The sequence below is a fragment of the Miniopterus natalensis genome, chromosome 13 (assembly GCF_054644295.1).
Source record: "Miniopterus natalensis isolate mMinNat1 chromosome 13, mMinNat1.hap1, whole genome shotgun sequence".
Taxonomy (NCBI): Eukaryota; Metazoa; Chordata; class Mammalia; order Chiroptera; family Miniopteridae; genus Miniopterus; species Miniopterus natalensis.
The window spans coordinates 59,222,926-59,295,014 of record NC_142093.1 but is presented as its reverse complement, the minus strand read 5'-3'; positions in this window follow the sequence as shown (position 1 = coordinate 59,295,014).

The following is a 72,089-nucleotide window of genomic DNA, read 5'->3' as shown; positions in this document are numbered from 1 at the left end:
GAGCCAAGGACCTTTGTTAAAATATCAAGTTCAGTGGTTCTCCATGATTGTCTTGCTCCTCCAGGCTATGATGTGAAGTCCTTTCCAAGGCCTGCAGGGTACTTGAGGACCACTCTTCTGACCTCATCTCCTGCCATTCTGCCCTCACACACACTTCCAAGCATCAATTGGTCTGTGTTTCCAGAATAAAACTCCGACTCTTTACACCAGAATGTACTTTGGGGTCAGGCAGACCAAGGTTTGAGTCCCAGGTTAAAGTACTTTCCCAATTTGTGGCCTCAGACCATGGCACTCTCTAAGCCTTCGATTTTTTTTATCTGCTGGACTCACTGGAGGCGGGAGTGTTTCACACATACAGTGTCTGGCACATTGGAGAAACTTACTGTTGAAAGACAGAAAATATATTAAAGATCCACATTAAAAAAAAAAAAAAAAATCCTGATAGAAAGTCCTTATCCCACGTTATCTGGAATCATATCCTGGCTCCACCCATGAACAATCATGTGACCCTCAGAAGCTTTACTTTACTTCTGTGTCTCAATTTCTTCTGCAAAGTCTGTAAAATGAGGATTGTTTTGGATGGTTAAATAGATATCTCACTTGAAAGAAGATTGGGAGCACAGTAGGTGTTTGCCAAATGTTACCATCATTATCATCGTCTTCATCAAATCAGGATAGTGGTTCCCCACTTTGAGTTTCTCAATTTGGAGTGAGAAAATCGTGCTTTAAGCTTTATTATTGGCAAAGAAAGAAAAACTGGAAACTCTCTTTGTGGTAGGGAGAAACAGAAATGAGAAAAGCAAATCGGTGAATTCCTGCATGTCTGAACTGGGAGGGATGAATTTGGTTCCTATTCTACCCCTGAGTAAGTGGAAGGGTAAGGCATCTTTGAGCCTCATTTACAGTCTGTTTATCAAGAGTAGGCCCGGGGCTCCAGGGGTTGCTATGGTCAAGATGCAGGTGAAAACTAATAGTTTGTGGAAGGAAAAGAGGAGGAGCATTTACTTAGGAAAGTGGTCAACAGGGTGTAAATAAGTTTGGTGAGAAACACATCGAAGTACTCAGTTGTCAGACCCAAAGAAACTGAGTTGCTAATGACAGCGGCTTGCTTGCATTAGCAAATGCCTTCTGTACTTTGCACACAACCTGAGAGTTCCAGGCAGCCTGCAATCATGTAGGGTTGGGGAACCTTTTATCTGCCAAGGGCCATTTGGATATTTATAACATTATTCTCCCGCCATACAAAATCATCAACTTAAAAATTAGCTATTAAAAATGTTCCTAGATTTATTGAATTTCAAGTTCCACCTGCGGTTGACGTGGCAGGGCCAGATCAAATTATTTCTCAAGCAGCATACAGCCAGTGGGCTAGACATTCCCCACCCCAGTAATGAATGGAAACCTGAGTCTGTGGCACATCTACTGATGCGGTGAAGAAGAACAGAAGTCTGGACTTTGGGAGGTGGAGAGCAGGGGACAGGCAGTGTAAAACATGTTTTTAATTTTTCTTTAGAGTTTTTATTATTTCAGAGAGAGGAAGAGAGAGGGAGAGTGAGAGAGAAACATCAATGACGAGAGTCCTTGATTGGCTGTCTCCTGCAGGCCCCTAGTAGGGATGAGTCTGCAATCCAGGCATGTGCCTTGATTGGGAACCCAACCTCCCTCTCCTGGGTCATAGGTCAATGCTCAACCACTGAGCCATGCCCACCAGCCAATCATATGCTTTTTCTGTGAGGCGGGCACATAGCGAGACTTCTGCGTGATTGGTCTCTGGTAGCCAGGTGACCACGGAATGTGTTCTGGTTGGCTGGTCCCAGCCAGGAGAATGCTCTTCAGTTGAGAACTGGCTGCGAAGGAGGAGGAGCTTTGGTTGTGTTCTCTTCTGGAAGTGGTTGTAGTTCTCAGTGTTAGTCTGTTCCCTACCCCTTTTGAATTAGTTTGGTTGGTCGCCATCCTCACATACTAGTCAACTAAAAGGAGGCAGTAGCAGCAAAGCAGAGGGTGTGTGGCAGGGGCCCTGAGCCCTTGTCGGGCCCTGTGCCTGGCAGCCAGGCCATCAGAAAGCTAGTTTGTGCCTGCTTGAAGGGTGCCAGCTGTGTCATTGTTTTGGAGGAGAGACTGCTGAAGGCAGGGAAGGTGGGTGACAAGTAAAGGTGGTGACAGAATTGAGGAGTGAAGGTACACAATGGGCAATAAGCTTAGCTGCTGCTTGAAGCCCAATGCCAGCCTGAAGCTGGGCCGAAGCTCAGGGCCAGTAGAACCAGACTACGAGTCTGAAGTTTATAAGGTGGCAGCTGGAAACATGGTGGCTGTAGCAGCATCGCCCACATCCATGAAGGCCAAGTTGGATGTTGGAGGCAGTGAGCAACAACACCGACAGCAGTTCACTGACCTGCTGATGCTCCAAGGTAAGGAGGTGGTGGGCGGTGTCTGTTCTCAGGTGTACCTCTGGATTTAGTTGCCCCCTGGGTCCCTTGGGAGGGATCTATGGCCTGAGGCTCCTTTTTGCCTGACGCTGACTTTTTCAGGGCTGGCCACCAGGGACCAAGGCTGGCTAGGCCTGGCACCCCACTCCTTATTCCGTCCCCCTCGAGTCTAGTCGGTTTCTTTCTGTACTGCCTGAATGCTCAGGTCTTTCCCTTATTTTCATTTTTCATCCCTGCCCGGGTCACTCCAGTCCTCAGCCATTCCTGTTTATAGCCCTACTTAGCTTTTCGTGAGATTTTATGAATAGTTTTAGGTATGTTTTCTTCCTTTCTCAATGAAAACTTGAATACCTCACCATTGGAGTATCCATTTTATGTATCCACTCTTAACTTTCCAGATGGTCCCTAAGTGAAGGAACCAGATAAAAGCTTGGTGGTACCCTTGCCCCCACCTGTTAAGGTAGTTGATACTCTGGACAGTTCAGGAGCAAACAACTTTGAATTTGTTCTTTAAATTCAAGGTAGACACTGACACAGGGGTCTATATGGTGTTAAGTGAGCTGTTTTCATTTTTATGGATGGAGCTGCCTCAACCTTTCCAACTACAATTTGAACACAGAAGGAAAGAATATTGTGGAAAATAAAACATAAAATAAGTGAACAATGTGAAATGTCACCCTTAGCACTGTAGATCATAATTTTTATTTATTCATTTGTTTGTTTTTTTTACCCAGAGGAGAACCCATGGAGTTCGATTACTTGAAAATTTCTACTTTTCCACTTTTAGTCTTTAGTGACTTAAGAGATTTTGTTTTTACATTGCCTCTTCTAAAGAGAGGTGGTGTGGTTCATAAGATTGCTTGTTGTTCAACCTTTGCAAAAAAGAAAGAAACAAATTTAGACTTTGATTTGCAATTTAAAATTTTTGGCGTTAAGATGTCAGATCCTGCCCAAGAATGTATGTCTCCATGGTTACCTCTGACCATCCCCCCATCCCTGCTTTCCAATAGAATCCTGTTAGACTGTTGAGGTGAAAGTTTTAAAGACCAAATGGGTGGTGTTGGGGGGGGTGGGGCACAGAGAAGATGGAGGAGACAAGGAAAAGAGAGGAAATGGTTGATTTAAAATAATTCTGGGTAACAATGTGGCTCATGAACACTATTCTTTGAAGTGGAAACCATTCTCTCATAAAGTTGTGAAAATATATTTGTCCATTTGTTTCATTTAAATGCCAGATTCGCTCTGGCCCCTGTGGCCCAGTTGGTTGAGCTTCATCCCATGCACTCAGAGGTTGCTGATTCAATTCCTGGTCAGGACACATGCCTGGGTTTCAGACTCCATTTCCAGTAGGGGGTGGGCAGGAGGCAGCTGATCCCTAGTTCTCTCTAAAAACTCAATAAAAAAATCTTTGAAAACAATAAATGCCATATTATTTCATTATTTCATAGATGAAATGTCTTAAAGCTCTTATTGTACTTAAACTTTAGTTAAGCTCTTAATTTTATTAAGATTTGTAGTAATGAAGCCTATGGATTGACCCAGATGGTTCATGGGACTTTGTAACTGGGAAATCCGCTTTTTTATGTTAGTTAAATATTGTGAAAAAGTGACGTGAATTCATTAACTGTAGCTTTAAACAGAAAGGGAATAAAAATTTGGAAAAACATGTGCCCTGCATGGTGCTGTATGGTAAACCTTAACATAGATGGGAAGTGTTAGGAGATAATAGTGCCAGAGACCAGTATAGGACCTTTATGAAATTCTTTTAAAATTTACAACTCCCTTTGATGGATATATCATGTGGCCCCTTTAACTACAAGTGAGGCCCGTGTTAACTGTCCCTATATTGCCGCTGAACAGGCCAGGCTGAGAAATGTGAATCGCGGTGGAGCACAGCTATGGAGTAGGAGGGGCTGACTTGCAGGTGACACACACGCCAGATGCAGTTGTCGTGGTGCTTACAGAACTTTAGAACACAGCTCATAGTTTAGAATCTCCCCATAAAGCGGGTCTGTCTTAACCTGCTCCAGTTTTGATTATTTCCATCCAAAATGACTGTGCAGGACTCAGAAGCAACACATACCTCTCAGCCCTATGTTTATAAGCTCATTGGAGTGAATAAGAATAAAAGTAGAAGTCAGGAAATAGTGTGAATTTACTAGCTAAACAAATTGCTAGATTTTAATGAGTTTGTTCTGATGATTTTCCTTTAAAGCCGAGAATGCCCTGGACAGAGGAGCTTCAGGAGACCCGGGCCTGGCAGCAGGTGAGGCAAGTGGAGTCAGCCCAGGGCTGTGATAAATAGTGTGCGGTCGGAACAGTTAACAAACAGGCTTTACGAGAACAGAATTTACCTTCTTATGTTGAACATGATAGTTACACTTTCATTTCAATTTGTTTTGAATATTTAGGAGATATTTGATAAAGTAATACAAGAAGCCTCCATTTCAGCATTTGCCTATGAAGTTCCCATAGAAACAAGGTCACAACACGAAAATATCAAGTACAAGCCCATTGAAAGTTTGCTTTGAATGTCTTTATTTCAGACAATTTTATATCAGTTTGTCTGGAGACTGAGAAATACCTACTTAGATGTAAAACATTTCTGATTTTCTACAATAGGGCACGGAATTATTTGGTCACACAAAATCATATGAGTGTTGCTGTGTCTTGTTCCAGCGTGATTTCTTTAGGCATTTCAAAGAAGCTATTCGTAATAACCTCGTACAAATTTCAGATCAAGTTAAAGGAATGCTTCCACTCCCTTGTTTTTATCTATCTCTATATCTAATATAACTGGTGTAGTATCAGTAGCTCAATAAAGACGCTAAAGTCCTGTTACCCGATTTTATTACTGCTCATCAACTTTTCCCACAGCCTTTTATGTTATGACCCTATGAACTTTCCTAATTTGCTGGCTCTAGATGTTCTCTCAAGTGCCCGGTTTTTCCCCTTCCCCTGAGGAGTGAGTGGGGAGGAACTGGCAATATTATGTAGAAAAACCTCAGAGCAACAGATCTTTTCTCTTTCCAGCAGCTATTTTAAACACTCCTTTTTGGTAATAACATTAATAATGATTTGATGGGAAAGATTTAGAAAATATTGAAAAGTCATTCACTTAGGCTCAGTATATCCAGCACTTTAAGTAATATTTGGATGTTGATCCTTTGTGAATCTTGTGTATGCATATCAACAAAATCTTGTTTATTTTACACTGTCTATGTGCTGCTTTGTAAAGTTTTGTTCAAAAGTGAAGTGATGGACTTAATCTCCAGGGGCTGGGACTGCCCACTGGAGGGCGCTCGGGGTGTGTTTCCAGCAGTGCAGGCGGCTCTCCCGTGGGACTGACCTGGCAAGTGGCGCAGCGCCATCAGCACCACCCTTCATGGTTGGCCCTCTTTAAGGAGAAACGATTCCTGTCCCCATGAATGCTCTATTCTAAGGACACAGATAAAATGGAGGCATTGCACTTTTCTGGTATACTCTCCTATAACCTAATTAGGATGTCATTTTGTAGTTAAAGTATTTTAACATGAAATTTTCTTATCTCAAATTAAAGTTACCATTATTTTTTTATGGGACATTACAACTCCCCTTTTAAACTTTTGTGGATCTCGTGTCTTTAATTTGGAATGACTACTCTTAAGATTTGCAAGTAATGCTGATCTTACACGAGAAATCAAAATATAGCTTTAGAGGAAATCTTAGAAGACATAGGGAAATTGAGAGAAACTTAACTGGTTCTGGTTCCGGAAACAGATGTTCACTGGGCATCATTCCAGGTGCAGAAAAACTAGGGATGCGCAGGACAAAACTCTCCCTTCACCCTGGCTGGTGTGGCTCCGTGGTTAGTGCACTGGTTGGTGCTCTGAAGGTTCCAGAGTTATTTTTCCCAGTCAAGGGCACCTACTTGGGTTGTGGGTTCGATTCCCACCCCAGTCTGGGTATGTGGGGGAAGCAACCATTCAATGTGTCTCTCTCACATGGATGTTTCTCTTCCCCCCACTCTCTCTGCCCCTTTTCCCCCTCCTTTCAGTCTCTCAAAAAATCCATAGAAAAAATATCCTTGGGTTAGGATTAACAAAACAACACAATACAATACAACCCCCCAAAATTCCCCTTCCCTCAGGCCCTTTCATTCTAGAGGAGCTGGGGGCACACAGCACAGGAGCCCTCAGGAAGGGCAGGCTGGCTGCAGACAGCCGCTGTCCTGCAGCGACACTGAGCAGTCCCGGACACGAGAGGGAGCCAGGGGAGAGGGTGGGGGGACAGGCTCCCCGCAGAGCATCTCAGGGGGAGAACACTGAGCACAGGAAAGAGCAGAGAGGCCCAGGGGTGGCTGCTGCACAGCGAAAGGGACGCCTGCAGGAATGTGCTGGGTGAAGACCGCATGTGCCTCCTGGGCCTCGACAGAAACATGAATTTTAGCCTAGTTGTAATGGGAATCCATTGGAGGATTATTTGCAAGGACATGAGGTGAATTAGGTGAATTAGACAGAGAAAGAGAAAGGGAGTGGGAGGGAAACAGAGAAGCAACTGAGTGACAGTGTGAGGATAGGGTGGCAGCGGGGACACCAGTTAGTGGCTGGTGCAGTAGCTCAGGGGAGAGCCAGCAGGGGCTTGAACAAAACAATCAGTAAGGGCCTAAACTAGGCTGACTTAAAGAAACTAAATTAATCTGAAGCTACTGACAAAGATATGAACACACAAGTCACTAAAGGAATTGCAAATTACCTTTAAGCACATCTACACATATAAGAGAAATGGAAATATAAATACACTGTATTTTTTCAGCTATTGGGAGAAGATCCATAAACTTGACACTTAATTTTTTGGTAAGGTCGAGAATAAACCGCTACCTTTATGTATTGCTGGAAAGGAAAAACTGTTTGACCCCACGAAGGGACCGCTGGCAGAACCTCACAACAATGCGGATGCATTGATAAAGAGATCCTACTTCTAGGAATTTATCCCAAAGACGTGGTCCACACATATAGAACCAGGAATTCACAAAGTGTCTGTTGCATTATTTTCAAAAGGATAATAATGGAAATAACTCATGTCCAGTGAATGACTGGTAAAATAAACTGTTCCACCCACACAGTATAAAACTGTGGAGCTATCAAATCACTATGGTAAGTCTTTACGACTATGTGCTGATCTCCAGGTTACGTTACATAAACAAAAAAGAGAGAGAGGCGGTACAGTAATGTGCTTGACACTGGCAGGCAGTACATATTTCTTTATTTAAAAAAACACCCAACCCACTGGGAGTACTTCTTGCTAACCGTGTAACTATCATTTCCTTCCCTTTAGTGGGTAGCCAAAACATATTTAATTAAGATGCCACTGAGAAATTTAGAATGAGTGCACAACTCGGACACTTTCCAGTAAAATATTGAATGTTCACATTGTGCTTTGAGTCAATTTGGAAAAGCTTTGTTTTGCCATTTTTGTGCTTTAGATACAGTACATGGATTGCGCTTGCATTTTATCTGATCTTCACAAATGTTTTGAGTTAGGTGGTATAGAAACTCTATCTGTTTTACATGTGAGAAGATGGGTTCTGAGCGGTATGAAAGGAGTTGTCTGAGACTTGAAAAACGAAACCCGATAGAGCAGAAATGTAAACTCCCGATACATGACACATAGGAAAAGAATTTATAGAATGATCCATCATGTGATCAGCTTTCAGGATACTAAATGTTTTTCACTCCCATATTTTTAATGTATTAAAATAATGAAACTGAGGGTTAAAATGGCAACACTGCACAACGTAAAATAAAATGGAAGTTGCAACTCAGAAATGTTCTTAAAAGTCCAAGGCACTGAGCAAAATCCTCTTAAGAAATACATCAAGAAAGGTGTGCTTTACTCTGTGAAATGTCACATCTGAGCCCCAGTGAGGACAGCATGGATTGAGAGTTAAAAGTAGGCAATACTGAGAACCAAGTTAGAGGCAGCTGGAGAAGCGGTTGGGAAGCCAGAGTCGGGATGGTCAGAGGCCGGGAGGGCAGCATGGAAGCCGGAGCGGCAGCAGCCTGGGGGCTGGGGGAGGGAGCTGTGTCCCTCCGCTGAGGCAGAGGCCAGCTCAGGGCCATCAGGGAGGAATTAGCTGACTGGGGAGGAAAGTGGGGCCCGGGAATGGAACCTCGATCTCCTGGGTCCCAGGTCGATGGTCAGTGGCTGAGCCATGCTCAGCTGGGCCACGTTCCCTTTTAAAACTAGAAGCATTACTGCGTGGTGTGGAATCTAGCGCCTGAGCCATTCATGTAGGAGGACCTTGCTCCACTTTCTTACCTGCTGGGCGAAGTGGTTTGACATGCACATTACTGAGGAGTGTCACAGGGTTATTTTTTTAAATGACAGCTTCATTCCATATGGTGCACACTGTTGTATGAAAATATAAGGGCCTGGTTTGTATTCCTGCCTAAGTAGAAGATTATCCCAGCTTGGTGTAGGCTGGGCTGCAGGCAGACCACCCTCTACATTGGTGTAGCAAAAGATTTTTACAAATAGCCTGTAATCAGTTCCAGAAATAAGTCTATTTGAGTCCTAAAATTAATCAGGTGGCATGGAAGGAAGAAGTGACACCTCAGCTTTGGAAATACAGTGCAAGAGATAAAAACCACTCTTCACAAGAATTAAAAATCACTCTCCTGGAGGCGTTCTGTGGGTTAGAACAGGGAGGTTCCATGCTAACATTTAAATTTGCCCCCTGGAATAGCCCCACAGTGAACCACAGCTCACCAAATAAGCCCGTTTGTTGAATAGAGTTAGAATTAGCCTAAATCGGCGATTTTCAACTGATGAGCTGTGAGAACTTTTAAAACATGCCGTGCCTGACTATTTAGATGGGGCGCTGACCTCTTCTCCCTTACGTTGCCAAATGAAAAACATGACAACAGCCAACAGGTAGAGAGAGAGGGGAGACAGTGAAGGGAAAGCCCCCCATGCCCCTGTCCCTGCAGTCATGGGGCTGTGTGCCCCCGATGCCCGGCCCATGTTACAGGAGGAGCTTGGGAAACAAAGTCCAGCCCAGACCCTCTTCGGAGCTTTTATTCTCCTTCTGGCCTTTGTGAGAGCAGGATGACTTGTGTGCTGCAGGAGTGTTCAGTGAGGCGAGCACACTCATTTCAAATTCAAGTTTAGAGGTTACTTATGAATGGAGTAGAAACCCATTTATTTGTTTATTAAGGTACTTTAATTGATTACCAATAAGTGGCTTGCGATGCAGCCATGGATGCTGATCCATCTAGGGATCGGTGCCTGGCCTGAAACTGGTTTATAGAGCTGCCAACTGTGAGGTTCTGGTGACTCAAGTGAGGTGGGTATAAATCAATGTAGGATTAGAAACAAATGCTGGCTGGAGACCCAGATGTGCCAGAGGTAAAGTTGTCTCTTAGGTAAGTTCCTCGCCTGCTCCGATGTGCTTTGCTCTTTTCTTCTGTACTTGGATGTTCTTTCATTTGCATCTAACAGGGAATATCTGTTTGCTCAGAAAGCAAAGCTAAGTTTTTAGATTTTACTTTATGGGACTCATCTTTCCAGGTAATTTAAATGATAAATGTTGTCAGATATTATAAACAATGGAATGGCATTTTGTATCATTTTGTATGTTAGTAATCAATCTGTCAGATAATCAGCAGCTTTTATTTTTCTGTGGCATTTGGATCAGAATTGATCAGTTAATTTTTTTCTCTTCTTAGGGCAAAAGCAGAGGAAGATCAATGATGTAATTCATGTAAGTGAACAGTTGAAAAGTTAAGAAATGAGTGGTTTGATTTAAACGTTGTCTGCCATGATTCGTAAAAAATAAAATGGGCTTCTTTTTGTTGATTTTCTAAATCTCTTCTGTTTCTCTAAAATTCAAACATACGTATTCAGGAATGCCTTTGGCTTAGTAATGCGCCCCCTCCCCCCTTTATTTTATAAAGGTTTTTGACATTTAGGTTAAATTTCTTTTTTTAAAAACAGTTTGTATTGATTTTGTGAGAGAGGAAGGGAGAAGGAGAGATAGAAACATAGAAACATTGATGAGAGAGAAACATCAACATCAACACCGATTGGCTGCCCCCCACACACACCCTGCTGGGGGTCAAGCCCAGAGCCCTGGCACGTGCCCTGACTGGGAATCGAACTGCTCGCCGCCTGGTGCCCGGGTCGATGCTCAGCTACTGAGCCACTCCAGCCAGCCTGGCCTAAATGTCAATGACATGGTTGTGATATAAAGATCTGCCTTAATTTGTTTTGCCTTAATTTTTTAATCTTATTTTTTAACAAAAGTAACAAAAGTACACTAGCTCACTTAATGCTTAGCACGGCCTACTGATTTCCTGTCCTAGCTGGTGCAAGCTTAGCTTTCTCACTCCACCGTGTCCTTATTTCCCTCCTCTGTTCCCTCCCATGTATCACAATTTTATTGAATCAGAATCAATGTTACAGTGTTATGGCCATGCAAATGTTTTCCCCTGCTGAGCCATGTAGTTCTGTGGCTGTGCCTCTTCCTTGTATACCCTTTATTGTCTTTCTCAAATTTTACTGACATCTAACACTCCCCACTTAGCCAGGACAATTCAGTCCCCCTCTTTCTAACCAATATGATGTCACATAACCAGATGCAGTAAGTAGACTGGTCTTCCTGGTGGCAGAAATAAACTTTTGTACTTAACACTAATAATCAGGTACAAGAAGATGACTATTAGACAGAAACACTACATTTATGCTACACTAATTTAATATTTAGTAATTGCTCATTTGTCTGTGTGTGTGGAATTAATTTCGTGACTATTCCCTTGATTGTTTGGAACAGCTGTTTTCTCTCAAATTATTGACATTTTTCACATGCCTATTGAAAACATTTTCCATCTATGAAACACTATTTTTCCCGGCCTGGCTTGGCTCAGGGGTTGAGCACCTACATAGGATCCAGGAGGTCGAGGTCGGATTCCTGGTTAGAGCACATGCCCGGCTGTGGGCTCGATCCCCAGTTGGGGGCGTGCAGGAGGCAGCTGATCAATAACTCTCATCATTGATGTTTTTCTATATCTCTCTCTCCCTCTCCCTTCCTCTCTTTGAAATCAATAAAGACATATTTAGGAAAGAAAAGAAAAGAAAGAAACACATCTGTTTCATATTTTTCTTAGAAACAGCCTTCCCGGCCTTTTGTTATCCGACCCCAGCATGACTGGTTTCCCCTAGGCCTGCTCTGGGCCGTTTCCCTGGCTTATCTCTTGGAGTCACCTGGGATCTTGCAGAACTGCTCTTCTGGGTTGAATCTCCTCTCTACTCTAGTCCATGTTGCCCTCGGTCCCGTTATACTCCGTTGTTTTCCTGGAGCACATTTTCCTGGGAAATGGTACATAGGCAGGCATTTTTAGAGATGTCGCCTCACTGAAATGCCTCCTATTTCATAGGATATAGAATTCTCGGTTGAAACTGACTTGGGGAGTTTTCAGACGTTTCTACTGTTTGCTCATTTAGTGTTGCTCTTAAGTCTGTTGTCATCTTCTGGTGCCTTGTACATGACCCATTTTAGTCATTTTCACCCCAGACCTTTCGTCTCTTAGGACCTCAGAAGCTTTTGGTACCTTCCCTATCTCTGGGATTCTGAAATTTTATGATGTAGTTTGTCATGTAGCTTTTGATTTTATTATGATCATTAAGTTTGCAGATCATCTCTCCTCTCAGCAAATTGTTTTTGTTTCTTTGTTACTTTTTCCACTTACGCTTTTGTCTAGTGACTCCTCTTACTCAGAAGTTGGAGCTCTTAGGCCAGTGTTCCTCTATGGATGCCTAAGTCTTTCCCCTCCTGTTTTCATTTTGTCTGTTTCTACTTCCTGGAGATTTTCTATTTTATGCTCCAGCCCTTCCATTGAATTCTTTGTTTGGTCTGTGTTGTTTTTAATTGAGAGAGTTCTCTGATAGCCTGTCATTCTTCTTTTAATGGCATTTGGTTCTTTCACTTTTGGCCTTTCTAAAGCTGAGTAAGGATTCTATTGGTTTTAGGTTTTTATTTGCTTCTGAGTTTTCTCTCTCCCATTCATTGTATTCTTCCTGTTTTGATCTGTCTTACTAGCTGGCTCTCCCTAGATGTGCAGTGGCCCCTGCTTGTCCCTTGGGTCTAATTGGAAGCACCAGGAGTGGGCAGGACTTGTGTTAAGTGACAGGCGTCACTGCAAGGATCTGGGGGCGAAGCCTCTGAATTTTGAAGCTGCCTTGAGTGCTCTCAGGAACACCAGCTCTCAAATTCCTGCCCCAGCCACTATTTGCAGGCACCAAGGTTGTGTTTCCTGAGTTCTGCCACATCAGTTACCTCTGCTCTGTCTGGTTTTCAGCTTTGAAACTTTAAAAGTCATCTGATGCATATACTATATTATGAAAAACCTTTTTTATGTCTCTAAACTTTTTTATTTTATTCCTCACTTTAGGATTTTTCCCCCAATGCATTTCAGAGACAGCAAAAGGGAGAGAGAAGAGAGACAAACATTGATGTGAGAGATACACATGGATCGGTTGCCTCCTGCATGTGCCCTGACCCTGACAGGGGCTGGGGTGGAGCCTGCAACCCATATCCACAGCCTTGACAGGAATCAAACCTGGGAGCCTTCAGCCTGTGGGTCGACGCCCTATCCACTGTGATAAACTGGCCTGGGCTATGTCTTTAATTTTCATGAGATATTTCTAAAAGGAAGAGGAGAAGGAATGGATTTGTGGCCTCCATGTTTAACACACACTTAGAAACTATATCTGAAGTGTAAATCAAAGTTGAAAGGTTTAATTCCACATAAGTCATAATATTAATTCAGAGAATATTTTTGGTTATGCCTGTAACTAGCGTACTACACTTTTTTACTAAAGCCTTGATTAAGAATTCTCTTAAAACCACACACCCTGCCATTGTGTCCCTTTAATGTGCAACAGAGATGGAGCAGTTTTCATTAATGCACAAAGGGTCAGATAATTTTAGGTTAAGTAAGTTATTAATTCTTACTATGCCAAACTTGTCTTGTGAAAAGTGGAGACAAAAAAGTAAACTTCAGCTTTATTTCTTATTGGGTTAAGATGAGGCAGTGGGCACAGTGGGTAGGGTAGTTTCCTTTACCTCTGATTGTACAGCTTGTGATGTGACCTGTTAGGCTTCTAGTATGATTGTTTTTCTAGCCTTTGCCAAAGAACCTTAAGTCTACTAAGCATTCCCTTTCTTTTCTTGTGCAGATTGAGAGCAGGGAAAACACCAAGGATGGCCTGGAAACATCAGGGAGCACCGTATCCTGCAAGTTCGCAGACAGCTGGCCATGCTTGGATGAGCTCTACATCAGGTCCTTTTTTGAGAACTTGAAGAAGCCAAGGGAACTGCGATCTGTGTTCCCCTGCAGCTCGCTCACCCCACGGGGGCATTATGGTGGTAACAAGGAGGCGCAGCTGACCCCCAACTCCTGGTTGCTGCCCCAGCCCTCCCAGAGCAGCTCTGGAGAGGTCAGCATCAATGGGTGGCCCCTGGAGCCTCCAAAGACCCCCAAGTCACCGAGCCCAAGCTCTTTTCCACCTGCAGCTCCTTTCCAGTCTCGGGCTCCTCTCTGCTCCTGGGAGGAGCTCAGTGAGAGTCGCGAGACCACGAGGAAGCTGCTGCCTGCGTACAAACCTGAGCAGGAGCCTTGGGAGGAAGAGCTGGAGCTGAGCAGGAGCGCAGTTGTGTTGCAAGGAGCCCTGCGGCTTCTGGAGGCCACTGGCCCTCACCACACAGGTGCCCACACCTGGGCCACAGGCAGGCTGAGCCCCAGGGGAGAACCCGCTGCTCAAGTTTCTCCTCCAGAAGCTGAACACGGTGCTCAGCCTGCGGCGGAAGAGAGGAGTGTTGATAATATCTTGTCCGAGCTGAGAGATAAGTTCCAAGAATTAAGGAAGATCAGAGAGAATATGGAGAAACACCTGGAGAAAGGAGCGAGGGTCCTCAGAGATCTAGGGGAGCTGCTGGAAAGAGGCCCGAAGAGCCCGAGCCCCGCTTGGGACGAGAGCGATGACGAATGAACGCCGTCATTATTGAAGACCAGCTGTGAGAGCAAGCTGGTCCCCCTGACCCCACCCGTGTGCCATGTGTGTGTAAACACCCCGTCTGGAATGCACACCCCGAGTGCTCTGACGGGCCTGATGCTGATGCTAGAACCTCCTTCCATGACCCTCCCTGGCCCGGGCTCATGGCCCCGGGAAGCAGACGCAGAGGCGCCCGAGTGGCTCCTGGCAGGGGCCGGGCTCTCCCAGCGCTGCCACCCCCACGGCACCCTAAACACACTCCCCCCTCCGGGGCCTCACTAATTTCACCTTATTTCCAGCTGCAAAGATACTCTGATGCCCTTTGAAGGCCTTTGGTTCCAGCGCAGTGCTCTGGGGGCCTGAGGGAGAGTCTGGGCTTCGGCCAGGAATCTGAGGACACCCCACCTCCACCCAGTCCAGCCACAGGCGCACCGTGTGGTTGGCTTCGTGTGAACACTGATGGTCAGAGTGTCCCCTGCACCCGGACCGATCACGCAGACTCTCATATGGGGCTAGTTGGCCACTTCAGAAAGTGCATTATCCTGTCTTACCCCAAAGACAAAGCTTCACTGGAACTTGCCAATAAAATGCACTGTCTCTTCCATGTCCCTGCCGCCGGTGAAGACAAATGGAGGAGATGCTGGGAGCTGGCGTGGATGGGTCGTGTCACTTTGTCAGGCCAACGGAAACCCTGAGCAATGCTCGGAACTTTAAAGGGCATCAAGGAGATGTTCCCTCTGCCCCATCTTTTGTGTGTTTGCGGGGACACTGATGGGAAAGAATGACAGCTCGATGAAAACGAGTTGATAGGAATAAGAGGAGGCCAACCTACCTGGATTAGTTTTAAAAACATACCACAAACCCGAGCATTTAAAACTGTTGGTATTCTGTGTTATGAAAAAGCGATATTACTTTCAGCTTCTTACAGGGACTGGGGTTAGATATTGGCTTTCTTTAAGGAAGAGAATTGTGCTAACGTCGTGTAGGCTATTTCGGTTTTGATCCTTGCTATAGTGTTATGCTCTCTACAAATCAAGGGACACTTCAAAAATCAATGGATACTTCTAAGCTGGGCTAAAGATAGTTTATTTTCTAGAGGTTCTCAAAAAGTTATTGTCACCTCTCCAATACCGCTACAGAGGAATGTGAATCTGTCTCTGTAGGAAGATTGCCCTTTCCGTTGTCATTAAGTTTAAATAATGTGTCAGACACTTGTTGAGCTCCAGGCATGTCCCAGATTGTGGCTCAGCAGCTGCAGGGAGGAGAGGAGGGAGTCCTGCCTTCCCTAGAGAAGCGCCCTGTTTATGGGGGAGCCCCCCGTAGCAACTGCTACCTTGTAGCAGGTGGGAACTGAGACCTGCGAGTGCACAGAAAGGGAGGAGCTTGGTATTGGGCCGCTGGCAAAGGTATCCTGCAGGTTTATTGGGGTGCGGGAGGGGCGGCTTGCCGGGACCAGAAGAAAGGTGAGGGCGTTGTGGGCAGAGAGCAGCAGGAGTGAGGCGCGGTGGTGATGGGTGCCACATGGCTTAGAAAATAAAGTTAATATTTAGAAATGAATGGAAAGTATTCTCTGAGGTTCCCCCTTGAGTAATGTAATTCCAATCTCATTAAAGCATGAAGTGAGAGTTAACTGGTTAAAGTTGTTCTGTCTGTTTTTTGGATCTGAGAGAGTCTTTTCCACCGCTCTTATTCAACAGATGACAATACTGAGGCCCAGAGAGACCGCGAGCCCCCAGCTTGTTCTCAAATGGGCAGCCTGTGCTCACACACACCTTTCCTGGAATACATTTGTTTTGTCACACTGTCTCAAATTTGACAAATGTTTATTATTGGCTTTCATTTACTGCAATAAAATGCTCATCCTTCAGTATTCTATAGGGCATTACATTTTATTGTAGTAAGTCAATAATAGGAATAGAAAAATCTTAGCTCCTTTTTATTGCTTAAGAAAATAAAACACTGAAATCTTTTTTTTAAAAAAAATACATTTTCATTCATTTCAGAGAGAGGAAGGGGGACAGAGAGATAGGAGCAGCAATGATGTGAGTGTCATTGACCAGCTGCCTCCTGCATGCCCATCGCTGGGGATCGAGCTCACTACCCGGCCTGTGCCCTGACTAGGAATCGAAGCGTGATCTCCTGGATCCCATGTCGACGCTCAACCGCTGAGCTATGCTGGCCTGGCAAAACACTGAAGTGTTACATCAAACTTTTAACATTATTTTAAAGGTCCTTTATAATAGGTCTTTACAGGGTTTGATTATAGGTATTATATTAAGGACAGCATTGTAACCCATTCCTCAAATCTCATCACTACAAGTTGAAGTAGCTAACGAATTTATCATAGAGCTGCACATGACATTGCACTCAAGCAGCTCATGGATCATGAGAAAAATTATAATGCTTAAGTGATTGACATTTTAAGTAAGGAAAAAACACACTTTTATAGGAACTCACTGTGACATTTTCTTCTGTTTCTCCCACCCTTCCTGTAGCCCCCAGGAGCCTTACTATACAGTGTATCTCACACTCAATAATATTTCTAGATGACAGCACAGTCAACCAGCCTGATCTTAGAACCACAGCCCAATGGTGAGGACAGCTAGGCTGCCAAGGGTTGAGTGACAGAGCCCCTCATGCTAAAAGCACCCTAGCCACACATAATTCCAGTCATTTTTTAAAATTAATTTTTAAATTTAAAAAAAATTTAAAAAAATTTCCAGTCATTTGATTGTCCTTTTCAGTGATCAGATTGGTAAACTAGTGTCAAGTATATATTAATTTCAAAGACCTAATCATGAATTTTTTAATTTCCATTTTAACCTTTGAGTTGCTGAAAGAAGGGAAAGCCAGTTAGCAAACAAGAAATCCCAGAAAAAAAGTATTTGCTTCTATTTGCTGAATTTCTGGTGTTAAGATTGTTGAATATAAAGAAAATAAAAAGTGCCTTTATTGGATGTTTCTGGGGGCGAAAAAAAAAAAAAAGCCTTCATCAGCCATCAACCTGGAAGTTACTCTTGGAGGAAGTGACAGTGTGTCCCCTACTGGCATTAGAGTGTATCTGCATTTAAATTTAATTGGATTTTGTTAGAATTTTCCTCATTGGAAAAACTCCTCCTCCTAATGTTTGCAGAGGCCAGGACAAGAACACAAAGAGAGACTCATGGACCACATGTCTAAATATTTAAAGTTATAAAAGCAGCTAGCATACTGTTCAATAAAATATACTCTACTCTTCTGCATAACAGATATAATTTCATAACACATAGAAAGATGTGAAAAGTGGTGGTTCCCGTTAAGTGAAAGTGGGCCAAATATCACAGGTGACTGTATTTGTGTGATGCAGGTGTAGGTGTTCTACTGGGAAAGGTGGAAAGAATGACAACATAAAGACGTACCCGATCCATAAATTCTTAGAAGTGTATTCCACAAACTATTTTTGTGCTTTCACTTAAGCATAATTACTACTTGTGTTGTTATCAACGTTTTCACATAAAGTGTTGTAAAGATAGTAATGAGCTAAACAATTAAAAATAAACTATGATTATATTCAAAGTATAGACAATTTGATCACACATTCGATTTTTTCTTTTTTAAACTTTTATCTATTTTTTATTAACTTTATTGGGGTGACATTGGTTAATAAAATTATATAGGTCTCAGGTGTACAATTCTATAATACATCATCTGTACATTGTGTTGTGTGTTCACAACCCCAATCAGGGCTCCTTCCATCACCATTTATCCCCCCGGTACCCTCTTCTACCTTCCCCCACCCCCTTCCCACTGGTAATCACCAGGCTGTTGTCTTTGTCTCTGAGGTTTGTTTTCTTAATTCCTTCACTTTTTTCACCCAGCCCGCAACCGTCCTCCCGTCTGACAGTTGTCAGTCTGTTCTCTATATCTAGGAGTTTGTTTCTATTTTGTTTGTTAATTCTGTCCATTAGATCCACATAGGTGTGAAACCATATGGTATTTGTCTCTCTCTGGCTGGCTTATTTCACTTAACGCCATGCTCTCCAGGTCCATCCAAGCTGTGACAGAGGGTAAGATTTCCTTTTTCCTTATGGCCGAGTAGTATTCCATTGTGCAAGTGTCCCACAGCTTTTTTATCCACTCGTGTATTGATGAACACTTGGGTGCTTCCAAATCTTGGCTGCTGTAAATAATGCTACAGTGAACACAGAGGTGCATATCTTCTTTTAAATGAGTGTTTCAGGTTTTTTGGGTATATTACCAGAAGTGGAATCTCTGGGTGGTAAGACAGTTCTGGTTTTAATATTTTTGAGGTAACTCCAGACTGTTTTCCACAGTGACTGCACCAGTCTGCATTCTTACTAAGAGTGCACAGGGGTTCTCTCTTCTCCACATCCTCACCAACTCTAACTGTGTGCTGATTTATGGATGATAGACAGGCACCATCTTCAGTATGTTTTTAAAATTGATTTTAGAGGGAGAGGAAGGGAGAGAGAGAAACATCGATTGGATGCCTCCCATACCTTCCCTACCCAGCATTGAACCAGCAACCTGGGCATGTGCCCTCACTGGGGATAAAACCAGTGACCTTTCAGTGGGTAGGATGATGCTCAACCAACTGGGCCACACCAGCCAGGGCAACAGGCACCCTCTTAAAGGGCCAATGCACAAAATCTCATTTGCAACTACTCACCCTAGGCTCTGGTGGAGAAAATGAGGAGTGGGTAAAAGCTGAGTGAGGAGAATATGGGGTTTGTGGCTCTGGGGAAAGATCTGAAGGACATCCACCAGGACCTTTGTGCTGAGTTCTTCTCCCATGCAGCAGATGTCATCTTTCTCGGGTGGAGCACTCCCCTGCATGTGGCATCAGCCTGAGGGAAAGCAATAGTCTCGCCCTCTGGACTCCCTCTGGACTCTCTCTCACCCCACCCTGTGGAGCTTATGCCCAGCTGAAGAGTCAGCTGCCTTGGCCATGGTGCAGAGGTCTGGGCAGACTCAAGGGGAGTAGTGTGGCTTTAGGGTGGGTGGCCCTTCTCTCCATGATTTTGTGAACTTTTATGGTGCTTCCCTTTCATGGGAGATCTACTAACCCCACCCTCCAGCAGCTCCACCTGCATGACAGCTAGTGGCTCCATCTTGCTGAGGTGGGAGCAAAATTTGGGACAGACTGAATTGTGTGACTCTCTGGTGGGGGCCACATCTCCCACCTCTCCCTCATGGAAGATCTACTGACCCCATCCTCCCTATTCCTGGCAGCCACACCCTGCTGAACTCTGTTTCCTCCAGACAGAATCTTGGACAAACTGACTTGTGTAGCTCAAGGACAGGGGTCATTCCTGGAGCATCTAACACAGGTCATCAAAGAGACTGCACCACTAGATCCCACAGGAAGCCTACTATATAAGGCCACTTAAAAAAGACTGAGTGGCATAGCAGATCTATGTAATACATAGAAACAAACACAAACGGGCAGCCAAAGTGGGGAGACAATGAAATAAGCCCCAAATGAAAGAAAAGGAGACATCTCCAGAAAAGGAACTAAATGAAATGAAGGCAAACATTATATCAGTTATAGAGTTCAAAGTGATGGTTATAAGGATGCTCAACAGCATGAGAAAGGACACAGAAACCATAAAAAAGAACCCATCAGAAATGAAGAATACAAGATCTGAAAAGAAGACTACACTGAAAGGAAGAAACAGTAGGCTTGATGAAGCAGAGGATCAAATCAGAGATGTGGAAAAAAAGTAGAAAATAAAGATCTATTCAGAGCAGAAAGAAGAAAAAGAGAATTTAAAAAATGAGGATACTTTAAGGGACCTTGGCACATCATGAAGAGTAAGAACATGAGCATCATCATAATGGTACCAGACAGAGAAGGCTAGCAGTGGGTTGAGAACCTATTTGAAGAAATGATGACAGAGAAGTTCCCTAACCTGGGGAAGGAAAAAGACACCCAAGTCCATGAAGCACATAAAGTCCCAAAGAGGTGAACTCAAAGAGGCCCACACTGAGACACATCATAATTAAAATGGCAAAGGTTAAAGACAAAGAGAGAATCTTAAAAGCAACAAGAGAAGGACAGTTAATTACCTATAAGGGAGATCACATAAGACTGTCAGCTGATTTGTCATCAGAAACATTTCAGTTCAGAAGGGATTGGCATGAAATATTTCAAGTGATGAAAAGCAAGGACATACAGCAAAGATTACTCTATCTAACGAAGCTATCACTGAAAATTGAAGGAGAAATAAAGATCTTCCCAGAGAAGTAAAAGCTAAAGGAATTTGTTACCACCAAACCATTCTCACAAGAAATGTTAAAGGGCCTTCTTTAAGAAGAAGGAGAAGGAGAAGGGGCACGAAGAAGAGAAGGGGGAAACAGGAAGTGAGAAACATGTTTAAACGAATAAAATGCAATAAATAATAAATACATACCTATCAGTAATCACTTTAAATGTGAATGGCTTAAATGCTCTAATCAAAAGACATAGGGTAACTGAATGGATCAGGAAACAACACCCATATATATGCTGTCTACAAGAGACCCACCTCAGAACGAAAGACGCCCACAGACCAGATGTCAAGGGATACAAGAAGATATTTTATGCAAATAGAAAGAACAAAATAGCTGGGATGGTAGTACTCATATCTGACAAAATCCACTTTAAAACAAAGGCTATAGGAAGAGAGAAAGAAGGACTCTACATAATCATAAAGGGAGCCGTGCAGCAAGAGGATATACCCTTGTAAACATTTATGCACCCCAACATAGGAGCACCCAAATATGTAAAACACATATTGATGGACAAAAAGGGAGAGATTGACCGAAATACAGTCACAGTAGGGAATTTTACACCCTATTGTCATCTATGGATAGATCTTTCAGACAGGAAATCAACAAGAAAATGACAGCCTTAAATGACACACTAGATCAGATGGATGTAATTGATATCTTCAGAGCATTTCACCCCAAAGGAGAAGAATATACATTCTTTTCAGGTGCACATAGGATAGACCACATGTTAGGACACAAAACAAGTCTCAATAAATTTAAGAAGATTGAACTCATATCAGGCATCTTCTCTGACCATAATGATACAAACCTAGAAATCAGTCACAAAAAGGAAATTGAAAAACAAACAAAGATATGGAGGCTGAACGACATGTTACTATACAACGACATGCTACTTAACAATGAGATCAAGAAAGAAATAAAAAAGACATTGAAACAAATCAGAATGGGAACACAACCAACCCAAATGCCCAGGTATTGAATAAGTGTGTTGAAAGAATGGATGCAGCAGTTTCCTGAAGGGATGAAGGACGCAAAACAGACATACATTGGGTAGCAGGTTAGAGCTTTTGAAAGGTTCTAGAGAACAATCACGAACCAGGCCCCTAAAAACTTACTGATCACTCGGGTCACTTAAAGAAATGTTCAAAACTGAAGTACCAGAGAGAATAGAGACAGACTCATAAATAGAGAGCAGGCCCACAGCTGGGGTGGGGGCGGGGGGAGGAGGGGTTGAGCAAAATAGAAAGGAAAAGGAGGGAGCTCATGGCCATGGACAGCAGTGTGCTGACTGCAGGGGTGGGGGCTGGGTGGAGGTGGAACGGGGCAGAGGGGATAAAAGGCGATGGGATAAAAACTTTCATAGCTTTGTATACTTTAGAGTCCCAGTAAGAGTTACACATCTAGACTTCTGTCACTCGTGTGTGGATGGCCCCCTTTGGAAGCCTTATCATCCAAGAATTCAAAACCTGATTAGCCTGGGAAGAACACTTGTGGCTCCGGGACTTTACAACATTTCTTTGTCTAAGTCAGGGAGTAAAATGAGGGAACTCTTAGTGCTGGCCAGGCCGGCTTTGCCACCTTAGCTCTGTTTTGGGTCTTCAGAGGGACTTTCAGAGGTCCAGGAACACTCAGGCGGCCTTCACAATAAACCAAACCGAGAAAAAGAAAAAGGGTAGAAAGAAAAGAAAATTCAGAAATACGGTTACACCATTGGTAGTATATATATTTTAGAATTTTAAGAGTTTATTCGAGCTAAACTGGGAACATTTGCTGGGGAGCAAGATCTCAAATCCTCCTCTGTGGTGTATTTGATTTGATTTTAAATTATTGTTGACACTATTGCAGGTGTCCCTCATCCACTGCCCCTTGATATATTTTATTTTTTCTTTTTAATATGTTTTTATTGATTTTTAGAGAGAGGGGAATGGAGTCAGGGAAGAGGGGGAGAGAGAGAGAGAGAGAGACAGAGAGAGAGAGAGAGACAGAGGTACCCTGACTGGGAGCAAATCTGAAACTGTGCCCCAACCAGGAATTGAACTGCCAACCTTTTGGTGCATGGGACGCCAGCCTACCAACTGAGCCACACCAGCCAGGCCCTTGGTATAATCTAAATGTCAATATCTAAGAAGTAAACAATTCAACCCACACGTGCAGCCCGTACACATTTGGTTTACTGTAATTACACTATTTCCAAGGCGATGAAGGGAGCTATCAGAGGAGTTGTTAAAAGTGTTGGGCCATAGTTCATTACAGATATGGCCCGGTAGTGAGATAACAGGTATCGACTTAAGTTGGACAGTGATATCATCTTTGTGCCAACCTGCCAACACTTCTCTGTAACGATAGGTATAATCTGCGGGCACTGAAGCCCTTGTTGACAGTGAGGTCTCAGGCCAGCGGCCCTACTGTTGTTGCTCTTCCTAGGCCCTGGGCATGTAGCTTGTACTCAGCTTATAGAAGCACCACTTCCTGAATGTTTAATGTCAGTTCCTAACTGTGGTCAAGTGAGTGGATCAGCCCAAGAGTCTGGGCTGAACTGGCACACTTACCTAACGCAGGGTTTTGAAATTTGTTAAATGGGTCCATTGCTCTTGGAGAAAGAGAACCAGTTTGGTCTTTTGTTTCCAAGGAACAATAATAATAATAATCAAAAGGCGGCCTATAGAAGAAGGACAGGTAAATGTTGATGGAGTCAATAGGCCTTGCGTAGGGGCCTGTGGAGGACATGGAAAGACAAGTAGGAGGAAAAAATGAGTTGTTTTGAATATGTCTTTTTAAATATGTCTTTATTGATTTCAGAGAGAGGAAGGGACATGGAGAGAGAGAGAAAAAAACATCAATTGATGAGAGTTATTGATCGGATGCCTCCTGCACGGCCCCTACTGGGGACAGGGCCCGCAACATGGGCATGTGCCCTGACCAGGAACCGAACAATGACCTCCTGGTTCCTAGATTGAAGCTCAACCACAGAGCCATGCTGGCCAAGCAGTACATGCATCTTTAGGGAAGTGACTGATGAGGGCTCTTTCCATAAGAATGGAGCCCTCAGCATCGTAAGAGGGCTTTGGACACTAACGAAAGCCTTCTGAGAGGAGCATGCTGCTCCCAGTTTGATCCAACACTGAACTATGTTTCTGCTCATGCAGCCATAACCTGTGATTTGATAGTACGTTGGGAGTTTCCAGATTGGGCTGGATAGCCATTAACTTTGTTCCCATAATTGACTAATAGAGATTGCCCACTTTCCTGAAATTTTATTTGTAGATATCAGAGGAGGCTTTCATTTTTCCATTCGCCAGGAATGGAAGTGGGGAGAGGGAGAGAAAAAATAACTGATAGAGGAGGGAAGGGGAGCAAGAAAGGAGAGTAAGGTGAAATCTTGGCAGTTGGCAGTTGGAACCAGTTGGCAGTTGGTAGCAGTGAGGCTTGAGTTGGGGTGGATGGCGCCTCAAGACTGGGGACTTGGGTGCAAGACATAGAAATAGAAAACAGACATCAGGGAGGGGATGGGGGAGCAACCAGTTGGCCTAAAATTTGGGGAAGAGATGTCGACTGAATGATCCTGGGGTAAAGGGCTCATGGATCAGCCTGAGGCTTGTTTAAAATGACATTTCATTTAGTTTATCAGATGGGTCATTAGGATGGCCAAGTGGGAAGGCAAGGGTACCAAGAGGGCTTCGGATTTGGGGCCAGGGCCCCTGATAGTCCTCCTTTGTTTCTTACTCCAACCCTTTAAGATGTCCTGCTAAATGAGTTTATATCTATTAATAAGAGGTTTGCAAACATTTTGATACATCTAGTCTAGGCTTTACACAGGAGCCAAGGACCTTTGTTAAAATATCAAGTTCAGTGGTTCTCCATGATTGTCTTGCTCCTCCAGGCTATGATGTGAAGTCCTTTCCAAGGCCTGCAGGGTACTTGAGGACCACTCTTCTGACCTCATCTCCTGCCATTCTGCCCTCACACACACTTCCAAGCATCAATTGGTCTGTGTTTCCAGAATAAAACTCCGACTCTTTACACCAGAATGTACTTTGGGGTCAGGCAGACCAAGGTTTGAGTCCCAGGTTAAAGTACTTTCCCAATTTGTGGCCTCAGACCATGGCACTCTCTAAGCCTTCGATTTTTTTTATCTGCTGGACTCACTGGAGGCGGGAGTGTTTCACACATACAGTGTCTGGCACATTGGAGAAACTTACTGTTGAAAGACAGAAAATATATTAAAGATCCACATTAAAAAAAAAAAAAAAATCCTGATAGAAAGTCCTTATCCCACGTTATCTGGAATCATATCCTGGCTCCACCCATGAACAATCATGTGACCCTCAGAAGCTTTACTTTACTTCTGTGTCTCAATTTCTTCTGCAAAGTCTGTAAAATGAGGATTGTTTTGGATGGTTAAATAGATATCTCACTTGAAAGAAGATTGGGAGCACAGTAGGTGTTTGCCAAATGTTACCATCATTATCATCGTCTTCATCAAATCAGGATAGTGGTTCCCCACTTTGAGTTTCTCAATTTGGAGTGAGAAAATCGTGCTTTAAGCTTTATTATTGGCAAAGAAAGAAAAACTGGAAACTCTCTTTGTGGTAGGGAGAAACAGAAATGAGAAAAGCAAATCGGTGAATTCCTGCATGTCTGAACTGGGAGGGATGAATTTGGTTCCTATTCTACCCCTGAGTAAGTGGAAGGGTAAGGCATCTTTGAGCCTCATTTACAGTCTGTTTATCAAGAGTAGGCCCGGGGCTCCAGGGGTTGCTAAGGTCAAGATGCAGGTGAAAACTAATAGTTTGTGGAAGGAAAAGAGGAGGAGCATTTACTTAGGAAAGTGGTCAACAGGGTGTAAATAAGTTTGGTGAGAAACACATCGAAGTACTCAGTTGTCAGACCCAAAGAAACTGAGTTGCTAATGACAGCGGCTTGCTTGCATTAGCAAATGCCTTCTGTACTTTGCACACAACCTGAGAGTTCCAGGCAGCCTGCAATCATGTAGGGTTGGGGAACCTTTTATCTGCCAAGGGCCATTTGGATATTTATAACATTATTCTCCCGCCATACAAAATCATCAACTTAAAAATTAGCTATTAAAAATGTTCCTAGATTTATTGAATTTCAAGTTCCACCTGCGGTTGACGTGGCAGGGCCAGATCAAATTATTTCTCAAGCAGCATACAGCCAGTGGGCTAGACATTCCCCACCCCAGTAATGAATGGAAACCTGAGTCTGTGGCACATCTACTGATGCGGTGAAGAAGAACAGAAGTCTGGACTTTGGGAGGTGGAGAGCAGGGGACAGGCAGTGTAAAACATGTTTTTAATTTTTCTTTAGAGTTTTTATTATTTCAGAGAGAGGAAGAGAGAGGGAGAGTGAGAGAGAAACATCAATGACGAGAGTCCTTGATTGGCTGTCTCCTGCAGGCCCCTAGTAGGGATGAGTCTGCAATCCAGGCATGTGCCTTGATTGGGAACCCAACCTCCCTCTCCTGGGTCATAGGTCAATGCTCAACCACTGAGCCATGCCCACCAGCCAATCATATGCTTTTTCTGTGAGGCGGGCACATAGCGAGACTTCTGCGTGATTGGTCTCTGGTAGCCAGGTGACCACGGAATGTGTTCTGGTTGGCTGGTCCCAGCCAGGAGAATGCTCTTCAGTTGAGAACTGGCTGCGAAGGAGGAGGAGCTTTGGTTGTGTTCTCTTCTGGAAGTGGTTGTAGTTCTCAGTGTTAGTCTGTTCCCTACCCCTTTTGAATTAGTTTGGTTGGTCGCCATCCTCACATACTAGTCAACTAAAAGGAGGCAGTAGCAGCAAAGCAGAGGGTGTGTGGCAGGGGCCCTGAGCCCTTGTCGGGCCCTGTGCCTGGCAGCCAGGCCATCAGAAAGCTAGTTTGTGCCTGCTTGAAGGGTGCCAGCTGTGTCATTGTTTTGGAGGAGAGACTGCTGAAGGCAGGGAAGGTGGGTGACAAGTAAAGGTGGTGACAGAATTGAGGAGTGAAGGTACACAATGGGCAATAAGCTTAGCTGCTGCTTGAAGCCCAATGCCAGCCTGAAGCTGGGCCGAAGCTCAGGGCCAGTAGAACCAGACTACGAGTCTGAAGTTTATAAGGTGGCAGCTGGAAACATGGTGGCTGTAGCAGCATCGCCCACATCCATGAAGGCCAAGTTGGATGTTGGAGGCAGTGAGCAACAACACCGACAGCAGTTCACTGACCTGCTGATGCTCCAAGGTAAGGAGGTGGTGGGCGGTGTCTGTTCTCAGGTGTACCTCTGGATTTAGTTGTCCCCTGGGTCCCTTGGGAGGGATCTATGGCCTGAGGCTCCTTTTTGCCTGACGCTGACTTTTTCAGGGCTGGCCACCAGGGACCAAGGCTGGCTAGGCCTGCCACCCCACTCCTTATTCCGTCCCCCTCGAGTCTAGTCGGTTTCTTTCTGTACTGCCTGAATGCTCAGGTCTTTCCCTTATTTTCATTTTTCATCCCTGCCCCAGTCACTCCAGTCCTCAGCCATTCCTGTTTATAGCCCTACTTAGCTTTTCGTGAGATTTTATGAATAGTTTTAGGTATGTTTTCTTCCTTTCTCAATGAAAACTTGAATACCTCACCATTGGAGTATCCATTTTATGTATCCACTCTTAACTTTCCAGATGGTCCCTAAGTGAAGGAACCAGATAAAAGCTTGGTGGTACCCTTGCCCCCACCTGTTAAGGTAGTTGATACTCTGGACAGTTCAGGAGCAAACAACTTTGAATTTGTTCTTTAAATTCAAGGTAGACACTGACACAGGGGTCTATATGGTGTTAAGTGAGCTGTTTTCATTTTTATGGATGGAGCTGCCTCAACCTTTCCAACTACAATTTGAACACAGAAGGAAAGAATATTGTGGAAAATAAAACATAAAATAAGTGAACAATGTGAAATGTCACCCTTAGCACTGTAGATCATAATTTTTATTTATTCATTTGTTTGTTTTTTTTACCCAGAGGAGAACCCATGGAGTTCGATTACTTGAAAATTTCTACTTTTCCACTTTTAGTCTTTAGTGACTTAAGAGATTTTGTTTTTACATTGCCTCTTCTAAAGAGAGGTGGTGTGGTTCATAAGATTGCTTGTTGTTCAACCTTTGCAAAAAAGAAAGAAACAAATTTAGACTTTGATTTGCAATTTAAAATTTTTGGCGTTAAGATGTCAGATCCTGCCCAAGAATGTATGTCTCCATGGTTACCTCTGACCATCCCCCCATCCCTGCTTTCCAATAGAATCCTGTTAGACTGTTGAGGTGAAAGTTTTAAAGACCAAATGGGTGGTGTTGGGGGGGGTGGGGCACAGAGAAGATGGAGGAGACAAGGAAAAGAGAGGAAATGGTTGATTTAAAATAATTCTGGGTAACAATGTGGCTCATGAACACTATTCTTTGAAGTGGAAACCATTCTCTCATAAAGTTGTGAAAATATATTTGTCCATTTGTTTCATTTAAATGCCAGATTCGCTCTGGCCCCTGTGGCCCAGTTGGTTGAGCTTCATCCCATGCACTCAGAGGTTGCTGATTCAATTCCTGGTCAGGACACATGCCTGGGTTTCAGACTCCATTTCCAGTAGGGGGTGGGCAGGAGGCAGCTGATCCCTAGTTCTCTCTAAAAACTCAATAAAAAAATCTTTGAAAACAATAAATGCCATATTATTTCATTATTTCATAGATGAAATGTCTTAAAGCTCTTATTGTACTTAAACTTTAGTTAAGCTCTTAATTTTATTAAGATTTGTAGTAATGAAGCCTATGGATTGACCCAGATGGTTCATGGGACTTTGTAACTGGGAAATCCGCTTTTTTATAACAGTTAAATATTGTGAAAAAGTGACGTGAATTCATTAACTGTAGCTTTAAACAGAAAGGGAATAAAAATTTGGAAAAACATGTGCCCTGCATGGTGCTGTATGGTAAACCTTAACATAGATGGGAAGTGTTAGGAGATAATAGTGCCAGAGACCAGTATAGGACCTTTATGAAATTCTTTTAAAATTTACAACTCCCTTTGATGGATATATCATGTGGCCCCTTTAACTACAAGTGAGGCCCGTGTTAACTGTCCCTATATTGCCGCTGAACAGGCCAGGCTGAGAAATGTGAATCGCGGTGGAGCACAGCTATGGAGTAGGAGGGGCTGACTTGCAGGTGACACACACGCCAGATGCAGTTGTCATGGTGCTTACAGAACTTTAGAACACAGCTCATAGTTTAGAATCTCCCCATAAAGCGGGTCTGTCTTAACCTGCTCCAGTTTTGATTATTTCCATCCAAAATGACTGTGCAGGACTCAGAAGCAACACATACCTCTCAGCCCTATGTTTATAAGCTCATTGGAGTGAATAAGAATAAAAGTAGAAGTCAGGAAATAGTGTGAATTTACTAGCTAAACAAATTGCTAGATTTTAATGAGTTTGTTCTGATGATTTTCCTTTAAAGCCGAGAATGCCCTGGACAGAGGAGCTTCAGGAGACCCGGGCCTGGCAGCAGGTGAGGCAAGTGGAGTCAGCCCAGGGCTGTGATAAATAGTGTGCGGTCGGAACAGTTAACAAACAGGCTTTACGAGAACAGAATTTACCTTCTTATGTTGAACATGATAGTTACACTTTCATTTCAATTTGTTTTGAATATTTAGGAGATATTTGATAAAGTAATACAAGAAGCCTCCATTTCAGCATTTGCCTATGAAGTTCCCATAGAAACAAGGTCACAACACGAAAATATCAAGTACAAGCCCATTGAAAGTTTGCTTTGAATGTCTTTATTTCAGACAATTTTATATCAGTTTGTCTGGAGACTGAGAAATACCTACTTAGATGTAAAACATTTCTGATTTTCTACAATAGGGCACGGAATTATTTGGTCACACAAAATCATATGAGTGTTGCTGTGTCTTGTTCCAGCGTGATTTCTTTAGGCATTTCAAAGAAGCTATTCGTAATAACCTCGTACAAATTTCAGATCAAGTTAAAGGAATGCTTCCACTCCCTTGTTTTTATCTATCTCTATATCTAATATAACTGGTGTAGTATCAGTAGCTCAATAAAGACGCTAAAGTCCTGTTACCCGATTTTATTACTGCTCATCAACTTTTCCCACAGCCTTTTATGTTATGACCCTATGAACTTTCCTAATTTGCTGGCTCTAGATGTTCTCTCAAGTGCCCGGTTTTTCCCCTTCCCCTGAGGAGTGAGTGGGGAGGAACTGGCAATATTATGTAGAAAAACCTCAGAGCAACAGATCTTTTCTCTTTCCAGCAGCTATTTTAAACACTCCTTTTTGGTAATAACATTAATAATGATTTGATGGGAAAGATTTAGAAAATATTGAAAAGTCATTCACTTAGGCTCAGTATATCCAGCACTTTAAGTAATATTTGGATGTTGATCCTTTGTGAATCTTGTGTATGCATATCAACAAAATCTTGTTTATTTTACACTGTCTATGTGCTGCTTTGTAAAGTTTTGTTCAAAAGTGAAGTGATGGACTTAATCTCCAGGGGCTGGGACTGCCCACTGGAGGGCGCTCGGGGTGTGTTTCCAGCAGTGCAGGCGGCTCTCCCGTGGGACTGACCTGGCAAGTGGCGCAGAGCCATCAGCACCACCCTTCATGGTTGGCCCTCTTTAAGGAGAAACGATTCCTGTCCCCATTAATGCTCTATTCTAAGGACACAGATAAAATGGAGGCATTGCACTTTTCTGGTATACTCTCCTATAACCTAATTAGGATGTCATTTTGTAGTTAAAGTATTTTAACATGAAATTTTCTTATCTCAAATTAAAGTTACCATTATTTTTTTATGGGACATTACAACTCCCCTTTTAAACTTTTGTGGATCTCGTGTCTTTAATTTGGAATGACTACTCTTAAGATTTGCAAGTAATGCTGATCTTACACGAGAAATCAAAATATAGCTTTAGAGGAAATCTTAGAAGACATAGGGAAATTGAGAGAAACTTAACTGGTTCTGGTTCCGGAAACAGATGTTCACTGGGCATCATTCCAGGTGCAGAAAAACTAGGGATGCGCAGGACAAAACTCTCCCTTCACCCTGGCTGGTGTGGCTCCGTGGTTAGTGCACTGGTTGGTGCTCTGAAGGTTCCAGAGTTATTTTTCCCAGTCAAGGGCACCTACTTGGGTTGTGGGTTCGATTCCCACCCCAGTCTGGGTATGTGGGGGAAGCAACCATTCAATGTGTCTCTCTCACATGGATGTTTCTCTTCCCCCCACTCTCTCTGCCCCTTTTCCCCCTCCTTTCAGTCTCTCAAAAAATCCATAGAAAAAATATCCTTGGGTTAGGATTAACAAAACAACACAATACAATACAACCCCCCAAAATTCCCCTTCCCTCAGGCCCTTTCATTCTAGAGGAGCTGGGGGCACACAGCACAGGAGCCCTCAGGAAGGGCAGGCTGGCTGCAGACAGCCGCTGTCCTGCAGCGACACTGAGCAGTCCCGGACACGAGAGGGAGCCAGGGGAGAGGGTGGGGGGACAGGCTCCCCGCAGAGCATCTCAGGGGGAGAACACTGAGCACAGGAAAGAGCAGAGAGGCCCAGGGGTGGCTGCTGCACAGCGAAAGGGACGCCTGCAGGAATGTGCTGGGTGAAGACCGCATGTGCCTCCTGGGCCTCGACAGAAACATGAATTTTAGCCTAGTTGTAATGGGAATCCATTGGAGGATTATTTGCAAGGACATGAGGTGAATTAGGTGAATTAGACAGAGAAAGAGAAAGGGAGTGGGAGGGAAACAGAGAAGCAACTGAGTGACAGTGTGAGGATAGGGTGGCAGCGGGGACACCAGTTAGTGGCTGGTGCAGTAGCTCAGGGGAGAGCCAGCAGGGGCTTGAACAAAACAATCAGTAAGGGCCTAAACTAGGCTGACTTAAAGAAACTAAATTAATCTGAAGCTACTGACAAAGATATGAACACACAAGTCACTAAAGGAATTGCAAATTACCTTTAAGCACATCTACACATATAAGAGAAATGGAAATATAAATACACTGTATTTTTTCAGCTATTGGGAGAAGATCCATAAACTTGACACTTAATTTTTTGGTAAGGTCGAGAATAAACCGCTACCTTTATGTATTGCTGGAAAGGAAAAACTGTTTGACCCCACGAAGGGACCGCTGGCAGAACCTCACAACAATGCGGATGCATTGATAAAGAGATCCTACTTCTAGGAATTTATCCCAAAGACGTGGTCCACACATATAGAACCAGGAATTCACAAAGTGTCTGTTGCATTATTTTCAAAAGGATAATAATGGAAATAACTCATGTCCAGTGAATGACTGGTAAAATAAACTGTTCCACCCACACAGTATAAAACTGTGGAGCTATCAAATCACTATGGTAAGTCTTTACGACTATGTGCTGATCTCCAGGTTACGTTACATAAACAAAAAAGAGAGAGAGGCGGTACAGTAATGTGCTTGACACTGGCAGGCAGTACATATTTCTTTATTTAAAAAAACACCCAACCCACTGGGAGTACTTCTTGCTAACCGTGTAACTATCATTTCCTTCCCTTTAGTGGGTAGCCAAAACATATTTAATTAAGATGCCACTGAGAAATTTAGAATGAGTGCACAACTCGGACACTTTCCAGTAAAATATTGAATGTTCACATTGTGCTTTGAGTCAATTTGGAAAAGCTTTGTTTTGCCATTTTTGTGCTTTAGATACAGTACATGGATTGCGCTTGCATTTTATCTGATCTTCACAAATGTTTTGAGTTAGGTGGTATAGAAACTCTATCTGTTTTACATGTGAGAAGATGGGTTCTGAGCGGTATGAAAGGAGTTGTCTGAGACTTGAAAAACGAAACCCGATAGAGCAGAAATGTAAACTCCCGATACATGACACATAGGAAAAGAATTTATAGAATGATCCATCATGTGATCAGCTTTCAGGATACTAAATGTTTTTCACTCCCATATTTTTAATGTATTAAAATAATGAAACTGAGGGTTAAAATGGCAACACTGCACAACGTAAAATAAAATGGAAGTTGCAACTCAGAAATGTTCTTAAAAGTCCAAGGCACTGAGCAAAATCCTCTTAAGAAATACATCAAGAAAGGTGTGCTTTACTCTGTGAAATGTCACATCTGAGCCCCAGTGAGGACAGCATGGATTGAGGAGTTAAAAGTAGGCAATACTGAGAACCAAGTTAGAGGCAGCTGGAGAAGCGGTTGGGAAGCCAGAGTCGGGATGGTCAGAGGCCGGGAGGGCAGCATGGAAGCCGGAGCGGCAGCAGCCTGGGGGCTGGGGGAGGGAGCTGTGTCCCTCCGCTGAGGCAGAGGCCAGCTCAGGGCCATCAGGGAGGAATTAGCTGACTGGGGAGGAAAGTGGGGCCCGGGAATGGAACCTCGATCTCCTGGGTCCCAGGTCGATGGTCAGTGGCTGAGCCATGCTCAGCTGGGCCACGTTCCCTTTTAAAACTAGAAGCATTACTGCGTGGTGTGGAATCTAGCGCCTGAGCCATTCATGTAGGAGGACCTTGCTCCACTTTCTTACCTGCTGGGCGAAGTGGTTTGACATGCACATTACTGAGGAGTGTCACAGGGTTATTTTTTTAAATGACAGCTTCATTCCATATGGTGCACACTGTTGTATGAAAATATAAGGGCCTGGTTTGTATTCCTGCCTAAGTAGAAGATTATCCCAGCTTGGTGTAGGCTGGGCTGCAGGCAGACCACCCTCTACATTGGTGTAGCAAAAGATTTTTACAAATAGCCTGTAATCAGTTCCAGAAATAAGTCTATTTGAGTCCTAAAATTAATCAGGTGGCATGGAAGGAAGAAGTGACACCTCAGCTTTGGAAATACAGTGCAAGAGATAAAAACCACTCTTCACAAGAATTAAAAATCACTCTCCTGGAGGCGTTCTGTGGGTTAGAACAGGGAGGTTCCATGCTAACATTTAAATTTGCCCCCTGGAATAGCCCCACAGTGAACCACAGCTCACCAAATAAGCCCGTTTGTTGAATAGAGTTAGAATTAGCCTAAATCGGCGATTTTCAACTGATGAGCTGTGAGAACTTTTAAAACATGCCGTGCCTGACTATTTAGATGGGGCGCTGACCTCTTCTCCCTTACGTTGCCAAATGAAAAACATGACAACAGCCAACAGGTAGAGAGAGAGGGGAGACAGTGAAGGGAAAGCCCCCCATGCCCCTGTCCCTGCAGTCATGGGGCTGTGTGCCCCCGATGCCCGGCCCATGTTACAGGAGGAGCTTGGGAAACAAAGTCCAGCCCAGACCCTCTTCGGAGCTTTTATTCTCCTTCTGGCCTTTGTGAGAGCAGGATGACTTGTGTGCTGCAGGAGTGTTCAGTGAGGCGAGCACACTCATTTCAAATTCAAGTTTAGAGGTTACTTATGAATGGAGTAGAAACCCATTTATTTGTTTATTAAGGTACTTTAATTGATTACCAATAAGTGGCTTGCGATGCAGCCATGGATGCTGATCCATCTAGGGATCGGTGCCTGGCCTGAAACTGGTTTATAGAGCTGCCAACTGTGAGGTTCTGGTGACTCAAGTGAGGTGGGTATAAATCAATGTAGGATTAGAAACAAATGCTGGCTGGAGACCCAGATGTGCCAGAGGTAAAGTTGTCTCTTAGGTAAGTTCCTCGCCTGCTCCGATGTGCTTTGCTCTTTTCTTCTGTACTTGGATGTTCTTTCATTTGCATCTAACAGGGAATATCTGTTTGCTCAGAAAGCAAAGCTAAGTTTTTAGATTTTACTTTATGGGACTCATCTTTCCAGGTAATTTAAATGATAAATGTTGTCAGATATTATAAACAATGGAATGGCATTTTGTATCATTTTGTATGTTAGTAATCAATCTGTCAGATAATCAGCAGCTTTTATTTTTCTGTGGCATTTGGATCAGAATTGATCAGTTAATTTTTTTCTCTTCTTAGGGCAAAAGCAGAGGAAGATCAATGATGTAATTCATGTAAGTGAACAGTTGAAAAGTTAAGAAATGAGTGGTTTGATTTAAACGTTGTCTGCCATGATTCGTAAAAAATAAAATGGGCTTCTTTTTGTTGATTTTCTAAATCTCTTCTGTTTCTCTAAAATTCAAACATACGTATTCAGGAATGCCTTTGGCTTAGTAATGCGCCCCCTCCCCCCTTTATTTTATAAAGGTTTTTGACATTTAGGTTAAATTTCTTTTTTTAAAAACAGTTTGTATTGATTTTGTGAGAGAGGAAGGGAGAAGGAGAGATAGAAACATAGAAACATTGATGAGAGAGAAACATCAACATCAACACCGATTGGCTGCCCCCCACACACACCCTGCTGGGGGTCAAGCCCAGAGCCCTGGCACGTGCCCTGACTGGGAATCGAACTGCTCGCCGCCTGGTGCCCGGGTCGATGCTCAGCTACTGAGCCACTCCAGCCAGCCTGGCCTAAATGTCAATGACATGGTTGTGATATAAAGATCTGCCTTAATTTGTTTTGCCTTAATTTTTTAATCTTATTTTTTAACAAAAGTAACAAAAGTACACTAGCTCACTTAATGCTTAGCACGGCCTACTGATTTCCTGTCCTAGCTGGTGCAAGCTTAGCTTTCTCACTCCACCGTGTCCTTATTTCCCTCCTCTGTTCCCTCCCATGTATCACAATTTTATTGAATCAGAATCAATGTTACAGTGTTATGGCCATGCAAATGTTTTCCCCTGCTGAGCCATGTAGTTCTGTGGCTGTGCCTCTTCCTTGTATACCCTTTATTGTCTTTCTCAAATTTTACTGACATCTAACACTCCCCACTTAGCCAGGACAATTCAGTCCCCCTCTTTCTAACCAATATGATGTCACATAACCAGATGCAGTAAGTAGACTGGTCTTCCTGGTGGCAGAAATAAACTTTTGTACTTAACACTAATAATCAGGTACAAGAAGATGACTATTAGACAGAAACACTACATTTATGCTACACTAATTTAATATTTAGGAATTGCTCATTTGTCTGTGTGTGTGGAATTAATTTCGTGACTATTCCCTTGATTGTTTGGAACAGCTGTTTTCTCTCAAATTATTGACATTTTTCACATGCCTATTGAAAACATTTTCCATCTATGAAACACTATTTTTCCCGGCCTGGCTTGGCTCAGGGGTTGAGCACCTACATAGGATCCAGGAGGTCGAGGTCGGATTCCTGGTTAGAGCACATGCCCGGCTGTGGGCTCGATCCCCAGTTGGGGGCGTGCAGGAGGCAGCTGATCAATAACTCTCATCATTGATGTTTTTCTATATCTCTCTCTCCCTCTCCCTTCCTCTCTTTGAAATCAATAAAGACATATTTAGGAAAGAAAAGAAAAGAAAGAAACACATCTGTTTCATATTTTTCTTAGAAACAGCCTTCCCGGCCTTTTGTTATCCGACCCCAGCATGACTGGTTTCCCCTAGGCCTGCTCTGGGCCGTTTCCCTGGCTTATCTCTTGGAGTCACCTGGGATCTTGCAGAACTGCTCTTCTGGGTTGAATCTCCTCTCTACTCTAGTCCATGTTGCCCTCGGTCCCGTTATACTCCGTTGTTTTCCTGGAGCACATTTTCCTGGGAAATGGTACATAGGCAGGCATTTTTAGAGATGTCGCCTCACTGAAATGCCTCCTATTTCATAGGATATAGAATTCTCGGTTGAAACTGACTTGGGGAGTTTTCAGACGTTTCTACTGTTTGCTCATTTAGTGTTGCTCTTAAGTCTGTTGTCATCTTCTGGTGCCTTGTACATGACCCATTTTAGTCATTTTCACCCCAGACCTTTCGTCTCTTAGGACCTCAGAAGCTTTTGGTACCTTCCCTATCTCTGGGATTCTGAAATTTTATGATGTAGTTTGTCATGTAGCTTTTGATTTTATTATGATCATTAAGTTTGCAGATCATCTCTCCTCTCAGCAAATTGTTTTTGTTTCTTTGTTACTTTTTCCACTTACGCTTTTGTCTAGTGACTCCTCTTACTCAGAAGTTGGAGCTCTTAGGCCAGTGTTCCTCTATGGATGCCTAAGTCTTTCCCCTCCTGTTTTCATTTTGTCTGTTTCTACTTCCTGGAGATTTTCTATTTTATGCTCCAGCCCTTCCATTGAATTCTTTGTTTGGTCTGTGTTGTTTTTAATTGAGAGAGTTCTCTGATAGCCTGTCATTCTTCTTTTAATGGCATTTGGTTCTTTCACTTTTGGCCTTTCTAAAGCTGAGTAAGGATTCTATTGGTTTTAGGTTTTTATTTGCTTCTGAGTTTTCTCTCTCCCATTCATTGTATTCTTCCTGTTTTGATCTGTCTTACTAGCTGGCTCTCCCTAGATGTGCAGTGGCCCCTGCTTGTCCCTTGGGTCTAATTGGAAGCACCAGGAGTGGGCAGGACTTGTGTTAAGTGACAGGCGTCACTGCAAGGATCTGGGGGCGAAGCCTCTGAATTTTGAAGCTGCCTTGAGTGCTCTCAGGAACACCAGCTCTCAAATTCCTGCCCCAGCCACTATTTGCAGGCACCAAGGTTGTGTTTCCTGAGTTCTGCCACATCAGTTACCTCTGCTCTGTCTGGTTTTCAGCTTTGAAACTTTAAAAGTCATCTGATGCATATACTATATTATGAAAAACCTTTTTTATGTCTCTAAACTTTTTTATTTTATTCCTCACTTTAGGATTTTTCCCCCAATGCATTTCAGAGACAGCAAAAGGGAGAGAGAAGAGAGACAAACATTGATGTGAGAGATACACATGGATCGGTTGCCTCCTGCATGTGCCCTGACCCTGACAGGGGCTGGGGTGGAGCCTGCAACCCATATCCACAGCCTTGACAGGAATCAAACCTGGGAGCCTTCAGCCTGTGGGTCGACGCCCTATCCACTGTGATAAACTGGCCTGGGCTATGTCTTTAATTTTCATGAGATATTTCTAAAAGGAAGAGGAGAAGGAATGGATTTGTGGCCTCCATGTTTAACACACACTTAGAAACTATATCTGAAGTGTAAATCAAAGTTGAAAGGTTTAATTCCACATAAGTCATAATATTAATTCAGAGAATATTTTTGGTTATGCCTGTAACTAGCGTACTACACTTTTTTACTAAAGCCTTGATTAAGAATTCTCTTAAAACCACACACCCTGCCATTGTGTCCCTTTAATGTGCAACAGAGATGGAGCAGTTTTCATTAATGCACAAAGGGTCAGATAATTTTAGGTTAAGTAAGTTATTAATTCTTACTATGCCAAACTTGTCTTGTGAAAAGTGGAGACAAAAAAGTAAACTTCAGCTTTATTTCTTATTGGGTTAAGATGAGGCAGTGGGCACAGTGGGTAGGGTAGTTTCCTTTACCTCTGATTGTACAGCTTGTGATGTGACCTGTTAGGCTTCTAGTATGATTGTTTTTCTAGCCTTTGCCAAAGAACCTTAAGTCTACTAAGCATTCCCTTTCTTTTCTTGTGCAGATTGAGAGCAGGGAAAACACCAAGGATGGCCTGGAAACATCAGGGAGCACCGTATCCTGCAAGTTCGCAGACAGCTGGCCATGCTTGGATGAGCTCTACATCAGGTCCTTTTTTGAGAACTTGAAGAAGCCAAGGGAACTGCGATCTGTGTTCCCCTGCAGCTCGCTCACCCCACGGGGGCATTATGGTGGTAACAAGGAGGCGCAGCTGACCCCCAACTCCTGGTTGCTGCCCCAGCCCTCCCAGAGCAGCTCTGGAGAGGTCAGCATCAATGGGTGGCCCCTGGAGCCTCCAAAGGCCCCCAAGTCACCGAGCCCAAGCTCTTTTCCACCTGCAGCTCCTTTCCAGTCTCGGGCTCCTCTCTGCTCCTGGGAGGAGCTCAGTGAGAGTCGCGAGACCACGAGGAAGCTGCTGCCTGCGTACAAACCTGAGCAGGAGCCTTGGGAGGAAGAGCTGGAGCTGAGCAGGAGCGCAGTTGTGTTGCAAGGAGCCCTGCGGCTTCTGGAGGCCACTGGCCCTCACCACACAGGTGCCCACACCTGGGCCACAGGCAGGCTGAGCCCCAGGGGAGAACCCGCTGCTCAAGTTTCTCCTCCAGAAGCTGAACACGGTGCTCAGCCTGCGGCGGAAGAGAGGAGTGTTGATAATATCTTGTCCGAGCTGAGAGATAAGTTCCAAGAATTAAGGAAGATCAGAGAGAATATGGAGAAACACCTGGAGAAAGGAGCGAGGGTCCTCAGAGATCTAGGGGAGCTGCTGGAAAGAGGCCCGAAGAGCCCGAGCCCCGCTTGGGACGAGAGCGATGACGAATGAACGCCGTCATTATTGAAGACCAGCTGTGAGAGCAAGCTGGTCCCCCTGACCCCACCCGTGTGCCATGTGTGTGTAAACACCCCGTCTGGAATGCACACCCCGAGTGCTCTGACGGGCCTGATGCTGATGCTAGAACCTCCTTCCATGACCCTCCCTGGCCCGGGCTCATGGCCCCGGGAAGCAGACGCAGAGGCGCCCGAGTGGCTCCTGGCAGGGGCCGGGCTCTCCCAGCGCTGCCACCCCCACGGCACCCTAAACACACTCCCCCCTCCGGGGCCTCACTAATTTCACCTTATTTCCAGCTGCAAAGATACTCTGATGCCCTTTGAAGGCCTTTGGTTCCAGCGCAGTGCTCTGGGGGCCTGAGGGAGAGTCTGGGCTTCGGCCAGGAATCTGAGGACACCCCACCTCCACCCAGTCCAGCCACAGGCGCACCCTGTCGTCGGCTTCGTGTGAACACTGATGGTCAGAGTGTCCCCTGCACCCGGACCGATCACGCAGACTCTCATATGGGGCTAGTTGGCCACTTCAGAAAGTGCATTATCCTGTCTTACCCCAAAGACAAAGCTTCACTGGAACTTGCCAATAAAATGCACTGTCTCTTCCATGTCCCTGCCGCCGGTGAAGACAAATGGAGGAGATGCTGGGAGCTGGCGTGGATGGGTCGTGTCACTTTGTCAGGCCAACGGAAACCCTGAGCAATGCTCGGAACTTTAAAGGGCATCAAGGAGATGTTCCCTCTGCCCCATCTTTTGTGTGTTTGCGGGGACACTGATGGGAAAGAATGACAGCTCGATGAAAACGAGTTGATAGGAATAAGAGGAGGCCAACCTACCTGGATTAGTTTTAAAAACATACCACAAACCCGAGCATTTAAAACTGTTGGTATTCTGTGTTATGAAAAAGCGATATTACTTTCAGCTTCTTACAGGGACTGGGGTTAGATATTGGCTTTCTTTAAGGAAGAGAATTGTGCTAACGTCGTGTAGGCTATTTCGGTTTTGATCCTTGCTATAGTGTTGTGCTCTCTACAAATCAAGGGACACTTCAAAAATCAATGGATACTTCTAAGCTGGGCTAAAGATAGTTTATTTTCTAGAGGTTCTCAAAAAGTTATTGTCACCTCTCCAATACCGCTACAGAGGAATGTGAATCTGTCTCTGTAGGAAGATTGCCCTTTCCGTTGTCATTAAGTTTAAATAATGTGTCAGACACTTGTTGAGCTCCAGGCATGTCCCAGATTGTGGCTCAGCAGCTGCAGGGAGGAGAGGAGGGAGTCCTGCCTTCCCTAGAGAAGCGCCCTGTTTATGGGGGAGCCCCCCGTAGCAACTGCTACCTTGTAGCAGGTGGGAACTGAGACCTGCGAGTGCACAGAAAGGGAGGAGCTTGGTATTGGGCCGCTGGCAAAGGTATCCTGCAGGTTTATTGGGGTGCGGGAGGGGCGGCTTGCCGGGACCAGAAGAAAGGTGAGGGCGTTGTGGGCAGAGAGCAGCAGGAGTGAGGCGCGGTGGTGATGGGTGCCACATGGCTTAGAAAATAAAGTTAATATTTAGAAATGAATGGAAAGTATTCTCTGAGGTTCCCCCTTGAGTAATGTAATTCCAATCTCATTAAAGCATGAAGTGAGAGTTAACTGGTTAAAGTTGTTCTGTCTGTTTTTTGGATCTGAGAGAGTCTTTTCCACCGCTCTTATTCAACAGATGACAATACTGAGGCCCAGAGAGACCGCGAGCCCCCAGCTTGTTCTCAAATGGGCAGCCTGTGCTCACACACACCTTTCCTGGAATACATTTGTTTTGTCACACTGTCTCAAATTTGACAAATGTTTATTATTGGCTTTCATTTACTGCAATAAAATGCTCATCCTTCAGTATTCTATAGGGCATTACATTTTATTGTAGTAAGTCAATAATAGGAATAGAAAAATCTTAGCTCCTTTTTATTGCTTAAGAAAATAAAACACTGAAATCTTTTTTTTAAAAAAAATACATTTTCATTCATTTCAGAGAGAGGAAGGGGGACAGAGAGATAGGAGCAGCAATGATGTGAGTGTCATTGACCAGCTGCCTCCTGCATGCCCATCGCTGGGGATCGAGCTCACTACCCGGCCTGTGCCCTGACTAGGAATCGAAGCGTGATCTCCTGGATCCCATGTCGACGCTCAACCGCTGAGCTATGCTGGCCTGGCAAAACACTGAAGTGTTACATCAAACTTTTAACATTATTTTAAAGGTCCTTTATAATAGGTCTTTACAGGGTTTGATTATAGGTATTATATTAAGGACAGCATTGTAACCCATTCCTCAAATCTCATCACTACAAGTTGAAGTAGCTAACGAATTTATCATAGAGCTGCACATGACATTGCACTCAAGCAGCTCATGGATCATGAGAAAAATTATAATGCTTAAGTGATTGACATTTTAAGTAAGGAAAAAACACACTTTTATAGGAACTCACTGTGACATTTTCTTCTGTTTCTCCCACCCTTCCTGTAGCCCCCAGGAGCCTTACTATACAGTGTATCTCACACTCAATAATATTTCTAGATGACAGCACAGTCAACCAGCCTGATCTTAGAACCACAGCCCAATGGTGAGGACAGCTAGGCTGCCAAGGGTTGAGTGACAGAGCCCCTCATGCTAAAAGCACCCTAGCCACACATAATTCCAGTCATTTTTTAAAATTAATTTTTAAATTTAAAAAAAATTTAAAAAAATTTCCAGTCATTTGATTGTCCTTTTCAGTGATCAGATTGGTAAACTAGTGTCAAGTATATATTAATTTCAAAGACCTAATCATGAATTTTTTAATTTCCATTTTAACCTTTGAGTTGCTGAAAGAAGGGAAAGCCAGTTAGCAAACAAGAAATCCCAGAAAAAAAGTATTTGCTTCTATTTGCTGAATTTCTGGTGTTAAGATTGTTGAATATAAAGAAAATAAAAAGTGCCTTTATTGGATGTTTCTGGGGGCGAAAAAAAAAAAAAAGCCTTCATCAGCCATCAACCTGGAAGTTACTCTTGGAGGAAGTGACAGTGTGTCCCCTACTGGCATTAGAGTGTATCTGCATTTAAATTTAATTGGATTTTGTTAGAATTTTCCTCATTGGAAAAACTCCTCCTCCTAATGTTTGCAGAGGCCAGGACAAGAACACAAAGAGAGACTCATGGACCACATGTCTAAATATTTAAAGTTATAAAAGCAGCTAGCATACTGTTCAATAAAATATACTCTACTCTTCTGCATAACAGATATAATTTCATAACACATAGAAAGATGTGAAAAGTGGTGGTTCCCGTTAAGTGAAAGTGGGCCAAATATCACAGGTGACTGTATTTGTGTGATGCAGGTGTAGGTGTTCTACTGGGAAAGGTGGAAAGAATGACAACATAAAGACGTACCCGATCCATAAATTCTTAGAAGTGTATTCCACAAACTATTTTTGTGCTTTCACTTAAGCATAATTACTACTTGTGTTGTTATCAACGTTTTCACATAAAGTGTTGTAAAGATAGTAATGAGCTAAACAATTAAAAATAAACTATGATTATATTCAAAGTATAGACAATTTGATCACACATTCGATTTTTTCTTTTTTAAACTTTTATCTATTTTTTATTAACTTTATTGGGGTGACATTGGTTAATAAAATTATATAGGTCTCAGGTGTACAATTCTATAATACATCATCTGTACATTGTGTTGTGTGTTCACAACCCCAATCAGGGCTCCTTCCATCACCATTTATCCCCCCGGTACCCTCTTCTACCTTCCCCCACCCCCTTCCCACTGGTAATCACCAGGCTGTTGTCTTTGTCTCTGAGGTTTGTTTTCTTAATTCCTTCACTTTTTTCACCCAGCCCGCAACCGTCCTCCCGTCTGACAGTTGTCAGTCTGTTCTCTATATCTAGGAGTTTGTTTCTATTTTGTTTGTTAATTCTGTCCATTAGATCCACATAGGTGTGAAACCATATGGTATTTGTCTCTCTCTGGCTGGCTTATTTCACTTAACGCCATGCTCTCCAGGTCCATCCAAGCTGTGACAGAGGGTAAGATTTCCTTTTTCCTTATGGCCGAGTAGTATTCCATTGTGCAAGTGTCCCACAGCTTTTTTATCCACTCGTGTATTGATGAACACTTGGGTGCTTCCAAATCTTGGCTGCTGTAAATAATGCTACAGTGAACACAGAGGTGCATATCTTCTTTTAAATGAGTGTTTCAGGTTTTTTGGGTATATTACCAGAAGTGGAATCTCTGGGTGGTAAGACAGTTCTGGTTTTAATATTTTTGAGGTAACTCCAGACTGTTTTCCACAGTGACTGCACCAGTCTGCATTCTTACTAAGAGTGCACAGGGGTTCTCTCTTCTCCACATCCTCACCAACTCTAACTGTGTGCTGATTTATGGATGATAGACAGGCACCATCTTCAGTATGTTTTTAAAATTGATTTTAGAGGGAGAGGAAGGGAGAGAGAGAAACATCGATTGGATGCCTCCCATACCTTCCCTACCCAGCATTGAACCAGCAACCTGGGCATGTGCCCTCACTGGGGATAAAACCAGTGACCTTTCAGTGGGTAGGATGATGCTCAACCAACTGGGCCACACCAGCCAGGGCAACAGGCACCCTCTTAAAGGGCCAATGCACAAAATCTCATTTGCAACTACTCACCCTAGGCTCTGGTGGAGAAAATGAGGAGTGGGTAAAAGCTGAGTGAGGAGAATATGGGGTTTGTGGCTCTGGGGAAAGATCTGAAGGACATCCACCAGGACCTTTGTGCTGAGTTCTTCTCCCATGCAGCAGATGTCATCTTTCTCGGGTGGAGCACTCCCCTGCATGTGGCATCAGCCTGAGGGAAAGCAATAGTCTCGCCCTCTGGACTCCCTCTGGACTCTCTCTCACCCCACCCTGTGGAGCTTATGCCCAGCTGAAGAGTCAGCTGCCTTGGCCATGGTGCAGAGGTCTGGGCAGACTCAAGGGGAGTAGTGTGGCTTTAGGGTGGGTGGCCCTTCTCTCCATGATTTTGTGAACTTTTATGGTGCTTCCCTTTCATGGGAGATCTACTAACCCCACCCTCCAGCAGCTCCACCTGCATGACAGCTAGTGGCTCCATCTTGCTGAGGTGGGAGCAAAATTTGGGACAGACTGAATTGTGTGACTCTCTGGTGGGGGCCACATCTCCCACCTCTCCCTCATGGAAGATCTACTGACCCCATCCTCCCTATTCCTGGCAGCCACACCCTGCTGAACTCTGTTTCCTCCAGACAGAATCTTGGACAAACTGACTTGTATAGCTCAAGGACAGGGGTCATTCCTGGAGCATCTAACACAGGTCATCAAAGAGACTGCACCACTAGATCCCACAGGAAGCCTACTATATAAGGCCACTTAAAAAAGACTGAGTGGCATAGCAGATCTATGTAATACATAGAAACAAACACAAACGGGCAGCCAAAGTGGGGAGACAATGAAATAAGCCCCAAATGAAAGAAAAGGAGACATCTCCAGAAAAGGAACTAAATGAAATGAAGGCAAACATTATATCAGTTATAGAGTTCAAAGTGATGGTTATAAGGATGCTCAACAGCATGAGAAAGGACACAGAAACCATAAAAAAGAACCCATCAGAAATGAAGAATACAAGATCTGAAAAGAAGACTACACTGAAAGGAAGAAACAGTAGGCTTGATGAAGCAGAGGATCAAATCAGAGATGTGGAAAAAAAGTAGAAAATAAAGATCTATTCAGAGCAGAAAGAAGAAAAAGAGAATTTAAAAAATGAGGATACTTTAAGGGACCTTGGCACATCATGAAGAGTAAGAACATGAGCATCATCATAATGGTACCAGACAGAGAAGGCTAGCAGTGGGTTGAGAACCTATTTGAAGAAATGATGACAGAGAAGTTCCCTAACCTGGGGAAGGAAAAAGACACCCAAGTCCATGAAGCACATAAAGTCCCAAAGAGGTGAACTCAAAGAGGCCCACACTGAGACACATCATAATTAAAATGGCAAAGGTTAAAGACAAAGAGAGAATCTTAAAAGCAACAAGAGAAGGACAGTTAATTACCTATAAGGGAGATCACATAAGACTGTCAGCTGATTTGTCATCAGAAACATTTCAGTTCAGAAGGGATTGGCATGAAATATTTCAAGTGATGAAAAGCAAGGACATACAGCAAAGATTACTCTATCTAACGAAGCTATCACTGAAAATTGAAGGAGAAATAAAGATCTTCCCAGAGAAGTAAAAGCTAAAGGAATTTGTTACCACCAAACCATTCTCACAAGAAATGTTAAAGGGCCTTCTTTAAGAAGAAGGAGAAGGAGAAGGGGCACGAAGAAGAGAAGGGGGAAACAGGAAGTGAGAAACATGTTTAAACGAATAAAATGCAATAAATAATAAATACATACCTATCAGTAATCACTTTAAATGTGAATGGCTTAAATGCTCTAATCAAAAGACATAGGGTAACTGAATGGATCAGGAAACAACACCCATATATATGCTGTCTACAAGAGACCCACCTCAGAACGAAAGACGCCCACAGACCAGATGTCAAGGGATACAAGAAGATATTTTATGCAAATAGAAAGAACAAAATAGCTGGGATGGTAGTACTCATATCTGACAAAATCCACTTTAAAACAAAGGCTATAGGAAGAGAGAAAGAAGGACTCTACATAATCATAAAGGGAGCCGTGCAGCAAGAGGATATACCCTTGTAAACATTTATGCACCCCAACATAGGAGCACCCAAATATGTAAAACACATATTGATGGACAAAAAGGGAGAGATTGACCGAAATACAGTCACAGTAGGGAATTTTACACCCTATTGTCATCTATGGATAGATCTTTCAGACAGGAAATCAACAAGAAAATGACAGCCTTAAATGACACACTAGATCAGATGGATGTAATTGATATCTTCAGAGCATTTCACCCCAAAGGAGAAGAATATACATTCTTTTCAGGTGCACATAGGATAGACCACATGTTAGGACACAAAACAAGTCTCAATAAATTTAAGAAGATTGAACTCATATCAGGCATCTTCTCTGACCATAATGATACAAACCTAGAAATCAGTCACAAAAAGGAAATTGAAAAACAAACAAAGATATGGAGGCTGAACGACATGTTACTATACAACGACATGCTACTTAACAATGAGATCAAGAAAGAAATAAAAAAGACATTGAAACAAATCAGAATGGGAACACAACCAACCCAAATGCCCAGGTATTGAATAAGTGTGTTGAAAGAATGGATGCAGCAGTTTCCTGAAGGGATGAAGGACGCAAAACAGACATACATTGGGTAGCAGGTTAGAGCTTTTGAAAGGTTCTAGAGAACAATCACGAACCAGGCCCCTAAAAACTTACTGATCACTCGGGTCACTTAAAGAAATGTTCAAAACTGAAGTACCAGAGAGAATAGAGACAGACTCATAAATAGAGAGCAGGCCCACAGCTGGGGTGGGGGCGGGGGGAGGAGGGGTTGAGCAAAATAGAAAGGAAAAGGAGGGAGCTCATGGCCATGGACAGCAGTGTGCTGACGGCAGGGGTGGGGGCTGGGTGGAGGTGGAACGGGGCAGAGGGGATAAAAGGCGATGGGATAAAAACTTTCATAGCTTTGTACAATTTAGAGTCCCAGTAAGAGTTACACATCTAGACTTCTGTCACTCGTGTGTGGATGGCCCCCTTTGGAAGCCTTATCATCCAAGAATTCAAAACCTGATTAGCCTGGGAAGAACACTTGTGGCTCTGGGACTTTACAACATTTCTTTGTCTAAGGAAGGGAGTAAAATGAGGGAACTCTTAGTGCTGGCCAGGCCGGCTTTGCCACCTTAGCTCTGTTTTGGGTCTTCAGAGGGACTTTCAGAGGTCCAGGAACACTCAGGCGGCCTTCACAATAAACCAAACCGAGAAAAAGAAAAAGGGTAGAAAGAAAAGAAAATTCAGAAATACGGTTACACCATTGGTAGTATATATATTTTAGAATTTTAAGAGTTTATTTGAGCTAAACTGGGAACATTTGCTGGGGAGCAAGATCTCAAATCCTCCTCTGTGGTGTATTTGATTTGATTTTAAATTATTGTTGACACTATTGCAGGTGTCCCTCATCCACTGCCCCTTGATATATTTTATTTTTTCTTTTTAATATGTTTTTATTGATTTTTAGAGAGAGGGGAATGGAGTCAGGGAAGAGGGGGAGAGAGAGAGAGAGAGAGAGAGAGAGACAGAGAGAGAGAGAGAGGGAGGTACCCTGACTGGGAGCAAATCTGAAACTGTGCCCCAACCAGGAATTGAACTGCCAACCTTTTGGTGCATGGGACGCCAGCCTACCAACTGAGCCACACCAGCCAGGCCCTTGGTATAATCTAAATGTCAATATCTAAGAAGTAAACAATTCAACCCACACGTGCAGCCCGTACACATTTGGTTTACTGTAATTACACTATTTCCAAGGCGATGAAGGAAGCTATCAGAGGAGTTGTTAAAAGTGTTGGGCCATAGTTCATTACAGATATGGCCCGGTAGTGAGATAACAGGTATCGACTTAAGTTGGACAGTGATATCATCTTTGTGCCAACCTGCCAACACTTCTCTGTAACGATAGGTATAATCTGCGGGCACTGAAGCCCTTGTTGACAGTGAGGTCTCAGGCCAGCGGCCCTACTGTTGTTGCTCTTCCTAGGCCCTGGGCATGTAGGTTGTACTCAGCTTATAGAAGCACCACTTCCTGAATGTTTAATGTCAGTTCCTAACTGTGGTCAAGTGAGCGGATCAGCCCAAGAGTCTGGGCTGAACTGGCACACTTACCTAACGCAGGGTTTTGAAATTTGTTAAATGGGTCCATTGCTCTTGGAGAAAGAGAACCAGTTTGGTCTTTTGTTTCCAAGGAACAATAATAATAATAATCAAAAGGCGGCCTATAGAAGAAGGACAGGTAAATGTTGATGGAGTCAATAGGCCTTGGGTAGGGGCCTGTGGAGGACATGGAAAGACAAGTAGGAGGAAAAAATGAGTTGTTTTGAATATGTCTTTTTAAATATGTCTTTATTGATTTCAGAGAGAGGAAGGGACATGGAGAGAGAGAGAAAAAAACATCAATTGATGAGAGTTATTGATCGGATGCCTCCTGCACGGCCCCTACTGGGGACAGGGCCCGCAACATGGGCATGTGCCCTGACCAGGAACCGAACCATGACCTCCTGGTTCATAGATTGAAGCTCAACCACAGAGCCATGCTGGCCAAGCAGTACATGCATCTTTAGGGAAGTGACTGATGAGGGCTCTTTCCATAAGAATGGAGCCCTCAGCATCGTAAGAGGGCTTTGGACACTAACGAAAGCCTTCTGAGAGGAGCATGCTGCTCCCAGTTTGATCCAACACTGAACTATGTTTCTGCTCATGCAGCCATAACCTGTGATTTGATAGTACGTTGGGAGTTTCCAGATTGGGCTGGATAGCCATTAACTTTGTTCCCATAATTGACTAATAGAGATTGCCCACTTTCCTGAAATTTTATTTGTAGATATCAGAGGAGGCTTTCATTTTTCCATTCGCCAGGAATGGAAGTGGGGAGAGGGAGAGAAAAAATAACTGATAGAGGAGGGAAGGGGAGCAAGAAAGGAGAGTAAGGTGAAATCTTGGCAGTTGGCAGTTGGAACCAGTTGGCAGTTGGTAGCAGTGAGGCTTGAGTTGGGGTGGATGGCGCCTCAAGACTGGGGACTTGGGTGCAAGACATAGAAATAGAAAACAGACATCAGGGAGGGGATGGGGGAGCAACCAGTTGGCCTAAAATTTGGGGAAGAGATGTCGACTGAATGATCCTGGGGTAAAGGGCTCATGGATCAGCCTGAGGCTTGTTTAAAATGACATTTCATTTAGTTTATCAGATGGGTCATTAGGATGGCCAAGTGGGAAGGCAAGGGTACCAAGAGGGCTTCGGATTTGGGGCCAGGGCCCCTGATAGTCCTCCTTTGTTTCTTACTCCAACCCTTTAAGATGTCCTGCTAAATGAGTTTATATCTATTAATAAGAGGTTTGCAAACATTTTGATACATCTAGTCTAGGCTTTACACAGGAGCCAAGGACCTTTGTTAAAATATCAAGTTCAGTGGTTCTCCATGATTGTCTTGCTCCTCCAGGCTATGATGTGAAGTCCTTTCCAAGGCCTGCAGGGTACTTGGGGACCACTCTTCTGACCTCATCTCCTGCCATTCTGCCCTCACACACACTTCCAAGCATCAATTGGTCTGTGTTTCCAGAATAAAACTCCGACTCTTTACACCAGAATGTACTTTGGGGTCAGGCAGACCAAGGTTTGAGTCCCAGGTTAAAGTACTTTCCCAATTTGTGGCCTCAGACCATGGCACTCTCTAAGCCTTCGATTTTTTTTATCTGCTGGACTCACTGGAGGCGGGAGTGTTTCACACATACAGTGTCTGGCACATTGGAGAAACTTACTGTTGAAAGACAGAAAATATATTAAAGATCCACATTAAAAAAAAAAAAAAAATCTTGATAGAAAGTCCTTATCCCACGTTATCTGGAATCATATCCTGGCTCCACCCATGAACAATCATGTGACCCTCAGAAGCTTTACTTTACTTCTGTGTCTCAATTTCTTCTGCAAAGTCTGTAAAATGAGGATTGTTTTGGATGGTTAAATAGATATCTCACTTGAAAGAAGATTGGGAGCACAGTAGGTGTTTGCCAAATGTTACCATCATTATCATCGTCTTCATCAAATCAGGATAGTGGTTCCCCACTTTGAGTTTCTCAATTTGGAGTGAGAAAATCGTGCTTTAAGCTTTATTATTGGCAAAGAAAGAAAAACTGGAAACTCTCTTTGTGGTAGGGAGAAACAGAAATGAGAAAAGCAAATCGGTGAATTCCTGCATGTCTGAACTGGGAGGGATGAATTTGGTTCCTATTCTACCCCTGAGTAAGTGGAAGGGTAAGGCATCTTTGAGCCTCATTTACAGTCTGTTTATCAAGAGTAGGCCCGGGGCTCCAGGGGTTGCTAAGGTCAAGATGCAGGTGAAAACTAATAGTTTGTGGAAGGAAAAGAGGAGGAGCATTTACTTAGGAAAGTGGTCAACAGGGTGTAAATAAGTTTGGTGAGAAACACATCGAAGTACTCAGTTGTCAGACCCAAAGAAACTGAGTTGCTAATGACAGCGGCTTGCTTGCATTAGCAAATGCCTTCTGTACTTTGCACACAACCTGAGAGTTCCAGGCAGCCTGCAATCATGTAGGGTTGGGGAACCTTTTATCTGCCAAGGGCCATTTGGATATTTATAACATTATTCTCCCGCCATACAAAATCATCAACTTAAAAATTAGCTATTAAAAATGTTCCTAGATTTATTGAATTTCAAGTTCCACCTGCGGTTGACGTGGCAGGGCCAGATCAAATTATTTCTCAAGCAGCATACAGCCAGTGGGCTAGACATTCCCCACCCCAGTAATGAATGGAAACCTGAGTCTGTGGCACATCTACTGATGCGGTGAAGAAGAACAGAAGTCTGGACTTTGGGAGGTGGAGAGCAGGGGACAGGCAGTGTAAAACATGTTTTTAATTTTTCTTTAGAGTTTTTATTATTTCAGAGAGAGGAAGAGAGAGGGAGAGTGAGAGAGAAACATCAATGACGAGAGTCCTTGATTGGCTGTCTCCTGCAGGCCCCTAGTAGGGATGAGTCTGCAATCCAGGCATGTGCCTTGATTGGGAACCCAACCTCCCTCTCCTGGGTCATAGGTCAATGCTCAACCACTGAGCCATGCCCACCAGCCAATCATATGCTTTTTCTGTGAGGCGGGCACATAGCGAGACTTCTGCGTGATTGGTCTCTGGTAGCCAGGTGACCACGGAATGTGTTCTGGTTGGCTGGTCCCAGCCAGGAGAATGCTCTTCAGTTGAGAACTGGCTGCGAAGGAGGAGGAGCTTTGGTTGTGTTCTCTTCTGGAAGTGGTTGTAGTTCTCAGTGTTAGTCTGTTCCCTACCCCTTTTGAATTAGTTTGGTTGGTCGCCATCCTCACATACTAGTCAACTAAAAGGAGGCAGTAGCAGCAAAGCAGAGGGTGTGTGGCAGGGGCCCTGAGCCCTTGTCGGGCCCTGTGCCTGGCAGCCAGGCCATCAGAAAGCTAGTTTGTGCCTGCTTGAAGGGTGCCAGCTGTGTCATTGTTTTGGAGGAGAGACTGCTGAAGGCAGGGAAGGTGGGTGACAAGTAAAGGTGGTGACAGAATTGAGGAGTGAAGGTACACAATGGGCAATAAGCTTAGCTGCTGCTTGAAGCCCAATGCCAGCCTGAAGCTGGGCCGAAGCTCAGGGCCAGTAGAACCAGACTACGAGTCTGAAGTTTATAAGGTGGCAGCTGGAAACATGGTGGCTGTAGCAGCATCGCCCACATCCATGAAGGCCAAGTTGGATGTTGGAGGCAGTGAGCAACAACATCGACAGCAGTTCACTGACCTGCTGATGCTCCAAGGTAAGGAGGTGGTGGGCGGTGTCTGTTCTCAGGTGTACCTCTGGATTTAGTTGCCCCCTGGGTCCCTTGGGAGGGATCTATGGCCTGAGGCTCCTTTTTGCCTGACGCTGACTTTTTCAGGGCTGGCCACCAGGGACCAAGGCTGGCTAGGCCTGCCACCCCACTCCTTATTCCGTCCCCCTCGAGTCTAGTCGGTTTCTTTCTGTACTGCCTGAATGCTCAGGTCTTTCCCTTATTTTCATTTTTCATCCCTGCCCCAGTCACTCCAGTCCTCAGCCATTCCTGTTTATAGCCCTACTTAGCTTTTCGTGAGATTTTATGAATAGTTTTAGGTATGTTTTCTTCCTTTCTCAATGAAAACTTGAATACCTCACCATTGGAGTATCCATTTTATGTATCCACTCTTAACTTTCCAGATGGTCCCTAAGTGAAGGAACCAGATAAAAGCTTGGTGGTACCCTTGCCCCCACCTGTTAAGGTAGTTGATACTCTGGACAGTTCAGGAGCAAACAACTTTGAATTTGTTCTTTAAATTCAAGGTAGACACTGACACAGGGGTCTATATGGTGTTAAGTGAGCTGTTTTCATTTTTATGGATGGAGCTGCCTCAACCTTTCCAACTACAATTTGAACACAGAAGGAAAGAATATTGTGGAAAATAAAACATAAAATAAGTGAACAATGTGAAATGTCACCCTTAGCACTGTAGATCATAATTTTTATTTATTCATTTGTTTGTTTTTTTTACCCAGAGGAGAACCCATGGAGTTCGATTACTTGAAAATTTCTACTTTTCCACTTTTAGTCTTTAGTGACTTAAGAGATTTTGTTTTTACATTGCCTCTTCTAAAGAGAGGTGGTGTGGTTCATAAGATTGCTTGTTGTTCAACCTTTGCAAAAAAGAAAGAAACAAATTTAGACTTTGATTTGCAATTTAAAATTTTTGGCGTTAAGATGTCAGATCCTGCCCAAGAATGTATGTCTCCATGGTTACCTCTGACCATCCCCCCATCCCTGCTTTCCAATAGAATCCTGTTAGACTGTTGAGGTGAAAGTTTTAAAGACCAAATGGGTGGTGTTGGGGGGGGTGGGGCACAGAGAAGATGGAGGAGACAAGGAAAAGAGAGGAAATGGTTGATTTAAAATAATTCTGGGTAACAATGTGGCTCATGAACACTATTCTTTGAAGTGGAAACCATTCTCTCATAAAGTTGTGAAAATATATTTGTCCATTTGTTTCATTTAAATGCCAGATTCGCTCTGGCCCCTGTGGCCCAGTTGGTTGAGCTTCATCCCATGCACTCAGAGGTTGCTGATTCAATTCCTGGTCAGGACACATGCCTGGGTTTCAGACTCCATTTCCAGTAGGGGGTGGGCAGGAGGCAGCTGATCCCTAGTTCTCTCTAAAAACTCAATAAAAAAATCTTTGAAAACAATAAATGCCATATTATTTCATTATTTCATAGATGAAATGTCTTAAAGCTCTTATTGTACTTAAACTTTAGTTAAGCTCTTAATTTTATTAAGATTTGTAGTAATGAAGCCTATGGATTGACCCAGATGGTTCATGGGACTTTGTAACTGGGAAATCCGCTTTTTTATAACAGTTAAATATTGTGAAAAAGTGACGTGAATTCATTAACTGTAGCTTTAAACAGAAAGGGAATAAAAATTTGGAAAAACATGTGCCCTGCATGGTGCTGTATGGTAAACCTTAACATAGATGGGAAGTGTTAGGAGATAATAGTGCCAGAGACCAGTATAGGACCTTTATGAAATTCTTTTAAAATTTACAACTCCCTTTGATGGATATATCATGTGGCCCCTTTAACTACAAGTGAGGCCCGTGTTAACTGTCCCTATATTGCCGCTGAACAGGCCAGGCTGAGAAATGTGAATCGCGGTGGAGCACAGCTATGGAGTAGGAGGGGCTGACTTGCAGGTGACACACACGCCAGATGCAGTTGTCGTGGTGCTTACAGAACTTTAGAACACAGCTCATAGTTTAGAATCTCCCCATAAAGCGGGTCTGTCTTAACCTGCTCCAGTTTTGATTATTTCCATCCAAAATGACTGTGCAGGACTCAGAAGCAACATATACCTCTCAGCCCTATGTTTATAAGCTCATTGGAGTGAATAAGAATAAAAGTAGAAGTCAGGAAATAGTGTGAATTTACTAGCTAAACAAATTGCTAGATTTTAATGAGTTTGTTCTGATGATTTTCCTTTAAAGCCGAGAATGCCCTGGACAGAGGAGCTTCAGGAGACCCGGGCCTGGCAGCAGGTGAGGCAAGTGGAGTCAGCCCAGGGCTGTGATAAATAGTGTGCGGTCGGAACAGTTAACAAACAGGCTTTACGAGAACAGAATTTACCTTCTTATGTTGAACATGATAGTTACACTTTCATTTCAATTTGTTTTGAATATTTAGGAGATATTTGATAAAGTAATACAAGAAGCCTCCATTTCAGCATTTGCCTATGAAGTTCCCATAGAAACAAGGTCACAACACGAAAATATCAAGTACAAGCCCATTGAAAGTTTGCTTTGAATGTCTTTATTTCAGACAATTTTATATCAGTTTGTCTGGAGACTGAGAAATACCTACTTAGATGTAAAACATTTCTGATTTTCTACAATAGGGCACTGAATTATTTGGTCACACAAAATCATATGAGTGTTGCTGTGTCTTGTTCCAGCGTGATTTCTTTAGGCATTTCAAAGAAGCTATTCGTAATAACCTCGTACAAATTTCAGATCAAGTTAAAGGAATGCTTCCACTCCCTTGTTTTTATCTATCTCTATATCTAATATAACTGGTGTAGTATCAGTAGCTCAATAAAGACGCTAAAGTCCTGTTACCCGATTTTATTACTGCTCATCAACTTTTCCCACAGCCTTTTATGTTATGACCCTATGAACTTTCCTAATTTGCTGGCTCTAGATGTTCTCTCAAGTGCCCGGTTTTTCCCCTTCCCCTGAGGAGTGAGTGGGGAGGAACTGGCAATATTATGTAGAAAAACCTCAGAGCAACAGATCTTTTCTCTTTCCAGCAGCTATTTTAAACACTCCTTTTTGGTAATAACATTAATAATGATTTGATGGGAAAGATTTAGAAAATATTGAAAAGTCATTCACTTAGGCTCAGTATATCCAGCACTTTAAGTAATATTTGGATGTTGATCCTTTGTGAATCTTGTGTATGCATATCAACAAAATCTTGTTTATTTTACACTGTCTATGTGCTGCTTTGTAAAGTTTTGTTCAAAAGTGAAGTGATGGACTTAATCTCCAGGGGCTGGGACTGCCCACTGGAGGGCGCTCGGGGTGTGTTTCCAGCAGTGCAGGCGGCTCTCCCGTGGGACTGACCTGGCAAGTGGCGCAGAGCCATCAGCACCACCCTTCATGGTTGGCCCTCTTTAAGGAGAAACGATTCCTGTCCCCATGAATGCTCTATTCTAAGGACACAGATAAAATGGAGGCATTGCACTTTTCTGGTATACTCTCCTATAACCTAATTAGGATGTCATTTTGTAGTTAAAGTATTTTAACATGAAATTTTCTTATCTCAAATTAAAGTTACCATTATTTTTTTATGGGACATTACAACTCCCCTTTTAAACTTTTGTGGATCTCGTGTCTTTAATTTGGAATGACTACTCTTAAGATTTGCAAGTAATGCTGATCTTACACGAGAAATCAAAATATAGCTTTAGAGGAAATCTTAGAAGACATAGGGAAATTGAGAGAAACTTAACTGGTTCTGGTTCCGGAAACAGAGGTTCACTGGGCATCATTCCAGGTGCAGAAAAACTAGGGATGCGCAGGACAAAACTCTCCCTTCACCCTGGCTGGTGTGGCTCCGTGGTTAGTGCACTGGTTGGTGCTCTGAAGGTTCCAGAGTTATTTTTCCCAGTCAAGGGCACCTACTTGGGTTGTGGGTTCGATTCCCACCCCAGTCTGGGTATGTGGGGGAAGCAACCATTCAATGTGTCTCTCTCACATGGATGTTTCTCTTCCCCCCACTCTCTCTGCCCCTTTTCCCCCTCCTTTCAGTCTCTCAAAAAATCCATAGAAAAAATATCCTTGGGTTAGGATTAACAAAACAACACAATACAATACAACCCCCCAAAATTCCCCTTCCCTCAGGCCCTTTCATTCTAGAGGAGCTGGGGGCAGAGAGCACAGGAGCCCTCAGGAGAGGCAGGGTGGCTGCAGACAGCCGCTGTCCTGCAGCGACACTGAGCAGTCCCGGACACGAGAGGGAGCCAGGGGAGAGGGTGGGGGGACAGGCTCCCCGCAGAGCATCTCAGGGGGAGAACACTGAGCACAGGAAAGAGCAGAGAGGCCCAGGGGTGGCTGCTGCACAGCGAGAGGGACGCCTGCAGGAATGTGCTGGGTGAAGACCGCATGTGCCTCCTGGGCCTTGACAGAAACATGGATTTTAGCCGAGTTGTAATGGGAATCCATTGGAGGATTATTTGCAAGGACATGAGGCGAATTAGGTGAATTAGACAGAGAAAGAGAAAGGGAGTGGGAGGGAAACAGAGAAGCAACTGAGTGACAGTGTGAGGATAGGGTGGCAGCGGGGACACCAGTTAGTGGCTGGTGCAGTAGCTCAGGGGAGAGCCAGCAGGGGCTTGGACAAAACAATCAATAAGGGCCTAAACTAGGCTGACTCAAAGAAACTAAATTAATCTGAAGCTACTGACAAAGATATGAACACACAAGTCACTAAAGGAATTGCAAATTACCTTTAAGCACATCTACACATATAAGAGAAATGGAAATATAAATACACTGTATTTTTTCAGCTATTGGGAGAAGATCCATAAACTTGACACTTAATTTTTTGGTAAGGTCGAGAATAAACCGCTACCTTTATGTATTGCTGGAAAGGAAAAACTGTTTGACCCCACGAAGGGACCGCTGGCAGAACCTCACAACAATGCGGATGCATTGATAAAGAGATCCTACTTCTAGGAATTTATCCCAAAGACGTGGTCCACACATATAGAACCAGGAATTCACAAAGTGTCTGTTGCATTATTTTCAAAAGGATAATAATGGAAATAACTCATGTCCAGTGAATGACTGGTAAAATAAACTGTTCCACCCACACAGTATAAAACTGTGGAGCTATCAAATCACTATGGTAAGTCTTTACGACTATGTGCTGATCTCCAGGTTACGTTACATAAACAAAAAAGAGAGAGAGGCGGTGCAGTAATGTGCTTGACACTGGCAGGCAGTACATATTTCTTTATTTAAAAAAACACCCAACCCACTGGGAGTACTTCTTGCTAACCGTGTAACTATCATTTCCTTCCCTTTAGTGGGTAGCCAAAACATATTTAATTAAGATGCCACTGAGAAATTTAGAATGAGTGCACAACTCAGACACTTTCCAGTAAAATATTGAATGTTCACATTGTGCTTTGAGTCAATTTGGAAAAGCTTTGTTTTGCCATTTTTGTGCTTTAGATACAGTACATGGATTGCGCTTGCATTTTATCTGATCTTCACAAATGTTTTGAGTTAGGTGGTATAGAAACTCTATCTGTTTTACATGTGAGAAGATGGGTTCTGAGCGGTATGAAAGGAGTTGTCTGCGACTTGAAAAACGAAACCCGATAGAGCAGAAATGTAAACTCCCGATACATGACACATAGGAAAAGAATTTATAGAATGATCCATCATGTGATCAGCTTTCAGGATACTAAATGTTTTTCACTCCCATATTTTTAATGTATTAAAATAATGAAACTGAGGGTTAAAATGGCAACACTGCACAACGTAAAATAAAATGGAAGTTGCAACTCAGAAATGTTCTTAAAAGTCCAAGGCACTGAGCAAAATCCCCTTAAGAAATACATCAAGAAAGGTGTGCTTTACTCTGTGAAATGTCACATCTGAGCCCCAGTGAGGACAGCATGGATTGAGGAGTTAAAAATAGGCAAGACTGAGAACCAAGTTAGAGGCAGCTGGAGAAATGGTTGGGAAGCCAGAGTCGGGATGGTCAGAGGCCGGGAGGGCAGCATGGAAGCCGGAGCGGCAGCAGCCTGGGGGCTGGGGGAGGGAGCTGTGTCCCTCCGCTGAGGCAGAGGCCAGCTCAGGGCCATCAGGGAGGAATTAGCTGACTGCGGAGGAAAGTGGGGCCCGGGAATGGAACCTCGATCTCCTGGGTCCCAGGTCGATGGTCAGTGGCTGAGCCATGCTCAGCTGGGCCACGTTCCCTTTTAAAAGTAGAAGCATTACTGCGTGGTGTGGGATCTAGCGCCTGAGCCATTCATGTAGGAGGACCTTGCTCCACTTTCTTACCTGCTGGGCGAAGTGGTTTGACATGCACATTACTGAGGAGTGTCACAGGGTTATTTTTTTAAATGACAGCTTCATTCCATATGGTGCACACTGTTGTATGAAAATATAAGGGCCTGGTTTGTATTCCTGCCTAAATAGAAGATTATCCCAGCTTGGTGTAGACTGGGCTGCAGGCAGACCACCCTCTACCCTGGTGTAGAAAAGTTTTTTACAAATAGCCTGTGATTAGCTCCAGAAATAAGTCTATTTGTGGCCTAAAACTAATCAGGTGGCATGGAAGGAAGAAGTGACACCTCAGCTTTGGAAATAGAGGGCAAGAGTTAAAAACCACTCTTCACAAGAATTAAAAATCACTCTCCTGGAGGCCTTCTGTGGGTTAGAACAGGGAGGTTCCATGCTAACATTTAAATTTGCCCCCTGGAATAGCCCCACAGTGAACCACAACTCACCAAATAAGCCCGTTTGTTGAATAGAGTTAGAATTAGCCTAAATCAGCGATTTTCAACTGATGAGCTGTGAGAACTTTTAAAACATGCCGTGCCTGACTATTTAGATGGGGCGCTGACCTCTTCTCCCTTACGTTGCCAAATGAAAAACATGACAACAGCCAACAGGTAGAGAGAGAGGGGAGACAGTGAAGGGAAAGCCCCCCATGCCCCTGTCCCTGCAGTCATGGGGCTGTGTGCCCCCGATGCCCGGCCCATGCTACAGGAGGAGCGTGGGAAACAAAGTCCAGCCCAGACCCTCTTTGGAGCTTTTATTCTCCTTCTGGCCTTTGTGAGAGCAGGATGACTGTGTGCTGCAGGAGTGTTCAGTGAGGCGAGCACACTCATTTTAAATTCAAGTTTAGAGGTTACTTATGAATGGAGTAGAAACCCATTTATTTGTTTATTAAGGTACTTTAATTGATTACCAATAAGTGGCTTGCGATGCAGCCATGGATGCTGATCCATCTAGGGATCGGTGCCTGGCCTGAAACTGGTTTTTAGAGCTGCCAACTGTGAGGTTCTGGTGACTCAAGTGAGGTGGGTATAAATCAATGTAGGATTAGAAACAACTACTGGCTGGAGACCCAGATGTGCCAGAGGTAAAGTTGTCTATTAGGCAAGTTCCTCGCCTGCTCCGATGTGCTTTGCTGTTTTCTTCTGTACTTGGATGTTCTTTCATTTGCATCTAACAGGGAATATCTGTTTGCTCAGAAAGTAAAGCTAAGTTTTTAGATTTTACTTTATGGGACTCATCTTTCCAGGTAATTTAAATGACAAATGTTGTCAGATATTATAAACAATGGAATAGCATTTTGTATCATTTTGTATGTTAGTAATCAATCTGTCAGATAATCAGCAGCTTTTATTTTTCTGTGGCATTTGGATCAGAATTGATCAGTTAATTTTTTTCTCTTCTTAGGGCAAAAGCAGAGGAAGATCAATGATGTAATTCATGTAAGTGAACAGTTGAAAAGTTAAGAAATTAGTGGTTTGATTTAAACGTTGTCTGCCATGATTCGTAAAAAATAAAATGGGCTTCTTTTTGTTGATTTTCTAAATCTCTTCTGTTTCTCGAAAATTCAAACATACGTATTCAGGAATGCCTTTGGCTTAGTAATGCGCCCCCTTCCCCCTTTATTTTATAAAGGTTTTTGACATTTAGGTTAAATTTCTTTTTTTAAAAACAGTTTGTATTGATTTTGTGAGAGAGGAAGGGAGAAGGAGAGATAGAAACATAGAAACATTGATGAGAGAGAAACATCAACATCAACACCGATTGGCTGCCCCCCACACACACCCTGCTGGGGGTCAAGCCCACAGCCCTGGCACTTGCCCTGACTGGGAATCGAACTGCTCGCCGCCTGGTGCCCGGGTCGATGCTCAGCTACTGAGCCACTCCAGCCAGCCTGGCCTAAATGTCAATGACATGGTTGTGATATAAAGATCTGCCTTAATTTGTTTTGCCTTAATTTTTTAATCTTATTTTTTAACAAAAGTAACAAAAGTACACTAGCTCACTTAATGTTTAGCACGGTCTACTGATTTCCTGTCCTAGCTGGTGCAAGCTCAGCTTTCTCACTCCACCGTGTCCTTATTTCCCTCCTCTGTTCCCTCCCATGTATCACAATTTTATTGAATCAGAATCAATGTTACAGTGTTACGGCCATGCAAATGTTTTCCCCTGCTGAGCCATGTAGTTCTGCGGCTGTGCCTCTTCCTTGTATACCCTTTATTGTCTTTCTCAAATTTTACTGACATCTAACACTCCCCACTTAGCCAGGATCATTCAGTCCCCCTCTTTCTAGCCAATATGATGTCACATAACCAGATGCAGTAAGTAGACTGGTCTTCCTGGTGGCAGAAATAAACTTTTGTACTTAACACTCTAATAATCAGGTACAAGAAGATGACTATTAGACAGAAACACTACATTTATGCTACACTAATTTAATATTTAGTAATTGCTCACTTGTCTGTGTGTGTGGAATTAATTCCGTGACTATTCCCTTGATTGTTTGGAACAGCTGTTTTCTCTCAAATTATTGACATTTTTCACATGCCTATTGAAAACATTTTCCATCTATGAAACACTGTTTTTCCCGGCCTGGCTTGGCTCAGGGGTTGAGCACCTACATAGGATCCAGGAGATCGAGGTCGGATTCCTGGTTAGAGCACATGCCCGGCTGTGGGCTCGATCCCCAGTTGGGGGCGTGCAGGAGGCAGCTGATCAATAACTCTCATCATTGATGTTTTTCTATATCTCTCTCTCCCTCTCCCTTCCTCTCTTTGAAATCAATAAAGACATATTTAGGAAAGAAAAGAAAAGAAAGAAACACATCTGTTTCATATTTTTCTTGGAAACAGCCTTCCCGGCCTTTTGTTATCCGACCCCAGCATGACTGGTTTCCCCTAGGCCTGCTCTGGGCCGTTTCCCTGGCTTATCTCTTGGAGTCACCTGGGATCTCGCAGAACTGCTCCTCTGGGGTGAATCTCCTCTCTACTCTAGTCCATGTTGCCCTCGGTCCCGTTATACTCCGTTGTTTTCCTGGAGCACATTTTCCTGGGAAATGGTACATAGGCAGACATTTTTAGAGATGTCGCCTCACTGAAATGCCTCCTATTTCATAGGATATAGAATTCTCGGTTGAAACTGACTTGGGGAGTTTTCAGACGTTTCTACTGTTTGCTCATTTAGTGTTGCTCTTAAGTCTGTTGTCATCTTCTGGTGCCTTGTACAGGACCCATTTTAGTCATTTTCACCCCAGACCTTTCGTCTCTTAGGACCTCAGAAGCTTTTGGTACCTTCCCTATCTCTGGGATTCTGAAATTTTATGATATAGTTTGTCATGCAGCTTTTGATTTTATTATGATCATTAAGTCTGCAGATCATCTCTCCTCTCAGCAAATTGTTTTTGTTTCTTTGTTACTTTTTCCACTTACGCTTTTGTCTAGTGACTCCTCTTACTCAGAAGTTGGAGCTCTTAGGCCAGTGTTCCTCTATGGATGCCTAAGTCTTTCCCCTCCTGTTTTTATTTTGTCTGTTTCTACTTCCTGGAGATTTTCTATTTTATGCTCCAGCCCTTCCATTGAATTCTTTGTTTGGTCTGTGTTGTTTTTAATTGAGAGAGTTCTCTGATAGCCTGTCATTCTTCTTTTAATGGCATTTGGTTCTTTCACTTTTGGCCTTTCTAAAGCTGAGTAAGGATTCTATTGTTTTTAGGTTTTTATTTGCTTCTGAGTTTTCTCTCTCCCATTCATTGTATTCTTCCTGTTTTGATCTGTCTTACTAGCTGGCTCTCCCTAGATGTGCAGTGGCCCCTGCTTGTCCCTTGGGTCTAATTGGAAGCACCAGGAGTGGGCAGGACTTGTGTTAAGTGACAGGCGTCACTGCAAGGATCTGGGGGCGAAGCCTCTGAATTCTGAAGCTGCCTTGAGTGCTCTCAGGAACACCAGCTCTCAAATTCCTGCCCCAGCCACTATTTGCAGGCACCAAGGTTGTGTTTCCTGAGTTCTGCCACATCAGTTACCTCTGGTCTGTCTGGTTTTCAGCTTTGAAACTTTAAAAATCATCTGATGCATATACTATATTATGAAAAACCTTTTTTATGTCTCTAAACTTTTTTATTTTATTCCTCACTTTAGGATTTTTCCCCCAATGCATTTCAGAGACAGCAAAAGGGAGAGAGAAGAGAGACAAACATTGATGTGAGAGATACACATGGATCGGCTGCCTCCTGCACGTGCCCCGACCCTGACAGGGGCTGGGGTGGAGCCTGCAACCCATATCCACAGCCTTGACAGGAATCAAACCTGGGAGCCTTCAGCCTGTGGGTTGACACCCTATCCACTGTGCTAAACTGGCCTGGGCTATGTTTTTAATTTTCATGAGATATTTCTAAAAGGAAGAGGAGAAGGAATGGATTTGTGGCCTCCATGTTTAACACACACTTAGAAACTATATCTGAAGTGTAAATCAAAGTTGAAAGGTTTAATTCCACATAAGTCATAATATAAATTCAGATAATATTTTTGGTTATACCTGTCACTAGCGTACTACACTTTTTTACTAAAGCCTTGATTAAGAATTCTCTTAAAACCACACACCCTGCCATTGTGTCCCTTTAATGTGCAACAGAGATGGAGCAGTTTTCATTAATGCACAAAGGGTCAGATAATTTTAGGTTAAGTAAGTTATTAATTCTTACTATGCCAAATTTGTCTTGTGAAAAATGGAGACAAAAAAGTAAACTTCAGCTTTATTTCTTATTGGGTTAAGATGAGGCAGTGGGCACAGTGGGTAGGGTAGTTTCCTTTACCTCTGATTGTACAGCTTGTGATGTGACCTGTTAGGCTTCTAGTATGATTGTTTTTCTAGCCTTTGCCAAAGAACCTTAAGTCTACTAAGCATTCCCTTTCTTTTCTTGTGCAGATTGAGAGCAGGGAAAACACCAAGCATGGCCTGGAAACATCAGGGAGTACCGTATCCTGCAAGTCCGCAGACAGCTGGCCATGCTTGGATGAGCTCTACATCAGGTCCTTTTTTGAGAACTTGAAGAAGCCAAGGGAACTGCGATCTGTGTTCCCCTGCAGCTCGCTCACCCCACGGGGCCATTATGGTGGTAACAAGGAGGCGCAGCTGACCCCCAACTCCTGGTTGCTGCCCCAGCCCTCCCAGAGCAGCTCTGGAGAGGTCAGCATCAATGGGTGGCCCCTGGAGCCTCCAAAGACCCCCAAGTCACCGAGCCCAAGCTCTTTTCCACGTGCAGCTCCTTTCCAATCTCGGGCTCGCTCTGCTCCTGGGAGGAGCTCAGTGAGAGTCGCGAGACCACGAGGAAGCTGCTGCCTGCGTACAAACCTGAGCAGGAGCCTTGGGAGGAAGAGCTGGAGCTGAGCAGGAGCGCAGTTGTGTTGCGAGGAGGCCTGTGGATTCTGGAGGCCACTGGCTCTCACCACACAGGTGCCCACACTTGGGCCACAGGCCGCCTGAGCCCCAGGGGAGAATCCGCTGCTCAAGTTTCTCCTCCAGAAGCTGAACACGGTGCTCAGCCTGCGGCGGAAGAGAGGAGTGTTGATAATATTTTGTCCGAGCTGAGAGATAAGTTTAAAGAGTTAAGGAAGATCAGAGATAATATGGACAAACACCTGGAGAAAGGAGCGAGGGTCCTCAGAGATCTAGGGGAGCTGCTGGAAAGAGGCCCGAAGAGCCCGAGCCCCACTTGGGATGAGAACGATGATGAATGAACGCCGTCATTATTGAAGACCAGCTGTGAGAGCAAGCTGGTCCCCCGTGACCCCACCCGTGTGCCATGTGTCTGTAAACACCCCGTCTGGAATGCACACCCCGAGTGCTCTGACGGGCCTGATGCTGATGCTAGAACCTCCTTCCATGACCCTCCCTGGCCCAGGCTCATGGCCCCGGGAAGCAGACGCAGAGGCGCCCGAGTGCCTCCTGGCAGGGGCCGGGCTCTCCCAGCGCTTCCACCCCCACAGCACCCTAAACACACTCCCCCCTCTGGGGCCTCACTAATTTCACCTTATTTCCAGCTGCAAAGATACTCTGATGCCCTTTGAAGGCCTTTGGTTCCAGCGCAGTGCTCTGGGGGCCTGAGGGAGAGTCTGGGCCCCGGCCGGGAATCTGAGGACACCCCACCTCCACCCAGTCCAGCCACAGGCGCACCGTGTGGTTGGCTTCGTGTGAACACTGATGGTCAGAGTGTCCCCTGCACCGGACCGATCACGCAGACTCTCATATGGGGCTAGTTGGCCACTTCAGAAAGTGCATTGTCCTGTCTTACCCCAAAGACAAAGCTTCACTGGAACTTGCCAATAAAATGCACTGTCTCTTCCATGTCCCTGCCGCCGGTGAAGACAAATGGAGGAGATGCTGGGAGCTGGCGTGGATGGGTCGTTTGACTTTGTCAGGCCAACGGAAACCCTGAGCAATGCTCGGAACTTTAAAGGGCATCAAGGAGATGTTCCCTCTGCCCCATCTTTTGTGTGTTTGCGGGGACACTGATGGGAAAGAATGACAGCTCGATGAAAACGAGTTGATAGGAATAAGAGGAGGCCAACCTACCTGGATTAGTTTTAAAAACATACCACAAACCCGAGCATTTAAAACTGTTGGTATTCTGTGTTATGAAAAAGCGATATTACTTTCAGCTTCTTACAGGGACTGGGATTAGATATTGGCTTTCTTTAAGGAAGAGAATTGTGCTAACGTCGTGTAGGCTATTTCGGTTTTGATCCTTGCTATAGTGTTGTGCTCTCTACAAATCAAGGGACACTTCAAAAATCAATGGATACTTCTAAGCTGGGCTAAAGATAGTTTATTTTCTAGAGGTTCTCAAAAAGTTATTGTCACCTCTCCAATACCGCTACAGAGGAATGTGAATCTGTCTCTGTAGGAAGATTGCCCTTTCCGTTGTCATTAAGTTTAAATAATGTGTCAGACACTTGTTGAGCTCCAGGCATGTCCCAGATTGTGGCTCAGCAGCTGCAGGGAGGAGAGGAGGGAGTCCTGCCTTCCCTAGAGAAGCGCCCTGTTTATGGGGGAGGCCCCGGTAGCAACTGCTACCTTGTAGCAGGTGGGAACTGAGACCTGCGAGTGCACAGAAAGGGAGGAGCTTGGTATTGGGCCGCTGGCAAAGGTATCCTGCAGGTTTATTGGGGTGCGGGAGGGGCGGCTTGCCGGGACCAGAAGAAAGATGAGGGCGTTGTGGGCAGAGAGCAGCAGGAGTGAGGCGCGGTGGTGATGGGTGCCACATGGCTTAGAAAATAAAGTTAATATTTAGAAATGAATGGAAAGTATTCTCTGAGGTTCCCCCTTGAGTAATGTAATTCCAATATCATTAAAGCATGAAGTGAGAGTTAACTGGTTAAAGTTGTTCTGTCTGTTTTTTGGATCTGAGAGAGTCTTTTCCACCACTCTTATTCAACAGATGACAATACTGAGGCCCAGAGAGACCGCGAGCCCCCAGCTTGTTCTCAAATGGGCAGCCTGTGCTCACACACACCTTTCCTGGAATACATTTGTTTTGTCACACTGTCTCAAATTTGACAAATGTTTATTATTGGCTTTCATTTACTGCAATAAAATGCTCATCCTTCAGTATTCTATAGGGCATTACATTTTATTGTAGTAAGTCAATAATAGGAATAGAAAAATCTTAGCTCCTTTTTATTGCTTAAGAAAATAAAACACTGAAATCTTTTTTTTTAAAAAAATACATTTTCATTCATTTCAGAGAGAGGAAGGGGGACAGAGAGATAGGAGCAGCAATGATGTGAGTGTCATTGACCAGCTGCCTCCTGCATGCCCATCGCTGGGGATCGAGCTCACTACCCGGCCTGTGCCCTGACTAGGAATCGAAGCGTGATCTCCTGGATCCCATGTCGACGCTCAACCGCTGAGCTATGCTGGCCTGGAAAAACACTGAAGTGTTACATCAAACTTTTAACATTATTTTAAAGGTCCTTTAAAATAGGTCTTTACAGTAGAAATGTCTTAAAACCCCCAAAGACAGTTTCAACCTAGAATTCTATATCCTATAATATAGGCATTTCAGTGGGGTGGGATCTCTACAAATGTCTGCCCATGTACCACTTTCCAGGGATATGCGATCAAGTAAAACAAGGGAGTATAACAAGACCGAGGGAAGCATGGGACATAGTATAGAGGAGATGCAACACAGGAGAGCAGTTCTGTGAGATCCCAGATGACTCAAGAGTCATGCCAGGAAAACGGGCACAGAGCAGGCCTAGGGAAACCCAGTCATACTACAGCCAGATAACAAAAGGCCGGGAAGATTGTTTCCAAGAAAAATATGAAACAGATGTTGTGTTTTTAATTACTTATTTTTAAATATGTCTTTAATGATTTCAGAGAGAGAAAGGGAGAGGTAGAGGGAGATAGAAACATCAATGATGAGAGTGTTATCATTGATCAGCAGCCCCCTGTATGCCCCCAACAGGGATCGAGCCCCCAACCCGGGCATGTGCCCTGACCAGGAATTGAACCTCGATCTCCTGGATCCGATGTCAATGCTCAACTACTGAGCCACACCCGGCCAGGCAAAACGGATGTGATTCATAGATGGAAAATATTTTTGATAGGCATGTGACAGATGTTACTACATTTGAGGGAAAAGAGTTGTTCAAAACAGGCAAGGGAATATAGTCCAGAAATTAATTCCACACACACACACACACACAAATTAAAGAATTACTAAATATTAAGTTAGTGTAGCATAAATGTAGTATTTCTGTCTAATAGTCATCTTTCTGTGCTTGATTATTAGATTGTTAGGTACAAAAATTTGTTTCTGCAACCAGGAAAAAACAGCCTACTTACTGCATCTGGTTACGTGAGCTCATGTTGGCTACAAAGAGGGGGACTGAATTATCCTGGACAAGTGGAAAAGCGCCAGAAGTCAGTAAAATTTGAGAAAGAGAATAAAGAGTGTACAAGAAAGAGGCGCAGCCACAGAACTACATGACTCGGCAGGGAACAATATTTGCACAGTCATAATAATTTAGCATTCATTCTGATTCAATAAAATTGTGATACATGTGAGGGAGCAGAGGGAGGGAAATAAGGGTGCAGTGGAGTGAGAAAGCTAAGCTTTTTCTTGCTAGGACAGGAAGTCAGTAGATAGTGTTAAACATTAAGTTAGCTATCATGCTTTTGTTAAAAAATAAGTTTAAAAATTAGGGCAAAACACAAAAAGGCAGATCTTTATATCGCAACCATCTTACTGAAATCTTGCCCAACCTGGCTGGTGTGGCTCAGTAGTTGAGCATGGGCCCATGCACCAGGAGGTGAGCAGTTCAATTCCCGGTCGGGGCAATGCCAGGGCTCTGGCTTCATCCCCAGAAGGATGCATGCGGGAGGCAGCCAATTGGTGTTGATGTTGATGTTTCTCTCTCATCAAAGTTTTTGTTTTTATCTCTCCTCCCTTCCTCTCTCACTAAAATTGATATAACCATTTTTTTTTATAAAAAAGAAACTTAACCTAAATGTGAAAAAACTTCAAACAAAAAAGGGCATTACTAAGCCAAAGACATTCCTGAATATGCATGTTTGAACATTAGAAAAACAGAAGACATTTAGAAAATCAACAAAAAGAAGTCCACTATATTTTTTAGAAATCATGACAGATGATGTTTAAATCAAACCATTAATTTAACTTTTCAACTGTTCACTTACATGAATTACATCATGGGTCTTCTTCTTCTCTTGCTCTAAGAATAGAAAAAATGTAACTGATCAATTCTGATACAAATATCACAGAAAAATAAAAGTTGCTGATTACGACAGATTGATTACTAACATACAAAATGATACAAAATTTTATTCAATTGTTTATAATATCCAACAAAATTTATAATTTAAATTACCTGGAAAGATGAGTTCCATAAAGTAAAATCTAAAAACTAAGTTTTACTTTCTGACCAAACAGATATTCTCTATTAGATGCAAATGAAAGAACATCCAAGCACAGAAGAAAACAGCAAAGCCCATCAGAGCAGGGGAGTGACTTACCTAATAGAAAAGTTTGCCTCTTGCATATCTGGGCCTCACACCAGTAGTGGTTTCTAATCCTACATTGATTTCTACCCACCTCACTTGAGTCACCAGGACCTCACAGTTGGAAGCTCTGAGAACCAGTTTCTGGCCAGGCACTAACCCCTAGATGCACCAGCATCCCTGGCTGCATCCCGAACCACTTATTGGTAATCAACTAAAATCCCTTATAAAAAACATAAGAGAGTTTCTGCTCCATTGAAAAGTGACCTCTTTAAATTTGAATTTGAAATGAGTGTGGTCACCTGAGTGAACATGCCTGCAGCATACAAGTCATCCTGCTCTCACAAAGGCCAGAAGAGTAAAAGCTCCAAGAGTGTCTGGGCTGATCTTTGTTTCCCATGCTCCTCCTGTTACGTGGGCTGGGCATCGCAGGCGCACATCCCTCATGACTGCAGAGAGGGGGCATGGGGTAGCTTTCCCTTCCCTGTCTCCCCTCTCTCAATGAGTTGGCCATTGTCATGTGTCTAATTTAGCCATATAAGGGAAAAGGGGTCAATGTCCCATCTAAATAGTCAGGTATTGCAAGTTTTAAAAGTTCTTGCAAGACACCAGTTGAAAATTGCCAGTTAGGCTAATTCTAACTATATTCAACAAACGAGCTTATTTGGTGAGCTGTGGTTTACTTTGGGGCTATTCAACATGGTACATTTAAATGCTAGCATGGAACCTCACTTCCAATCCACAGCACACTTCCAAGATAGTAATTTTTAATTCTTTCGAAGAAGTGGTTTTTAACTTTTGCCCTGTATTTCCAAAGCTAAGGTGTCACTTCTTTCTTCCATGCCACGTGATTAATTTGGGGCTTCAAATAGAAGGCTTTCTGGAGCTAAGCATAGGGCTATGTGTAAAAAGTGTTTGCTATACCAATGTAGAGGATGGTCAGCCTGCAGCCCACCTTACACCCAGGTGGGGTACTCTTCTACTTAGGCAGAAATAAAAAGCAGGCAGATATATGTTCATAAAACAAAGTATAGACCATGTGGAATAATAAAGGTGTAATTTAAAAAAATAACCCTCTCTAATGATTAGCGAGGTAGAGCATTTTCTCATGTGTCTCTTGGTCATCCGTATGGCCTCTTTGGAGAACTGTCTATTTAAGGCCTTTGCCCATTTTTTAATTGGGTTGTTTGTCTTTCTCTTGCTGAGTGCTATGAGTTCTTTGTACACTTTGGAAATTAACCCCTTATCAGATTCATCCTTGGCAAATATGTTTTCCCAGACCGTGGGGTTCCTTTGTATTTTGAGGCTGTTTTCTTTTGCTGTGCAGAAGCTTTTTAGTTTGATGTAGTCCCATATGTTTATTTTTTTCCTTTGTTTCTCTTGCCCTAGGAGATGTATCAGTGAAAAGTCCACTATGTGGGATTTCTGTGATTTTACTGCCTGTTTTCTTCCAGGATTTTTATGGTTTCGTGCCTTATATTTAAGTCTTTTATCCATTTTGAGTTTATTTTTGTGTATGGTGAAAGTTGGTGGACTAGTTTCATTCTTTTGCATGTATCTGTCCAATTTTCCCAGCACCACTTATTGAAGAGACTGTCCTTACTGCATTGGATACTCTTGCCTCCTTTGTCAAATATTAACTGACCATAGTGTCGTGGGTCTATTTCTGGGGTCTCTATACTGTTCCATTGATCTATAAGCCTGTTGTTGGACCAATACCAGGCCGTTTTGATTACAGTGTCTTTGTAATATAGTTTGAAGTCTGGTAATATGATCCCTCCCACAATGAGGTATCACTTCACACCTGTGAGAATGGCTGCCATCAACAAATCAACAAACATGTGCTGGCGAGGGTGTGGAGAAAGGGGAACCCTAGTACACTGCTGGTGGGAATGCAGACTGGTGCAGCCACTATGGAAAACAGTATGGAGGTTCCTCAGAAAATTAAAAAATGGAGCTGCTGTTTGACCCAGTGATTCCACTCCTAGGAATGTATCCTAAGAATCCTGAAACATACATCAGAAAAGATATATGTACCCCGATGTTCATAGCAGCACAGTTTACAATAGCTAAGATCTGGAAATAGCCCAAGTGCCCATCAGTAGGTGAGTGGGTAAAAAAGCTGTGGGACATTCACACCATGGAATACTATGCAGCTGTAAAGAAGAAGAACCTCATACCCTTTGGGTCAGTATGGATGGACCTGGAGAATATTATGCTAAGTGAAATAAGCCAGGCAACGAAAGACAAGTATCGCATGATCTCGCTTATACATGGAATCTAAATAACTTAATAAACTGATGAACAAATAGATTCAGTGACATGGAAGCATAGATGAGACTGATGAATGTCAGAGGGATGGAGGAGGGCGGGTGGGTGGGTGGAGGGGGAGAGAGTAACCAAGGAATTTATATGCATATATGCACAACCCAAGGTCTCAGACAACAGTGGGGAGAGGGACTGGGGAGGGGGAAGGGATGAGGTGGAACGGATCATTGGGGAGAAAAAGGGACATTTGTAATATTTTGAACAAAAATAAAATTATAAAATAACAATAAAAAATAAAATAAAATAGCCTTATGATTCTCCTCAGTAATCTCCATCTCAAACCACTTAGCCCATCTTTAAGAAAGTGGAGCAATATCCTGCTAGATTAATGGCTAAGGCACTATTTTCCAAACAACACAATAATGCTTCTATTTTTCAAACGGAATTTGCCCGAGTGGGCGTGGTTCAGCAGTTGAGCATCAACCTAGGAAACAGGAGATCGAGGTTCAATTCCCACATGCCCAGGTTGGGGGCTCGATCCCCATTTGGGAGCAAGCAGGAGGCAGTCGATCAATGACTCTCTCATCATTGATGTTTCCATCTCTCTCTCTCTTCCTGTCCCTTTCTTTCTATGAAATCAATAAAAATATATTTTTAAAAAGGGGGGTTGTTGGTCAAATCTAAATATGCTCTATCTCTGGTTCTTATAGGCCTTAATGCTCCCTGATGTTAAAAATTAATCAATCAAGTAATGAATAATATCTACCAGCACTTCACAAATTTACCTACCTAGAATCCTTTTTTCCCTCCAAGTAATAGTTAGATTCCTGCACAAACCTAATGTGTGGCTTCCTGGTTCACAGGAATCTGACTGATTCATTTGAACAGAATCACCAGCATTAGAAATGTACACGCCAAACCAACTGCTTTGCTCTCCAAGGAAATTCCTGCACTGAATTTCAAGTTTATTAAACTGCTTGTGGAGAAATTTTTCTAGTCAACATTTTTATGTAAAAGTCACAGAAAATTATTTTAAAGGTTTCTTGCCACATATTTGAAAAGTGAAACCATGTAATCTATTTTGCAAATGGAATTAATTCAGTTGTACAAAAGTGACAGCTGCCTTCTAAGTTCAGACTAATGAAAGGACTCAAGAATATTCCCTATAGAAAATAAAGCCAATATATTGCGTTTGAATCTAAAAGAGATCTAGCAGAATCCTTGCCATTGCAGCCATATTATGTATCAGTGCCTATGCATGAAAAAGTTTCATTAAAATTCTTCAATGGGAAGTGCAGGAAAAGTAAGTATGAGAATCCAAAAAGAAGTAGGCCTGCCCCTAGCAAGTTTGGCTCAGTGAGTAGAGTGGCTGCCCATGGACTCAGGGGTCTTGGGTTCAATTCCAGCCAAGGGCACATGCCTGGGTTGCAGGTTTGATCTGATCCGTTCTCTGACACGTTTGGGAAGCAACATATCAATATGTCCCTCTCACATCTATGTTTTGTTCTTTTTCTCCCCCTCCTTCCTCCCTTCCACTCTCTCTAAAACAAAACAAAACAAAAACCTCTAAGGAAAAAGTATCCTCAGGTGAGTGTTAACAAAATACCTTGAAAATCAGATCACTAAACCAAAAGGTTAAATCATTTTTTGTGGCTGAATATATAATACTAACTTGCTTCCTAACTAAGGTGCAGGCATATTAGTGTAAAATACAACCTATTATACCAGTTTCAGGTTCTACTCCAGCTTTGGATAGTGGAAAAACGTCCTAGTGACATGAATCAGGAACCTGACAATACCTGCATTTGTGACTTTTTGCTCACACAGTTTGACCACAGCTCACAGTGCGTTTCCCCTTTGGTGAGTTGCCTGTCACTTGTATACAGCGGATGTATCCCACCCACTAGTGTCCTAGTATCTTCAGGTCACATGAGGCTTTCAGGAAATATTTTTTGTTTAAAGCCTACAGCAATCTT